At 32.2% G+C, this 59,910-nt stretch overlaps 4 protein-coding genes across 7 annotated transcripts in view; 2 read left to right on the top strand and 2 right to left on the bottom strand.

Annotated features, from left to right (window-relative positions):
- Positions 1-213: 213 nt before the first annotated feature.
- LOC107941678 (uncharacterized) lies at positions 214-3,331 on the top strand (the record flags this gene model as incomplete). Its single annotated transcript, XM_016875254.2, has 1 exon — positions 214-3,331. A coding segment is annotated over one exon (2,976 nt), but the record flags the coding sequence as incomplete, so codon positions are not given.
- A 1,112-nt stretch (positions 3,332-4,443) lies between these two features.
- On the bottom strand, positions 4,444-16,868 carry LOC107941682 (kinesin-like protein KIN-UC). 2 transcript variants are annotated; one of them, XM_016875258.2, is made up of 22 exons: positions 16,284-16,868; positions 15,318-15,418; positions 14,971-15,093; positions 14,557-14,742; positions 13,261-13,482; positions 12,960-13,104; positions 12,553-12,702; positions 12,102-12,190; positions 11,682-11,894; positions 11,356-11,490; positions 9,393-9,572; positions 9,053-9,232; positions 7,843-7,962; positions 7,537-7,665; positions 7,324-7,462; positions 7,139-7,231; positions 6,799-6,924; positions 6,233-6,358; positions 5,761-5,904; positions 5,545-5,673; positions 5,064-5,192; positions 4,444-4,961 (listed from the first exon to the last, which is right to left on the bottom strand). In XM_016875258.2, exons 1-22 carry the CDS (start codon positions 16,504-16,506, stop codon positions 4,936-4,938), a joined length of 3,108 nt encoding a protein of 1,035 aa, XP_016730747.1. In that variant the 5' UTR covers positions 16,507-16,868; the 3' UTR covers positions 4,444-4,935. The 2 variants fall into 2 exon arrangements, with proteins under 2 accessions (XP_016730747.1, XP_016730746.1); XM_016875257.2 differs by having other exon boundaries at positions 4,444-5,192; positions 16,284-16,867.
- A 22,481-nt stretch (positions 16,869-39,349) lies between these two features.
- Positions 39,350-45,179, bottom strand: LOC107941675 (glycerol-3-phosphate dehydrogenase SDP6, mitochondrial). 3 transcript variants are annotated; one of them, XR_001695679.2, is made up of 7 exons: positions 44,727-45,178; positions 43,384-43,857; positions 41,939-42,270; positions 41,650-41,810; positions 41,087-41,345; positions 39,662-40,014; positions 39,350-39,535 (listed from the first exon to the last, which is right to left on the bottom strand). XR_001695679.2 is itself a non-coding variant. In XM_016875251.2 (7 exons), exons 1-6 carry the CDS (start codon positions 45,091-45,093, stop codon positions 39,715-39,717), a joined length of 1,893 nt encoding a protein of 630 aa, XP_016730740.1. In that variant the 5' UTR covers positions 45,094-45,179; the 3' UTR covers positions 39,350-39,620; positions 39,712-39,714. The 3 variants fall into 3 exon arrangements, 2 of the variants coding, with proteins under 2 accessions (XP_016730740.1, XP_016730739.1); XM_016875251.2 differs by having other exon boundaries at positions 39,350-39,620; positions 39,712-40,014; positions 44,727-45,179; XM_016875250.2 differs by having other exon boundaries at positions 39,350-40,014; positions 44,727-45,179.
- An 8,870-nt stretch (positions 45,180-54,049) lies between these two features.
- LOC107904278 (vacuolar protein-sorting-associated protein 33 homolog) overlaps positions 54,050-59,910 on the top strand; it is an 8,784-nt gene continuing 2,923 nt past the window's right edge. The window contains exons 1-18 of the mRNA XM_016830595.2: positions 54,050-54,354; positions 54,452-54,491; positions 54,660-54,740; positions 55,047-55,241; positions 55,319-55,429; positions 55,527-55,592; positions 55,771-55,878; positions 55,989-56,033; positions 56,328-56,384; positions 56,997-57,091; positions 57,502-57,553; positions 57,658-57,714; positions 58,035-58,097; positions 58,203-58,309; positions 58,546-58,668; positions 58,834-58,915; positions 59,029-59,099; positions 59,796-59,876. Of these exons, the coding sequence (XP_016686084.2) occupies positions 54,302-54,354; positions 54,452-54,491; positions 54,660-54,740; positions 55,047-55,241; positions 55,319-55,429; positions 55,527-55,592; positions 55,771-55,878; positions 55,989-56,033; positions 56,328-56,384; positions 56,997-57,091; positions 57,502-57,553; positions 57,658-57,714; positions 58,035-58,097; positions 58,203-58,309; positions 58,546-58,668; positions 58,834-58,915; positions 59,029-59,099; positions 59,796-59,876 (1,487 nt within the window). The 5' untranslated portion in view covers positions 54,050-54,301. The remainder of the gene's footprint in view (positions 54,355-54,451; positions 54,492-54,659; positions 54,741-55,046; positions 55,242-55,318; positions 55,430-55,526; positions 55,593-55,770; positions 55,879-55,988; positions 56,034-56,327; positions 56,385-56,996; positions 57,092-57,501; positions 57,554-57,657; positions 57,715-58,034; positions 58,098-58,202; positions 58,310-58,545; positions 58,669-58,833; positions 58,916-59,028; positions 59,100-59,795; positions 59,877-59,910) is intronic.

Genomic DNA, 59,910 nt, shown 5'->3' with positions numbered 1-59,910 from the left:
CTTTGGAAATGTATGCTTTATTTTCTACAATTGTTCTTCCATGGTTGTTTGTTTGAGTGGCATTGATGTTTTCTTAATTAAAACATCATATCTGATATGAATGTGGCATTCAGTTTTGGATAAACTATGAACTACATGTCCTTTTTTGGTATTGACATTCTTTATTGTTGTTGATTAATTTCATTTCTTTGATCACAGCGTGGCTTGTCGTGACGTGATCGCATTTATGAGATCGTTTTAATAATAGGAAGTATCATAAATATGGATCTCCGAGAAGATAGCGTAAGGTTGGAGTCCCTGCAAGCAACCTCTAGAAATATGTCATCATCGTCAGCATTCTTTTCTGCGAATCAATCACCATTCTTCTCTCCAAGATCATCAACGTGTCAATTGTCCGAATCGACAAGGTCTGATGCTCAATGTAACAGTATTAATTTCAGTGCTGATCCTCCAAGTTCCAGTTCTGGAATCCAGGTTCCAGAATGCCTTGCAGATGTCGGATTTTCTGGCTTCCAGAAATTTGATCACGTGCCATCTACAACTCTTGTTGCGAGTGGCATACGATCTAGTTATGATCATATGGGTGACAATGGTTATAACATCCCTATAGCGAAGCACAGAAAGCATATGAGAAACCATGATATGTCATTTTCCCCTGTTCCGATATCATTGTCTTCTAACCGACGGAGGAGCTATGACGTATACATAGGTTTGCATGGCCGCAAACCTTCCTTAATAAGGTTCACGAATTGGCTCCGTGCTGAGCTGGAAGTTCAAGGGATGACTTGCTTTGTATCTGACAGAGCTCGATTCAGGAATTCTCGTAAGCATGAACTTAGGGAAAGGGCAATGGATGTTTCTTCCTTTGGGGTTGTAATTCTAACAAGGAAGTCTTTGAGGAATCCGTATACTATTGAAGAGCTTAGATTTTTTTCAAGCAAGAAAAATTTGGTCCCTATCTATTTTGATTTGAGGCCTGGTGATTGTCTTGTCCGAGATATAGTCGAGAAAAGGGGAGAGCTGTGGGAAAAACATGGTGGTGACTTATGGGTTCTTTATGGAGGATTGGAGAAAGAGTGGAAGGAAGCTGTTAATGGCCTGGTTCGAGTGGATGAATGGAAACTAGAAGCGCAGGACGGTAACTGGAGAGACTGCATATTACAAGCTGTTACTGTTTTGGCGATGAAGTTAGGAAGGCGAAGCGTTTTAGAGCGATTGACAAAGTGGAGAGACATGGTGGACAAAGAGGAATTCCTGTTTCCTCAAAATGAAAACTTTATTGGCAGGAAGAAAGAATTGTCGGAGCTGGAATTTATACTTTTTGGTGATATTACTGGAGAATCAGAAAGGGATTATTTTGAGCTCAAGGCTCGATCAAAGAGAAAGAATTTGACTGTTGGGTGGAGTAAGAGCAGTTCGGCGGAGGAAAGGCACCGGGCGAGTGGCAGCCGGAAGGGTAAAGAACCAGTCATTTGGAAGGAGTCTGAAAAGGAGATTGAGATGCAAAGTTTTGAAAGGCAACACTATCAAAGACCAAAAGGTGGACAGAGTTCACGGAGAAAGAGATCAAAGAAAACTGTATATGGAAAGGGCGTTGCCTGTGTAACTGGGGACTCAGGAATAGGGAAGACTGAGCTTCTTCTGGAATTTGCCTACAGATTTCACCAGAGGTATAAGATGGTTCTATGGATAGGAGGGGAAAGCCAGTATATTAGGCAGAATTATTTAAATCTCCGGTCGTTTCTAGAGGTCGATGTCGGGGTTGGAAATTCCATTGATAAAAGCAGGATTAACAGCTTTGAAGAGCAAGAAGAGGCTGCTATTTCTAGAGTCCGGAAAGAGCTAATGCGAAACATACCTTTTCTGGTGGTGATTGATAATTTAGAGAGTGAAAAGGATTGGTGGGATCAGAAGCTTGTAATGGATCTTCTTCCTCGTTTTGGCGGTGAGACCCACATTTTGATATCCACTCGCCTTCCATGTGTGATGAACTTAGAACCGTTAAAACTTTCGTACTTGTCTGGAGTGGAGGCAATGTCATTAATGCAGGGAAGTATTAAAGACTATCCTATTGCAGACATTGATGCACTTAGGATCATCGAGGAGAAAGTTGGAAGGCTAACTTTGGCCTTGGCAATTGTAGGCTCAATGCTGTCCGAGCTACCCATAAATCCAAGCAGGCTACTAGATACCATCAATAGGATGCCCTCGAGAGACATTTTATGGAGTGGTAGGGAAGTTCATTTATTGAGGAAAAACACTTTCCTGCTGCAACTCTTTGAGGTGTGTTTTTCGATATTCGATCATGCAGATGGACCAGGGAGCCTGGCAACGAGAATGGTCCTGGTGAGTGGTTGGTTTGCACCTGCTGCCATTCCAATTTCCCTGTTATCCTTAGCTGCTCACAAGGTACCCAAGAAACATAACGGAACCCAGTTTTGGAGAAAGTTATTGCATTCCTTGACGTGTGGTTTTTCTTCATCGTACTCAAAGAGATCCGAAGTAGAAGCATCGTCCATGTTATTAAGGTTCAATCTTGCAAGAAGTAGCACCAAGGAAGGTTATTTCCATTTCAATGAGCTCATCAAGGTTTACGCTCGGAAGAGAGGAGTTACCGGAGCTGCTAATGCCATGGTACAAGCTGTTGCTAGTCGCGGATCATTATCCCTCCATTCGGAACATGTATGGGCAGCATGTTTCTTGCTATTTGGATTCGGTAATAACCCTAAGGTCGTTGAGCTCAGGGTGTCAGAACTGTTATGCCTTGTAAAACAAGTGATTTTGCCTCTTGCGATTTGGACGTTCGTTACATTCTCTAGGTGTGGTGCTGCTCTCGAACTCCTCCGGGTATGCACCGATGCTTTGGAGGCAGCAGACCAGGCATTCCTTACCCCGGTTGAGAAATGGTTGGACAAATCACTATGTTGGAAGCCCATCCAAACTAATGCTCAATTGAATCCATATCTGTGGGAGGAGTTGGCATTATCAAGAGCCACCGTGCTAGAAACCAGAGCCAAGTTAATGTTAAGAGGGGGACAATTCGACATCGGAGATGACCTGATTCGGAAAGCTATTTTTATTAGAACTTCAATCTGCGGTGAGGATCATCCGGATACCATAGCTGCTCGTGAAACACTGAGCAAACTTACCCGGCTTCTTGCAAATGTTGAGACTCATACTTCATCATAGATTCTATATTTTCTTGTTAGCAATTTTAACCTTAGATTATACAAAGTTTACAAATAACAACTCCTGTAAACAGTTCACAGAATTTCTCCTTCTTCTTAATTTTGCATTCTATTCGATTCAATGCAGAAACCAACTATTTTAACCATGGATTCCAATGACATTTTAACTAGGTTTGACCACTCCCTAAAACTTTGCACCATCTTAGTTTTCATCTTTAACTTAAGTATCAGAGAGTGCTTCTGAGAAAAGCTTCTGACACCCTTTGACTAGTTTTTGTCTTAAAGCACTTGTTTAACTCGCCTCAAGCTAACCCACAAATTTGACATCAACAATAATAATTTATTTTTATAAAAATTTAATAATTTAGTAAAAATTAAAATTTTACGTAAATAATTAAAACAAATTCAATGTTAAAAGTGTATAATTATGTTATTAAAATTATTATATTCTTTTATACATTAGATCAAAGTTTATATATAACTATAATATTTATCCGTTATGAATAATAGTTCTCTAAGGGAGAGTTTGGTTCAAGTAATCTTATGTTTCTAAGAGTAATGTAAGATTTCAAAATAATATTTCATTGTTGGATTTCAAAGATTAACTTCAGCCGGTAATCTTATAGTGCTCATGGATCTGGCTGAGCCTCGTTCCAAAATATTTTTAACTCCAGGCTCGTTTTCAGGTTGGCCCAACCTACTCAAAAAGTCCATTTTACTATTTAAAAAAGTAATAAAATAATAAAAATTTACTTTTAGTTGCTATTTTATGTATTCTATAATCAAATTTTAATTTAAAAATACTTTTTATTATTTAAATTGATATCAAACTAGGCTAGATAAAGTGCAAAAAACTTTATCCAAGCCCGACCCTTACGAGCTACCTGACCTTTAGATAGGTCTAATAAAAATTAATGAATTAAATTTTCTTATTTTTTGATATATTTTTCAAGTAACTTTTCAACAATTATTATATGATATTTTGTCTATTTTATTATTTTATAATAATTTTATCATTTCTTTTTTTTGTCAAATTTGCCCCTAAATCATAAGAAATATATATTTAGATTTTTTTTCTTTCCTTTTTCTTTCACTTTAATTTAAAAAGCCCTAATTAATTATTGTTGTTTCCAAATTTCAATTTGTTTATTTGAAAAATGAGCCATATTAAAATAATTTATTAGAGAAATGCATTTATTAAAAAAAAAACTAAAATACTATAAACTTCAATTATTGTGTATTAAAAAAATATATATAAAAGAGAAATATGTTTTTAGATAATCTTACGTCTTGGCAATCAAACACCAAAGTTACATTTCAATCAAATGATCCAAACAGAATAATGTAATATACTCGGTAATGTGCTAAACAACTTATATTCAAACAATCCTATTATCAAAATGAATCTTACATTCCATAAACTAAATACAACTAAGTGCTGAATATCAAAACCAAACCATTTCAGCCATAAGGGTTAGGTGAGATGGTAAGAGTCTTTCCTACCTTAACCAATGGTTCGATCTTTACCTTAGGTATGAAGCAACTTTAAAACTCATAGCCAGCGTCTAACCCCTTAATGAACCTACAAAAACTTTAAAATTCATGGCTAATGGCTATCCCTTGATATGCTTGTTTTGATTATATTACAAAGAAAATAACACAATATAATACAAATACACAAATAATTAGATATAATTGGCGTTAAAAACTCGGCGTGGACCCCAAGTTTCTTTCCACCACTTTAATCTCATCCCTCCGCTTCATGCAAGCGTGCTTCACAATGATGTAGAAACAGAAACCCGAAATGTACTAATTATATAACAGAAACGAAATAATTCACGAGGCTTCATGTCGAACATCTTACTGCCAACTCACCGTGAAACATTGTATTCGATTTCAGCATCTTCTTAGCCAAGTTGCGAATATCTTCTCGGCTGGATTCCATTGATATCCGTTGAAGCTCTTTTAATCCTCCTCTGTATGTAAAATCCTTGGCATTCTCCTCTGCAACAGGCGTACATTATATTCTAAATACAAGTATCAATGATGAAAAAGTTGGTTTATGATCCAACTCCAAGAACTATAAAGGCTTGACTTCTGGTAGCAGATTTCACATTGGCTGGTTTCATGTTAGATAATTGACAAAACACGACATTCAGGAAATTTATATGTGTCAGAGGTCTGGAAAGAAAGAGAATTGTGATGTTCTCAAGCAACCTAATCCAAAGTATCCAATACGCATTTCCGTAGTATCACAGAGTTTAGGGTTTCTGTAGTTAGTTCAAAGTTTTTGAATAGATATCAGAATCAAAATGCAGCAAATGCATAGAAATTTCAATCCCAGAACTTTGTTTACCGTTTTGTGCTAAATGACAAAGGGCCAACTCAACATGACGTCTGGTTGAAACTGATGCATTGTTACAGTTTCCGATCAACCATTCAAGTGCACCTTCTTCCATTAGAAGTGATTGGCCTTTACGATATCCTGCAGCAACCAAAGTTCATTAGGATCATGAAGAGACATAATGACCTACATAGAATATATATACTTCATAAAAGGACGCTGATAAACCTTGAACAATTGCTCGGGATTCGCATTTAGCAAAGTTAGCCATTCCTCTAGCAACCTGGGCAACAACATCACTGTTCGTGCATCTAACCATTCCCAACAAAGCCTTGATGCCTCCGTCTTCTTTTAGCATCATATGTAATTTCTCTGTTGAGCAATAAAAACATGAACATAAACCCACCTGATGATTAACTTCCCCTTTCCGATAAGATCTACTTTAACTTAATTCGGATATCAAGTATGCTGTGAAACATCCAAATCATGAAGCAGCTACTAATGCTTAAGAAATAAAAGCATTTCATGATCAAAGCAGATGGTTCCACAGTCAAAGTAACTAAAATTCAAACAAATGGATACTAAACCAGGTGGTACTGACCAACCAGTTAAACCCTCGGCACAATACGCCACCCCAATCCTTTGCCACCCTCTTAGATGCCCTGAAAATGAAGTCTACAGGACCTGGAGAAAGTCTTACCATTTCCACATAAATTTGCAAGTGCACCAGCTACCATTCTTAGAGTTTGTGGATCATCAGTTTTGGAAGCAGTCTTTGCTAGTAACTGAGCACCTCCTCTGCTCATTATTAGGCTTTGATTCATCTCTGAGAACGATTTGAAAATTAATTAATATAGCGAGTTTCGGATACAGTATAGTCAAATATGTTGTACTAGTTTTGGAAAACCTCACCTTCCAATTATATTGACATATTCTGATAATCGGGAATACATGTAACATCAAATTAATTCCATTTTCTACGAAATGGAAATTTATACCCAGCCTTTGTTTAACCTAATCTCATAATCCGTGTAGTATATGTGGACAACCTCACTTAAACGACAGAACACACCTGAGCTCTAGTACCATGTCTAGTATTTGACCTAAAACCAATAGGTAGTGGGTGCAGAGACTCAACCAGAATATATGATCATAGGAACGCACCGCTTCATAGATGTGGAGGTTTGCATGTACTAAATATGTATGTGTACTAATTATTCATACAACAATGTCTTGTCATTTATAATTAGAAAAAATGTTAATTACCATTCATTGCTAAATTCGCCATGGCCCCCGAAGCTACTCTAAGTATAGTAGCATTTTGTGATGATCTCAACATAGTAAGCAGAGCATCTAAACCACCTTCTTTGACAATATTCTCCTGGTTAACTTCTGCAGAATATAAAACTTTAATCAACACCTATTGTTCAACCTGAGGGAGATACTGCAAACTTTCAAAGCAAAGGAGTGAAGGGTGTAGAGATGGAAAAAGAGATGGGAATTTTGCAGTTAAATTAATCTGGAAACACAAAATTTCAATCCCAAACATAGCGGAGAAGAAAGCAACAATGTATTGAAATCCAATCAGAAGCCAAATTGCTCCCACCTTCAGCAGCAAGATTGGCTATCACTTTCACAGCATGGATTTGTACGTCCAAGTCTTCAGAAGTTAACAATCGTATTATCTTTTGGATCCCAACTGAATTTAAGAACCAAAATCATTTAAATCAAAGTTTCTTATTGATTAGGAGAAATATTTTGATAATATATGTTCTTAAAGCAAAGTCTTGCCTTCTTCACAGATCTTAGCAACTATAACCCTCTGAGCTGCAGATTTTGTAACCCTTAATGGACCAGCCTTCTTGAGACTCGCTGAGGTTCCTAACACAGAATTTCCTCTGATCTTTTCCTTCATATATGATTCCTCATCCTGTGAAACATGATATGATAAGACCACAAAACAATAATAATCAATGTCAAGTAGAAAACATACAAGCAACTTACCTCAAAATCTGTATCACCTTCAGGTGCACATTTTTTAAGCTTTTCCAGCTCATATTCTATAGTCTTCCTCCGCTTCTCTTCTGCTGACAGTTTTTCTTGCATGGCATAAAGCTTTACGGTAATTGATTCCTGTACATACCAATTTATTTTGAGAAAAAAAGCATTAAGGGTCAAACTTCAGGTAGCAATCAACATCGACATTTCTCTTGTTCAGAACTGTCAGAAGCCTGTAATTACTAATACATACAAACTTGAACTAAAAACATTGCGTGTGCAGGCATACACAAGCATGCATAACGATCATACCTTCTCTTCAATCTGATCTTTAAATTCTGCTTTCAGGGATTGTAGTTCATTTATAGTAGATTCATGAAGTTGATACATTTCTTGTAACTCCGACCTCAGTTCACTCATTTCTTCCTGCTTCTGGATAACACAACAAAACAAGAGATGAAGTGAATAATGCATAGAAGAGTTGAGTAAGTGGATTACTTATAACAAAGCCAGTAAATTGTCTGCAGCAGGCCAACGGAAGGAAAAGGTATTTCGGGATAACTGCTCAAAAACACTGTTTTGCTATGACTAATAATATGTAACAACGAGAATGAGATAAATCCCTGCAATTAACACAATTGGATGAAGTCTGATCCTCTCGCAGGACTAAAAATTTAAATTGGTATGGGAATCGATGTTGTCTAATTTTCACGTAAACACGGCTGACCAAACTGGTAACATATACAATATTTGGCAGTCTTCACTCTTTCAGCTTGACATCCTGGGATTCTCAATCTATAACATCCTAAAGATGGAAAATTTTCAGATCTAAACATGAGGGCCCTTATTGAAGTAAAGTGGGGATGAAAAAAAAGTTACTCTAAACAGATTGGAGATTTAAGAACGGGAGCAAATGAACAAAAAAACTGCCAGCTGTCTTTCTTGAGATTTCATATATTCAGAAACTGAGATCCTTATATCCATATATGTCAAATAGTTAAGATGCCACAGTTTTCCTAAATATATTTATAGATAGCTCAGAGACATCAAATTCATTATGTGACCATTTGCATGTTACAAGGCAACTTCATGTCTTCATCAAATTGGCCCTTTCTTCTAAAATTTCAGAAAAAAATTTAAATTATTTTCAAGAAGATGTTGTGTGGAAAAGGCTCATTCACATGGGAACTCAAGAATATCCCCTTAAATAATCCCCATTCCCCAAACATGCTCCCAAGGCCCAATATTTTAGCTAGTCTGAAGGAAAGAGGAAGAAACATACCAATATAAAGGATACCTAGCATCAAACATACACTCAACTTTCACTTCCTATGCAAAGCACTCTGGGTTCCCTTAAGTTCTTATGGATCATCAGATTGACTAAAGTAATTGTTAAAAGGACCCCAATGACAATAAAATAAAATAAAATGAAACATAACCAGGCCTAGCAAGTGAAGAGAATAGAAAGAATTTCTTTTTTGGTTTTAGCAATTGACCATAAGGCTTTGTAGGAGAAAGTTACCTGCATTGAATTTCGATAATCTGTTTGACGCTTGTTTGCCAAATGCAGTTGTTCTTGTATATCTTCAAACCTGGTATGCTCATCTTCTAATTGCTTAGTTAACTCCATTATTTTCTTTTCATAAATCCAAGTAGTGTCAACAAGAGCCTTCTGATGTTTAGAATTCTCCATCTCGTGTTGCTATTAGCAATAAAAATATATAACTAAGATTCACATATAATCTTACAAAATAGAAATCCCAAGGAATCAGAGAAAAAATAATAATTATTAACATGAAGAAGAGATGAAACAGATGCAAGAACCAGGGACATTTTCAAATAACCAGACGACAACTACTAACCTGAGTTAACTTTTGATGGTCACCTGATAGCTTTTTCATAGAATTTAACTGTTCTTCAGCAGTTTTGGACCGGGCACGTTCAACTTCTAGCTGCTTGATCAACTCAGCTATCTTTTTCTCATACATCTCAGTGGTATCAGCCAGTAGTTTGTGATAGGTAGAGTTTTCAAGCTGGTGTTGCTACTAACAATCAAAAGAACAGCATAAGCACTCTTGTTTTTTAATAATTATTTTGTTTTTAAGAAACAACATAGAAACCCATGTAGAGAGAACATAATGGGGATTGGGGGGGGGGGGCGGCGGGGAGTTATACAGTTTTTTGGATTTTTATTTTAAAAGAAGCATTCATACATATAGAGAGGATAAAATGGAGGTGAGGGTTCTATAGTTTTAAATAATAAAAATGAAATAAGATTCTAGAACTATATTAGCAATTTTGTGAGAAGCCTTTATTTAATTGCACATTAGGATCCTTAAAAGTGATATAGAGGTTTGTCCATATAAAAGGTTTCCAAATTCAGTCAACCATATTCCTCTATGGCTGAAGCGATTGCCTAAAGTACTTCAAAGGTATAAAGCATAAATGTAGCTGTAACTTTATATTCTCATAGAGTTGGATTATCTTACAGACATGATAATTCGATCATATCTATAGTCTAAAAATGGAATAGATTTAAAAGTGGCATAAACCCCTTAATTCAGTTTCCTAGATAACCTACACCTTGTTATCTTTAAGAATACTAGGACAATTTTTTTTTCCCTGTAATCTTCTAATCTTCTTCTGGAAAGCATTTTATCTAACAAGAAAGAGATACAGTGAAACCTATTTAGCAAGATTTTGATTTTTAGATAAATGCACAAAAGGTTCCAATAATATCCCAAATTTCCAAAAGTTCACTAGGAACACCGGTGATTTAAAAAACATGTGACAAACCTCACAACTATCTTGTGTAGTGCCCACACTTCAAATCGTTAGTAACCCCTCATACTCAATCCTCTGAAGGATCCCATCAATACGAACACAAGGGATGAACGGTTTCTTCAGATCAACTATCACAACCACTCTTGCAAACCAACCCCTTCCCCTATCGTATTATTAAAATCCACCTTAACCACTTCCCCAATAACTGAAGCAATAGCCCTCATTGCCTGTTTAGTGTAGTAGCGGTATGACAATCCTGGTAAATGTATCCAAGCAACGATCTTTGATGCATGGGTTTCCTTGGTCATAAAATCCCTACTCTAAGGTTGCACAACTAGGTAAGGACCATAAATCATCCGTGGTCCACCTAACAAAACCATTCGTAGTCCTCTAAAACGGGAAAATTTAATAAAAAAATACTCATTATCCAGATCAACTACCTGAATATCACCTGATATTTCCCACATGTTCTTGATACAATTAACAAGTGCTCCATAACCGATAGAGCGCCCAAGCAGCCAGGCAATAATTGTCTGACTCATGCTTCTATCAATCAACTCATGAACACGTTTAGAGAAACTTATTTCAGGATATTGCCCCTCCATTGAGATCCTAACATCATCTTCTAGGAGAGAAATCTCACCATTCTCAACCCGACCCTCTTCAACATCAGCTTTCTTTGTATTGCTCATAAGCATCTCCTTAAACGTAGCTTTCAAGTCACTCTCATTATTAACCTTCCCCGTCTCCTCAACCTTCATTCCATCCTCTTTATTTTGCACCCTTTTCGTAGCTCTTTTGAGATCCACCAGCAACAGCGATCCATTAGTTCAAGGCTACCGAGAGAATCCACGTTAACCTCCATTTCAACCCTTTAGTTTTGCTTTTTACTATGATCAGAAAGGTATTTAAGACTTAGAGATTCACCAGAATGTTATCAGCATGAAAACTTTTAGTTTATCAACCACGGTGGATGCTTAAATCATATAACCAAGAATACATACAAAACAACCACAGAAATTTTTTATTAAAGAGAATTACCTTGCTCTGCTTTAACCTCATTTCTAAGTCTGCAATTTTATCTTGCATCAAAGAGTTGTGGTCTTTCTGGCAGTTCAATTCAGCTAAAACGTCTTCCATATCCAATTCCAAGCGAGTATTTTCCTTCTCTAGAAACTGCAAAAGAATATTAGATATTAGAAGATTAGAAGGAAAAGAAAATCTACTTCAACATTAGGATGTATATTGAATGCAAACTGGATGGCATGATAATGTGACTTTAGAAGATAGAGTTAGAAAAGGCCAAGGAAACAAATTTCAGAGCAAGTATTAATTATGATTAGAAACCAAAAGCAGGAGCAAATTACCTCAGACCTTGTGACTAGAGTCTTTCTTGTCTCCTGAAAACAATCTTGACACTCTCGAAGTTGTTTTTCCAAACCAGACTTTTCACTCTGTCTCAGCTTCTGTTGCCTATCGATTTCAGCAGTAAGAAGGTCTACTTGAGCCTCAAGCTTCCGGCATAAACTTTCATAATCAAACTCTTCTTTAAGCTTTACCACATTCACAATTTTCATTGCCTACAAAACAAGGTATTAGGCTGCCTCACGAAAAAGATAATATAATGTAATATAAACACAGTAATTCCTCAATATTGCATGTAACTTTACAGGATAATGTAATGTAATATAAAGAGAGAGGTTTGTTGATAATTAAACAACAATATTGCATGTAATTTTACAGGAGAATTTCTCAATTTTCGAATGTAATATTCTTCATAAACTCACCCTCTGCCCAAACATTATTGTGCTAGTGGTCTCCGCATGATGTCGTGAAGATGGCCCAATTGTTATTATAAGTGAAGTCCTAGCAGAGCCTAGTCATTTACCGATGAATCTCATAAGAATTAGAAGATCAAACCAACAAGCATATAAAAGTAAAATGCCATGTGCTTACTTAGTCTAAACATAAGTGTCCTTTTGCTATGCACATTAGAAGACATAAATTAGAATACAAAGGAACACATCAAGGCATAAGCATATTAATTAAGAAAAGGTATATATACATATATACATATATGTGTGTGTAGACAATCAAAGAATTGTAGAAAATCATAGGAACCATGAATTTAGTGTGACAAATAGATATCACTGATAGAGTGTATTCCAAAAAATTCCTGTTCTGATAAAGGTATTATGAGAAACAAAAAGAAAAACCATAAAGGGAAGAGTTCCATACCTCCAAAAGAATCTCGAAGCAATCTTGTAAGTTTAGAATCCCTTGTAGGTATATGCGGACAGTTCTCAGCTAATGCATTTATGCATTTTCCCAGAGAAGTAAGAGATAGATTAATAAACTTAGCCTCTTCAAGCAATAGACCTTCACTGCCTACAATATTGGGAAACAGTTATGCAAGTTTTTGAAGGGTAATTTGATAAAACAATGCTCCTGTTTCATTTGTTAACACTCAAAGAAACAAGAATACTTAGGAAACCAGTTAAATGAAACTTTTAGTTAATTAAGAAAGCATACACAAGACAAAGCATAGGACACTGTGCAAAATAAAATAAAAAAGTTAAGGCAAGAAGCATTTTATGTATGCACTTAGTCCTCCTAAGTTAAAATATCAACCACCAAGAACATACCAGATTTGTCTAATCTCTCAGACCCCGCAAGATCAGCAATCAGCAACTTGCTTTTCCTAACGATGGGGAAGTTGCCTTTTGTTATCTTATCTTGATAGCTAATATCATCTTCCACTTTTCCAGGGACAGACCTCCGGATATTAACCTACCAAATAAATGAGCTCAAGATCCTTTTAATACTTTTTTTTAATCATTTTTCCACTATTTTTGTTATTCACGCTAAAAACATCATTTAAATAGTAACTGAAAAATTAAAGGCAAGAATTAATCAAGAGAGTACCAACTTCTAAGGCACGCCTACCACTAGAATTGCATGGCTACGTGAAGATTCTGTATTAAGCTTTGTGTTAGCTGCATGACGATTAGCCTCACCAATCTGCAATAGCTCTAGGAAATGATGTAAATCTCGAAGTTTAACTGTAATAGCACCAGGCAATGACACTTCTCCAGTCTTGGGGTCCTCATTAATAGGGATATTTGTCTTTTTGGGTGCAAGCAAATCTTGTATGGATTCCATATACAACTGAATTTAAAAAAAAGAAAAAGAAAATAAAAAAGGGCGATCATCCATCCAATAAATGATATTGGTATAACAGGAATGAACACACATTAAATAATAGTTCAAAAATTGGTCACCAATGAAAAAACCTAATGAATCACCATTCGGTAACATTATGATCTACAGTTAACATTTAGCCTGGGTAAAAGCTATGGAAGTATGCATACCCATGTCAGACTACTAAATGAAAGTAAGCATTTGTGTGTGTCTCTGTGATTGAGTGCTAAAAGATAACAGGAAAATAAGAGCTAATGCAGATACAAGCTTTTGATCCAAATGACATTAATCTGCAGTGCCATCCTCCAAAACTCCCAAGGAGAAGCATATTTTTCCACAAGCTTTGCCACTATAAATATGCCATTGTAGTATAACCATAAAGGTGAATAAGGTATGATAGGATTTTCATCCAATTAGTTCTATTTTGAATGCCCAAGTTTTTCTGAGTTGAATTTTGGTAAACTTCACAAGCTTTTTACTATATACTGAATTGTGTTTTGTAATGTAGATATCGATCAACTTGCACACTCAATCTACCAACTATATGCTGTTTGGATCAACAAAAGGCACTTGAATGCAGTGGTTTTAAGTTTGTGGAAATTTTATTGATATACAGAAAGAAATTAACAGAACTTTTAGAGTTCTAACCATTGACATTTAAGAGCCATATGGGGTTCAAATTTTCTATTCCCATAAACTTAGTAAGACATTTTTTATCACATATTAGGGTTTCAATTTTGAAGCTTGGTAGACAATTCTCAGTTAATGAGATCATGTTTCTCTCTATATTACTAGTATTTGTTTGATTCATTCTGCATAACTTCCAACGGGCTAAATTCAACTCAAAAGTCAAAGCAACAAAACTGAACCATGGTCAAGGAGATAATAAAGCATCCAGTGATAAATTTAGCTCAAACCAATATACAAGTAAAGGTTGAGGAAGAAAAAACGCATCAATGGTAAATACAACCTATAACCATGACATAAGTGCCTATGAACAAACAAAACAAAGTCACAAAAGAATGTAATATCAAATATTACCTGTAAATATGAGACTTCCACAGTGTCAAAAGCAATGGATACATTATCCATTATGTCCTCTAGAGCTCTAACCATAATACCGCGTTCAGATGCATCATTTTTACCAAGTCTGCCAAGTGTAAAGGTTTTGCCAGTTCCTGTTTGACCATAAGCCATAACCGTCCCATTATAACCATTCAGTACACTCTGCAAAAACATATAAAAGTCAACCGAAAAGACTAAATATCAAGTCGTACTTGAAAGCAAACAAATGATGGCTTTGAAATGACCAATTATAAGCTGAAAATGCATGCATATACATACATAATAGAAGGCTTAAGTCATATGCATGGAGCATTTAACAATGAACGTGCAACTAATATCAGTCAACATGATTTATATCTTGTCAGGTCTCATAAGATATTTCTCAATCACCTCGACTACAGGCTTTGCTACCACTTCATAGACACGCTTCTGAGAGGCAGTTTCTGTGAAAACTTCGTCGAATCTGTAAGATTCAGAACTCCAGTTGTTTTTTCGCAACTTTAACCGCTTCAACTACATTGCAAAAAAAAAAAAAAAAAGAAGAAAAAGAAAAGGAACAATTTAGATTCCAGTGAACTCCAGAACATTGCAAAAACAAGATAACTGTGTCAGGGTATTCCAACTTAATTATGATAAAACCGTGAAGTCAAGCTACGAACCAGAAGAAAACATGCTTTGCTAATTTACAACACCAATCAAAGAAGCCACTCGAATTTGTTAATAGACCAATAAGTTACCTCTGGCTGCAATTCAACACAGTCAGCAAAATCTGCATCTGAAAGAAGATCCTCAGCATTTCTTGGTCTAAGTCTAACAGCAACTCTCACCCTTCCAGAATCTGTAAACCAAGTTGAGAATCAAGGATATTTAGAAGATTTCGATAAAAAAGATTTAAAAGATTTTTAAAATATATACTTCGATCAAATGAAAGTAAGAAACCAGAAAGAAGATAGCAGGATTCACTATACAGTAAAAAAGAATTTTTTCTATAAAGCACGTATCTTAAGCACCTCTTTGCTAATAATTTATCATGCTTCAACAAATAATCATCTACAGATAATGCAATAAAAAAGGAAAATGAATATTTTCCTATAATTCCAAGCCAATACCCGTAAAGGCGTTTTGAGAACTTGATTTTCAAGATCTTTTCCTGACATATGCTAATTAAATCTCAAACTAAAAGCATTAATTTTTTTCCCTTATTAAAGTCTCCAAACTCTAACCCCCCCACCCAAAAAGAAAAATCCTTGAATTGTTTGAACGAAACTGCATCTCTCCTTAAACTGAAACAACATTTCTAAAATGGAGCATGATAATTAAGCATTAAGTTGAAAACAAAAGTGGATAGTCAAATTTCACATTTTAGCCATGATAGCCTTTAAAATTCCATGTTGACATATAATGCAGGCCAAGAGAGAGAAAAGAAGTAGCCCAATAGCTCTGTGCATCATGATTTGACACTGAAACTTCGGTTATAAGACAAAGATCAAGATCAAGCAAGCATAAGAGCAACATATTCAGTAAACACTAAACAATCATTATTATCACTCCACAATAGTCAAAATGAAACTCGATAATAAACCCATTTTAAGCAATCCAAAAACAAACCTTTATACAAAACCAAGTAAAATATTACCAAGAAATGGAATTTTATTATACAAAAGAGAAGCAAAAATGAACAAAAAAGAAAGAGGGGAAGAAACCGTTGTCATCATCAAAGTCCCTGTAGAAAGAACGAGAAGTTGGAGTAACTGAACGTCTAGAAGAAGGAACAGGTTTCGTGTCCTTTGAGCGAAGAGACTGTTGTCCATTGTTTAAACTTCTCGTTAATGAATTCCAGCCATGGCTAAGACCTTGTTGCTGTTGCAAAATCCTCTGCTTTTCAGCCCTTTGTGGTGGTCTCAAACCAGAACTCGTTGTAGCCATTTTCAGACTGACAAAAAAAATCTGACACTGGGTTTGGATTTAAAGGAGTTTGTTTTTTAAAGAAAGTAAGTAAATGGAACAAATTCCAAAGCAGAAAAGAGAGAGAGAGAGAAGACAGGGAAGCAGCAGTTGAGGGAGGCACGAAGAGAAATGGGGGGTTCCCGCGTTTGGGGGTGGGCAGCTAAGCTGACAAAGGTTGTAGAGTTAGTTGTGAAAGGGTGAATGGAATAGGAGCCGGCAACGAAGGAAAAGCAAAGCACTCAGCAGATTCAAATGGCTTTTAAGGAAATGAAATCTCCCATCTGTTCAAAAGTGTGTCTCATTGTCAGTTGTCACCATTGTTGTTCCCTTTTGAATCTTAAAAAGCTTTTCCATTCCCTTTTAGCAAAAACATATATAATAATAAGGACAGGAATAAGATTATTATTTATTTTTTTAAGTGAAATAAAAAAAATATTTATAAAAAAAATAAATTACCAGCATACTAAATATTATATTTTTTATTATTTAAGCAAATAGGAAAAAAATAGTATATATAGTATTTTTAATCACAGCACATAAATATTTAAGCAATATTTCTTAAAAGAAAATGCATTTGTGTTATTTAATAATAGAATTACACATCACAATAACATAAAAAAAATTGGGTGTAATTATTTGTATGTGACATATTTAAATAATTATTATAAAACATAATGATTAATTTGATACTTTAATTTTATAAAAAAATTTATTTTACTTTTCTTTTAAGATTCTTTTAACTCTTAAAAACGAAATGAACGAAAAATTTAATATTTTTAAATTCTGTATTAACAATTAATTAAATTTAAAAAAATAAAATCCCAAAAAATTCAAAAAATATAAAAATTATTAAAAAATAAAAGTTATCAACTTTACTTAATAATAAAAATTATAATAATATTCTATAATTTTTAGAATTTTTTAAAAAATTAATTAATTGTTGATGTGGCATACATATGGGCTACCACATCAACAAAGTTAATAAACATTAATTTTTTTCATTCATTTCGGGGTACTTTGATAAAATGCATTATTTTAAAGGCTAAACGAGTTGAAAAATTAAATAAAAAGCTAAAATAATTTTATTTTTATATAAAATTGAAGAGTCGAAAAAGTCATTTTATCTTATTATAATTAATAGGTCTCACACAATTACGCTGCCAACTTTTTAAGAAGACGATGAGAATAGAGGAATTACATGAATATAAGCAATTACACCATCTTATCTCTTGAGTATCAAATTTATATAAATATGAATATTTTAAATATTATTATAATATAATATAATAAAATAAATGAATTATTAAAATTAATATTTTTTTTACAGCAAGCTTACTTCTATTCACAATTTCTTTCACTCTTAAATTGAAAGAAAAGTCGCACTTGAATGCACATATTCTTAATTATTAACAATGATACTATCTGACTTACGATTCAGTTGACGAAAAATAATATCGATAACAAATATATATTTTTTGGTTTATTCTAAATATTCCAACGAATTATTAATCTAAATCATTAAAAAATAATTAGATGGAAATGTGATAATAGCTATGATTTTGGTAACATCGATAAGTTATTGTAATTCTCATGTGTAAGTTGTATAAAGCATGAAAACAATATAAAATGCATATTATTAAACATATTAAAATATTAAATATGTATTAAATTTATCATATTTAAAAGCACAACTTTGTTTTCAACAATGAAATTGTTGGCACTATTGTCTGCTGGATAGATTTATTACATAAATTTATGGGTAAATAAGGAATTACTTCGGTAAACGTGGAGGTTTTGGATTGTGAATAATTAGATTCGAGATTTATCATATCTAATTGTCTGTATAGGTTTTTAAGTTTTCGTTTAGGTTGTAATAGTTTGATACTTACGATTACTTGGACTTGTATTTAAAATTATATTGTACTTGTTACAATTCAAAAAAAAAAATATGGGACTAATGAAACGTAAAAGTCTGATACAGGTTACTGTATTATTGTGTGCAAAGGTGACACCGATTCGATTCGATCAGATTTTTTGAACCGTTAATCATAATTTAGTTCGATTCTCGATTTTTTCCTATTAATTTTTGTTATGGTTTTTAGACTTATTCGGCTTTTAAATATTTCTAAAAATATATTTTTTTCTAGAAATTTTAAATTATTTTCACTATTTAAAATATAAAATATTTATTTTTATATTATAAACATTAAAATTAATTATATATTAAATAAAAAATAGAATTCGTTTCGGTTTCGATAATCGCGGTTTTTGAACTTAGATTCTATAAACGGTCCTAATTGCATGGATTATATTTTACTAAAGAATAGTTTTTTATGCTATGTAAAAATATTTATTTAATTATTTTTATTTTTAATAAAAAATTTAATTGTATATAATTAATGTAAGTAATCATTATTAATAGATAAGCAAAATATCTAAAATATACTAAAAATTTATATTTGTATAATATTTAAAAGATAAACATGTTGTAGATGTCTTAACTTGTATGGAGCAGTGGTTAAAACTCTTATCAGACACTTGTTTAATACAGGTTTGAATCATGTTACTCTCATCCCCTACCCCCAATATTGTATAAAAAAATTTGTTGATGATTGCCCCGGATGGGGCAGTGAGTGCCTCTTCTTCTGGCATTAGCTTTTCCTTTGAAGATTATATCTGTGCAGCCAATAGGACTTTGATAAGTAAATGACAGTTATTTGCTTATTTTTTGTGAGTTTTTACAACTTTGAGATAACTTATTTTCTATATTGTTTTACAAATTTCAAGTCCAACGAAAGGGAGAGACAAGCGGGCACATCTCGATTAGGGTCCAAGAGACTAGTAGAAGAAGTCATTGATCTTGTCAAGAGGCAAAGGATAGCAACGCTAGAAACTAAACGCACCTTGCGAAAGTACGGGGGAATTACTATTCGAGACACTAGTTCTCATCCTACACATAAGAGTCCCCCTCCGGAGAATATTTCCAAGGATATCTTAGCTGCCACTCTAAGAGGCACTCTATATGTTACTCCTACCCCTCAGAAACATCATCCTTCCAGAAATAATCCTTCTAACGTCTCATCTCAAAATATTCCTTCCAGAGGGGCTCATACTTTCACACTTCTTCCTGCTATGAAGCCTCACTCTTATATTGTTGAATGTGGTAGTAAGACTAAGACCCTGGATGGTGGGCACAATTTAACTTCTTTTCTTTTAGAAGCCTCTATCCGGAGAGAAATGAGATGCAGCTCTCCTGAGGTTGTTGGTAATTTTTTCTATCTTTTATGCATCTAATTCTCAAACTTGTTTTGATGAATTGACCAATTAACTTAAAACAAGATATAGCTTAGCAATATTGCCTTATCTTGACACTAATCAAGCTACTGAGACCTCCTATGCATCATCAAACGACTTTCAAGAGGGTGATCATTTGGTTCAAGAGGGCTTGATTGATATGATTCAACAGTATCATGATTTGATGGAAACCTTATGGAGGGTTTAAGGTGAGAACACGCGATTGAAAAAAGAGAATGGTAGACTTCGACTGTGCGCTGAGTTGGATGAAAATGTCAAAGCTTAGCTGCTTGAGGATAATCTAAGTCTACGGGAAGCTTTTGAAAAATGGGATGTCGAAATGAAAGATCTAAGCCTTCAATTACAACATATGTGTGCGGCCAGAGAGAAAGATCAAAGAAGGCTGAAGGATGTTTAAGTAACCGTTCCGACCATTACCATAGATGGGACCATGTTGGCCATGCAAGTGGCATTTGGTCCCATGTACACCTACAGGATGAACCCTAGGTTTTTTCTTCGATATGATTAGGTGTAGTCGTCGTTTGAACTTCAACATTTATTGTCCATTTAAGGACAACTCACGTTATTTTCTTCAGGAGATAAGACCCCTCGTTTTTACTAGGGAATCTTCAAGGAACAACCCCTTTGATGATGAAACTTTGAGGCCAACATCTACCCTGGACGAGTCACAAGAAGAAGAAGAAAATGATCTTCTTAGCCCGAGCACTCACCATCCGAAGATAAAAGTAATACTTCATTGTAAATACTATTGTAACTTGTAATCTTTGAAGATATTAATGGCGTCTTGTTTTTATAACTTTTCCTTTATTTTCATGACATATCTTACGTTATCATCGCACACTCTTTGCTTCTATCATTTAACCATAGTAAATGTCTTCTTTGCAAAAATTCCTGGGTGGTATGTCATGTCTCTATGTGTGGTCGTGCTTTGACCGTGCCCCGACGTGAGTGTGCCAGGGCTATGAATCAACAAAAAAAATAGTTATAATCTAGCGATGTACTAAAAGTGTGACAGGTAGAGTTGAAACATTTATAGTGTTACAATAGAACACTTAGGTATTCCAAGGATTGAACCCAAGAAAGTTCGGGGACTAAGTGATTCCTAAGCAACAAGTATGTAACCAAGAAGTCTAGCTAACTACTCACTAAGTCTTATATTACGACAATTCATAATCGGGGTTAATTATGCTAATTAATTACCTAAAATTAAAAAGGACCAAATTGTAAAATAATAAATTAAGTAATTAACAATTCAATAAGCAAAGCGGTTGGTTGACTTCCATGTTGCTGATTAGTCTTTGGATTAGGGATCTAAAAAGCCTAAACTTCCAATTGGCTCAATTTCACCTTTTGGTCTCCATTTTACCTAATTAGACGATTTAGTCAGCTTTATTTCTCGACCTCACCAAACTAGCTCAGGACAACCAAATTAGTGCTCAATAGGATCTCCTCTCGGTCTCACCTATCTATGTTTTCACCTAGAGACGTTAATTCTAAGTTTTGAATTTTATTTGATTTATTCCTGTTTTTATAATTTAGTCCCTGTACCAAAAACTAATCAAGCAACATTTCTATCAACCAACCACCATAAATTTAGCTACTTAACATCATTTCCATACAAGCAACAACCCAACATACATTTAAAGCATACATTAAAATAAGCACAAAAATAAGGTTAAAAAAGCTTAGAGTTTTTTTTTATAATTACTTAAAGAAGATGAATGTGGTAACAATAGAGGTGAAAAATAACACTAAAGTTTATATTTTTATCTAAGAAAATAAAAATAGAACATGTGAGTTGTCCTCATCACCTCCTCTGCCTTCGCGAACCTGTGAGCCCTCTCATAGAGGTCTACCAAACTCTGTGGCTTATTATCCGTGGAAGAATATCAAACATGCCAATTTATTACCCCATGATAAAGGCATCAATGGCCCACTGGTCCTCTAAGTTTTTCGTGTTTAAAGTGGTTGCATGAAAATGCTTGATGTACTCCTACAATGACTCTCCCTCCCTTTACTTAACAGACATCAGACCCATCAGAGTGCTTATTATCGCTTTCTGGGCACGAAACCTTCCCAAGAAAATCTACCTAAGCTATGTAAAACTTCGAATAAATCCCTACAATAGAGACAAGTACCAATCCTTTGCACTTCCCCTCAAAGTCATGAAGAAGGAATTACAATTTGCTGCGTTAAAAGCCCCTTAGACATTCATGTAATAGTTGTACTGCATCAGGTGTGCTTGCGAGTCTCTTCTTCCTAAAAAACCTCATTTGGCACTTTTAACTCTAGAGGAAAACCCACAACCATGATTTCTGAGGCTAAAGGATTGTTAAAATAGAAAATCCAGTCCATATCCTACACATCTAGGTGTAATGCTTGCCATCCCGGCACAAGGCGTCCACTTCCTACTACAATGGCCTTGCATGCACACCGTAGCCCTCCTCCTACAAAGGCACGATGTTGTCGTGGTGGTCAAAATAGTCCGATTGCCTTTCCCGCATCATTTCCTCATTTTGCCTAAGTTGCTCCCGATGAAAAAATCGTTGTTGCTCGTACCTCACGTTCTGTTTCAACATTTGTTCCTTTAACATGCATACCTAGTCCTGCAAATTTGCAACCTACTACTGGGAGGTCCCTTGGTCAGAAGGGTTAGGAGTTCCTTAATCTGAGGGGAAATTTAGGTTGAAAGCTCGGTGGGTGTCTTCCTAACTCAAGTTGCCAAGGTTTTCCGGTTGGTTGGCAAACCAGTCTGCAAAAAAATCAAACTATTGCGGACAATCATGTCGACTTTTTGCTTACTTTGATGGTCAAAAAATGTCTCCACGCTCACCACACCAATTTTTGAAGGTTGTTTTCTCTAGTCCCCTACTCATGGAAGTTATCTTCATATTTATTAGGCACAGTTCCCTGATGGGATGTGCTAGGGGATAACTAGGTGACATACACAATGACACGTTACCCCTCTAGGTTTGACACATAACCTCAGAGGTATCTCTGAAAGGGCCACCCTGCGAGTAGGAGAGTGACAAATTGACTAACCAGTGAACATGGAAGCGGTGAACTGCAAATCAGCTACTTGGCAAACTGGCGAGCTAGGGAATGTGGCAAGATAATGAAGTGACAAGCTAGTGATACGGTACAAAAAATGAGATGGCAAGCTATGGCCATCAGGCGAATAGGGGAGTGGCAAGCCGTGGACACGATGGGAGGCAAGTTGTTATGGTTTCCAAGTCGGGTCACCATGTTCGGGTAATCGGGTTGCCACTTGGATAGGGTTGCAAGACACGTAGTGGTAACAAAACTCATTGCATACCATACATAAAACCAATAAATAAATCTAGAACATTTCCCCTTACTTTTCTCCCTCTTTATATTTCTCACTTTTCTTAAAATTCCAAGTAGCACCACCCTTGCACGAGGCACCATAAAAGAATCAAATCAGGTAAAAATGACAATAACTCCTAATATCATTCCCATAAATTTGGTACTAGAAAAATCTCCTACTTAGGTTATCACAAAAGAATCTTTTACTAATCTAGGTTCTAAGAGTAGCATACAAGTATGACATTGGGTGCCTCCATGTTTGCTTTCTTCTTATATTCTTTTGTTTTCCGTCTAATTACATGAAAGAATGTTTCCCTTTTACTTTAGGATTTTAAATGCTAAAAAAGTAAAGTAAACATTATAAAATTACAAATGTTAAAGTAAAAAATTTAAATTACTTGTGTGGCAAAGACCAAGGGCGAAGTCAGGGGTTGGTAAGGGCCTAGACCTCCCCTAAAAATGAAAATTTTCACTTTGGCTCTTTAATTTTTACAAGATTTTAATTTAGTAAAAGGTAAAATTACACTTTGGTCTCCCCCTTAAAATAATAAAATTTTGATTTAATCCTTTAAAATTTATAAATATATAAGCTATTAAAATTGTGAAATTGCATTTTAGCTATCATAAGAATATACTACTTAATTTCGGCCCAAATTATTATTATTATTTTTACTTTGCCCCTTGCAATAGCATGGATTACACGTTGACATTTAATGACAATATTTTTACCATGTGAGATTTCTATCATGCCTTTAATCGATGATAACAACTTAATAACTAAAATATAACAAATCAGTAATGTTAATTATCATTTTTGTAACAAATTGAAGTTTTGATAAACAAAATGTAATTAAAGGCATACATAAGTAAATACCTCTATAGTTTATCTTATATGCAATTATTTTTAGTAAATTTGTGGTTGAAATTTCAACAAATATAATCCCACGATATCTTAGAATTCTACATTTTTATTTTGAAAATTAATATACTCAACTCAACAGAAAAAGCCTTATAGGTGTTTGGACTAGAAATTTTGAAATTTTAAAGATTTTTAAAATGTTAGTATTGTAAAAAAATAATTATATTAAAGTTTCATGAGTTAAAAAAATAATTATATTAAAAATAAATAAATAAATAAAATATGTTATTAAATTAAATAAAAATAATATTTAAATTTTAAGCTTCTATATTTTTTTAACATTAATCTCATTATAAGTTTTTATCATATTTGTTTTTTTGATATAATGCTTAAAACTACCTATAGCCTCGCCCTAACCCTTAAATAGGAGAATAATGCACTGCAGCGCACTCAAACCCACGTCCTCCTGCACTGACAATAATATTGATGCCAGTCGAGCTAAGACTCAGTCGACTAAGCTTTTATATCTTTAAATAAAATAGGATTATCATAAATTTTAAAAAACAACCTCTTTAAATGGAATTTTAGAAAAGATTACGAGGTGCTCAAATCCCCTTTAAAATTCTTTACAAAATTTAAAATTATTCATATATTTTATCCAAATAAATAAATTTAATTTTGAAATTTTAAAAACCTTCACAAAAATGGAAAATTTCTTCCAAAACCCTTGTTTAAGGATTATGGATGCATTCTTTTTTCTATAATCTAACAATCAAATTATGAATAAACTTTCACCAAAAAAAGAAGAAATTTATGGACTAAAATAAAAGGCAACAAAGACAAAATAGTGGGTGACCCCATTATTCCTTTGTGAACAAACCCCATGTGCTCTTTGCCATCATTTTTTGGAACCCTCCATGTTATGCTTTTCAATCTAATCAATATATATATATATATGCTCTTAGTGGGTTCAGCTTATTTTGGAAAATGAAAATCTAATGTCACGATTAAAATAATTTATATCATTATTAAAAAAAAAAGCTAAAATGTGCCCCAAGCCTTATGCTTTTTTTTTTAATTTAAAATTAATCTTATATTTTTACTTTTAAAAATTTGGTCATTCTGTTTTTCAAATTTCATATTCAATTGTTAATATTATTAAAATTATTTTATTAAATTTAAGTTTATTACAACGTTTTTTTAGTACATGATTATCAAGTGAGTATTTTTTAAAAAAATTTTAAAACGTCACATCAATATATTTGACAAAAAAAAATTTAAAAATGTTATCAATTGGACCTAAATTTTGAAATCTAAAAGCTAGAGGGACTAAATTCTTAAAAATAAAAGTACAGAAACTAAAACCCAAATTTTTAACGATCATTCTCACACCCATCAAACATGTCACCTTGGGGTCCCATGATTAACTATCAAGAACATGAATTACATCTAATCAGTTCGTAAATCTGAATTCTCAAGACTCCACACGAACCAACGACTGTTTAACATTTGAGCATCATCTCTAGTTTAAATATCGTTTCTTGGGAAACTATTTAATAAGAGACGATCTTCAGTGTGTAACCATTAACTCAACATTCATCATGAACATGCTTTCATTTGTGAGGTATCTTGGGACAATCTCATTGAGAGTCATGCATGACTAATTGTCTTTAAAAGGAAACTCATCCAGTGAACCCACATGATAAAGTTTACCTTGGGGTGTGGCTAGGGTAGGAACAAGCACGAAACTTTATCATACAATCATTTCAGGACCATCAATAGAGGCCATTGCTCTTGTTCAATGATCTTCTCCCAGTCAATATTTAAGAAAAAACAAAACATGCAATGTTTTTATCCTAGATTTCAAGAATGATCATACAATAGTCCTAGTGACATTCTGACATAATCGATATGGCATCCAATATATGCATGGCATGCTATGACAATTTTTTAATATTCACAAGAATCAATCAATCATGAAACAAACAATTTTGATTCTCCGTCGTTTTTCTTTTAACAGGAAAATCAAAGAAGTGAATTTGAATCGTGCACAAAGTAGAGTCCCATGAAAGGGAGGTGATTCATATTTGACCACTTAAAACAAAGTTTTTCCTTACTAGAGTTAATCCTAAACATGCACATTTCTCATTATCACACTTCTCACAACAATCGAATAACCTAAAGAAGTGAATGAAACAATACAACATATGTTTTTTCTCATTACCACACTTCTTATTTTTTAATCAATTAACTGTGGATCATCTCATACATATATATATCACAATTATAACATTACATAATATAAATATTATAAAACAAATATATAATGAGATGAGTAATTAAAATAAAATTGTCAACCAAGGTTTCCATGGTTCTATTTTTGGAAAATAAATGAAAAACAAAAATGATATAGTTTTTCACCACATTGCATTCATTGGGTCTTTAATCTCCATCACTCCATTTTCTTCTCATCATGAACTCCTTTTGAAAAAAATTACATTTAAGTCCTATGTTTGTTTCCGACTCACAAGAGTTTTATGAATGTTTTAAAAAAAAAAGTCATACGTGGAGATGATAGTCCATAGTCTATTTCCTAAGAACCACAACGTTAGCAAAAATAACAATTATATAACAAATATATAATATCACATATATTCCCATATATAACTCAAAGCATGCATAAGATCTAGAGAATGCCACTTTCTATGTAATCGAATCATTCAAGAGGAGAAATTTATTTTAATTACCTGTTTATACTTATAGATAAAGCAAAACTTAACTCTGATACCAATTTTGGAAAAACGGATTTGGAAAATGCAACGAAAAATAAGTTTAAGGAAAAAACCAGAGTTTTAAAAAATTTCCAAAACTAGAACTTGGTTGTGATATCTAAAGTAATAAACACTTAATCAAAATTATACATTTTTTATTCATCTAGGATGAATGCTTCAACCGAGTAGTCTTTTTCGCTATCCTCAAACTCACATCTGTCGAGTGTGGACTTATTTCGAATCAGAAAATTTTCCACAAAATTATCAGTGAGGTAATTTTGCAATTTCTCTAAACTTCTGGGTCAAGTTGTAAATAAGAAAAATATCTTTAGAAATTTTCTAAAATAATTTCTTTAAAGAATTTTCTCTCTAAAACTTTCTCTTAAATTTAAGTGTTTGTAAAATAATAAACCAATGCTCTCTTTATATAGGGAGAGTTTAAAGAGTTCAACTATAATTAAACTTAATCACTTTAATGTTATATTAATACAATACTATCACAATAAATATTAAATTAAATTTAATATTAAATCTTTTAAAACAATATTATTTTTGGAATAATTAATTTTAAATCAAATTCTCTAATAGAGTCCCAATAGGAGTGTACTTCTTCCACTGCTCAACCACCGAAGAACCATCGTCGTTGACCATCTGTCATTCACTGGAATATCATTGTCAGCACCGTCGTGTCCAGTAGTGCCATCACAGGTGCGACACCCTCATGACAGCGGTTGGACCGTTGGTCCGGTTTCACATACCAAGCCCGGTTTGACCAGTTTTTTTATCTCGATTTTGGGGTTCTTGGGCCCAATTTTTTTTATCTTAGGTCCAATTTTCAAAATCAATTACCCATTGTGCCAATTTTCTGACTTGAAAATTAATTTTCGAAAATATTATATTAATTTTATTTTATTTATTTTATTTTATCAAAATTAATTTTCCCAAAAATCACTAAGAATTTCCAAATTAATTTTTCAAGAAAATTCTTTAATCAAATTTTTTAGTTGAACAATTCTCACGACTACCTAATTTAATTCCACATCGAATAAATTGACTCAATTAAATTATTTCCAAAGTCATCGAATTTTCTTTTGATTCAAATGCAATTTGATCGAGCTTTTGTTGAGCTAGCGGAGGGACCAATCGAACATATACAATTAGGCTCGAGTAATTGCAATTATATCCAGAAGCATCGTTCTAATAATTCGTAATTTACTTAATCATGGAGTCAGTCCACAAGAAGTACCATGATTGAAAACTCCTTATTGTATACTCTTTAAGAAATCAATTCATCCAACTGTTTTGTTCAATGACCTCGTCATGTGTGTGTTACTCTTATATGATATCCTTGATTCCTTTGAGTTAAATCCGTACACTCAATACAATCATATTTTATCTCATTGTCATCATTGTGTCTTATTAATGATTAATATGATTACTGTCAACAAATGACAATGATAAATTGCTTGTTCGAGAACAAGCAACTCGTGACCACATTCCATATTTATCAATCCACACAATGCCAACAAGAAGATACCGTTAAATCTTTAATTGAGCTATGAATTCCATTGTTGCTAATAAGTCATGCCATACACAAGTCATGTACCTAACATACCGACTATGGGCTCAATCATCTTTAGAACATAAGCCCCTATTTATGTCAAAGCACATGAGTTACATACGAATGGTCAGTGACTAACTCAGGATTTAGGTAAATTACACCATGAGTGTCACAAGTGAATTAATTCAAAAATAGATTCAGAATTAATTCATCTTGGGTCTAGTACAATGTATCATTCTTCCAATGAATACATTTATGTCTCTACCCATTGAGTCAACTGCTCTGATAGCCAAGACAAGCCATCTCCCCAATTGGAATTGTAGACGACATAATAATCCTTCTATGTATTTGAATCAAATGCTCACTTTGCTTCTTTTACAGGATTATGGAAGCATTTAGATTATATATTGAAATAAGTTGTCTTTCTCGCATTGTAAACATTCTTACAGTGTCACTTATCATCAGTTTGAATTTAGACAATCAATGAACTAATATTTGATTGTCATAATTTTGCTATACATGCAAAACATGAAAAAATAGAAACAAAAAAGGCATAATAGTGAATGTGAAATTAACTTTTATTTATTTATTCATTGTTCAAATATATAGAAAACAATTACATATTTACTATAATATGGGCACATTTCCCAACAATCTCCTACTTCCCAATACAATAGTAATTACAAATGAAGGAGGAGGCATCTATTTATAGTTGAGCTCCCCCAGAACAAACGATACAGATTGAGTTACATTGATGGTCAATATTAGAGTCTATCTACAAATGAGAGTCCTAAGGGATTTAAACTCTATACAATATTATCCCTTTATGATTTACACTATTTACCCTGGTAACTCTAGTTTTTTACTGGAGTGTTTCACTGGGCCACCAAGGTTTCAGTAGATGGACTTCTTCACGGGTTCCATGAATCGGGCCAATTCATGAGGGTCAAATCAGCCTTATTTCATCAATTGACCTCTATGGGACATTCTTTGCCCAGAATGTGAAGAATGGGCAGAATGGGCCACTAATATAAGTTAGGATATTATAAGATAAAGAAATATGAAGAATGTGCAGAATGAGTACAAATAATGTAAACAAAATAATAAAATGTTATTTTGAATATTCAACCTCAATTCGCTAATGCAATGGTTAACGATCATATTCAATTAATGACAATTAATAACCTATGTTTGATTAATCTTAATCTAGAATCAATGCCACAAATGCACCACTAGATTTAGGCCGAGTGCTAAAAAGCAGAAGTGTCACTGTCTCACCTTTCCCAACACCACCAATTAGTTTAACAATTTATCTAATCTCGTACTAAGTGCAATGTGATCTTGAGTTGGTTGTTTTCTTTGAAACCAATCTTAGGTAACCTCCTAATTAAGTCACTAATGTAGAATGGGTGGCTGGCTTTCAACCTACTTTTCCTTAGAATTTATGCTAACATATTTGTCACCTAAAATTAACGACATGGGCACAAAGCAAAGGAATTAAACCACATCCATCTTTTTTAAATAAGATTTTAATCCTATTTCAACTGCTAAGTCATTAACCTATTGTAAAGACTCAATTTCGTCCGGTCCAACAAAAAATAAACAAATAAATAAAAATCCCATTAATATCAAAGTCCATTTACAAATATAATAGCCCAATGACCCTAATCCATTACCTAAACCCTAAAGCCCAATATTACACCAACCCAAGCCCAAAACCTTAAAAAAATTTCAGAAACTCTAGTTTCCCTTTAGGCTTTTGGGGCTGCAGCCTTCACCATGTCAGTTTGCGTGTCGCCCGAGGTCTGACACCTCCTCTTGCCACCACCACCTGCAAAGACAAAAAAGAGGGGCAGAGAATAACAGAGAGCAGTAGAAACAAGAAAAGAGAAAAGAAAAAGACAAAAAAATATTTTGTAATATATTTCGACTATAAAAGCCGAAAATGGATTGTAACAAAAGGAGGGGAATGAAATAGAAAAAAAAGAAACATAATAGAAGTTTGAAAAAAGATAGTTCTTTTATTTACTTTCGAAGCAAACATAAAAAAAAAGAAAAAAAAACAAAGAAGGTTTTTACTTATTTATCGGTCACCATTGTCGCGGTGGCCCTCGCCGATTCGAAAGGTCTTCGAATCCAGTGGGATTCGACGAGGGCCTCATCGGAAAAGGTTGAAACCGAAAGGTTTCATTGTTTTTTTTCTTTTTGAAGGACGATGTTTTAGGGGTTTTTGACCCTAGATCCGTGTTTTACTCGTTGAAGGGTCCTAAAGGGGGAATTTTTGGGTACTCCGACCACCAATGGTCGCGGCGGAGGCTCACCGGACCTCATGGCCGGCCTAAGGATGGCTTGAGAGAGAAAAAAAAAAAGAAAGGTTTTTTTTAAATAGGTTATAAATGAAATTTTTTTAAAATATTTTTTTACTTATATAGCCCACTTGAAACGACGTCGTTTTGGGCTTAGTTTCAAATGTCCAAAACAACGTCGTTTTAAGTACCGACCCAATGACCCGATCCGGATCCATCCAGGATCCGTGTGTTTTCAAGGGGAGGGTCTAATTGCCATTTTGGTCATTTTGTGGTTTTGATCTTTTTTAATTTAGTCCTATTTCCTTTTTATTTTATTTTATTTTTACCCCTTTTCTTTTGTTATTGTACAATTTCGTACCTTGACCCACAAAGGGAATGGCGCATGTAATATAGTCGGGATAATTTCCCTTTTGGTCCTTGTTTATTTTTGAATTTTCTAATTTAGTTCTTTATTTGCTTTATTTGTTTTTTTTGCAATTCATACTTTAAATTTTGTTTGAATTTCAATTTAATCCCCTGTTTATTTAATTCCACCCTTTTACTTTCTATTATTTAATTTCCATCATTTTTAATTTCCCTATTTATATTTTTACCCTTTAATTTGTGGAACTTGCATTTTTATCCTTAATTTTCTTGATCTTTTCATTTTAGTTCATTTTTTAAAATGTCGATGTTATTGTTAAATGATTATTATTGCTAATTAATATTTTATGCTTAACATTTTGTCATTGGTAATATCCCACTTATTATTTTACTACTATTACCATTATTAAAAATAGTATTATTAATTGATTAAAAATTATTCTTATTACTACTTTTTTATTATTTTATTATCATTTTTTTACCCATGTAAACTATTTTATTCCATTTTTGTCACAACCATATTATATAATATGTTTCAATATTCATTCATTTTGGTACCAACACTCGAATAAATTAATCGCAATTGCATTAAATGTTGTGTTCGTTTTTATATGACCTATATTTAGTAATTTGAATCGAGGCAATATTCTTTATTTTGGGGATTCGAGAAATTGTGCCTCTAACTTACCGGGTACGACTTTCTCCTTGAACCAAAATAATCGAACGTCCTTTTAAAATAAATAAAAAAACATAAGACTTAGATAATAATTAAACGACGAGTATCTTATTCTTGGGGATTTGAAATATCATGCTCTAACTTACGAGACATGACCATTTCCTCTCGATTAGTCCAAAATAAGAAAACCTCCTCCGTGAAACTTAATTTAGATAGTAATATTTTCAAATGCCATTAAAAAACATCATGTAAAAGGGGATCGCATTTTAATTTCTCTTCGAATTCTCAGTTTTTGACACTAAGACTTCAAGTAATCAGCTAGGTACCAATTTTTGAGCGTTATGAGTGTGCTAATCCTTCCTCATACGTAACCGACTTCCGAACCCACTTCTTAGATTTCGTAGACTGAAAATTATCGTTTTAGTTAACATTTTTATTAAAATGATTAAATTTCGAGGTGATCCAAACACACCTAATAAAAAGATTGGTGGTAACTCCATTCTCATTTTAAATTAAAAAGTCGATTTCTAAAAAGATTTCGACACCTAAGGCTCTCCCTACCACATAAACAATTTAACTCGTTGTTAAAGCATAAGAAAAGATAACTAAATAAAACCAATATAATTGTTGAAAAGATCACAACGACCTTTCTAAAAAATCAGAGGAGAATTAATGTGCAAAATTGTGCCAAGGCAGCGGCTCTTCCCTCAAACTTGTTCAATATCTTAGAAAATACATTGAAAAAGCTTATTAAATAAAAAAAACATACAAAAAGTACTAAAAATAACCTAAAAACATTAAAATAAACTAATACTTATTCTACAACAACTGGTTGTAAAATTAACTAAAAAACTCAAAACTAACGAAAATCACTTAGAAACATTGTGTATGAGAGAGTGAGTAGAGCCTAAAATATGTAACAAATAATTTCTCGTCACACATCGTCATACCTTAATAAAATTCAAGTTTAGGGACCAAATTAAGAAAAATTGTCAAGTTTTGGTACTAATTTAGATAAAAAAAAGTTTAGGGACCAATGTGAGAAAAGTTGTCAAGTTTAAGAACTACATGTATGAGAAAATATATGGTACACTACAAGTGGAGTTTTTAAATTCTACAAGTAGGGTCAAAGGGTTGATAAGTATCCTATAGAGATATAGTAAATTATTAAAAATATATATATATTAAAAAAAAGAAGAGATTTGTGTCAATTTTTTAAGGCAGCTTGTGGAATAAAAAAAGTACACTACTAGTATACCAAATGCTCACCATTTTTATCTATATATTTATTGAGTGTTTTACTGAGTTGATGTTACCCTCAACCGAGTCACCAACTTGATTTGAAAAATTATGAAATTAAAATAATTTATATTATTCGGGGGTATTCTAGTCTTTCCATTTTAATAAAAATCAATAAAAATGTGCATATTGTGGTATTTTAACCCGCACCAATTAGATTAGTAAAACCTTAAATTTACCACTCAACCAAAGCTTTATTTTGATTTATTTTATACATTTTTGTTCTAATAGACACAATATATTATCTCCATTAATTGTATATATTAATAATATTGTTAATTGAGTTGGCGTCTCAAATTAACTCGACTCTAACTCGCAATTAATGACAAAACCATGATAAATAATTGAAGTGCATTTAATATTGTTTATCTGATGTATTTATGTGTTTAAGTTTCCTTTTACTTATAAATTAATTTAATTTTTTTTTATTTTAATATCGTATATATTTCATGTGTTATTATGATTAATTCGTTTCAAGCCATACGTTTCCTTGTTTATTGTACTTTATTTTTAAACACACATTTATATTTTAAATCCGTAGTTCTTACACGCATATGCGTGTAATAAGATTTGTAGTAATATTTTAAACAGGTTATTTAAAATTTTCCCAGAAACTTAGAACTATTTTTTTTGAATTATTATAATTTTCATAAATATTAAATTTTTTTGTTAATTTTTTAAAATTCAACCCATAGTATACATTTATACATTACCATGTTGTTCTCAATTGCATTTATATATTTTTTTCTCTTTTAACAACAGTATTTTTTATTAATGGAAATGGTTAAAATTGTTTCAGTTCTTTTTATTTGCTATTTTTTTAATACTATAGGGACTAAATTATTTAATTTATTTTTATAAGGGCATTACTACTTACCCTATAGACTTACCCTATAGATTATTAACAAAGTGGTTAATTTTTTGCTTACTTTCTAATAGGACAGAGATTAAATTACTCTATTTGTTTTGAGAGGGACTAAATTGTTTATGAATCTATAGTGTAGGGATTTTCTAGGTATTTTTCCTTTCTAAAAAATAATGATACATGTCTACTTAAAAACATAATGAGACATGTCAACTACATCATTGTCACGTGCTAGCCACATGACATCCATGTGTTGCGCAGGTATCAATTTTTCAATAAAAATAGTAGTAAAATATAGGGATAATTATTTATTTGGCCCTTCGACTTCAAAATAAATATTTTAATTCTCAAACTTGAGTCGTTCATCAAATCATCCCAGAATGCTAGTTCAGTTAAAGGATTAAAAAGTTCAGTTAACCAACCCAATTAACCAAAATATTTTGCTTCGGTTAAAGGATTAAAAAGTTCAGTTAATGTTAGTTCGATTCGGTTAACTATTTGGTTAACCATTTGAACACCCCTAAATATATATACCTCATTAACAGTGTAGCAATGAATACTATCCTTATAGATAGAAAGTATTTATCTTATTCAGTACCGAAACAAACCAATATTATTGCAATATTTGGTTGTAAAAAATTAGTTAAAAACTCAAGAAGAGTTAATATATCAATACCTACAAGAATAAAATTTGTGATGGTTAATGCTAAAAGATAATCATTGTAATAGATCTCATATTGAGACTGTGAATAAAAAATATACATATTTGGTATGAGAAAGGTTTTGTTATTAGATTATATCATACATAATCCATGAGTACTTAAAGATTTGATTTGCATGATAGGATGATAATGTGACATTTCTTTATATGAGAAATTGAATTGATTGTGATTATCTGACATTTTTCGTCATCATCCCCATGAAGAGTTGAAAGCAAAATATTTGAACATGTAATATCCACTTAAATTGTGGAATAATTTTAAGAAAAAGATATGACCATCGGATTATGATAATTTTTTATAAAAATTGTGACGGTTGGATGCACTTGAAGTTGTAAAATTTTAAAATTGTGAGTTTTACATTGTAGTGTTCAGGGGAAGATCTCAATTAAAATTATGCGAGAATATGACTAATGAGAATTTGTTTTAACTTTTCATGCTTTAAATGTGTTCCTATTTTACTAATGAGAACTTGCTCTAATTTTTCATGTTTCAAATGCGCTGCTGCATCAGCAATATTATGAAAAAGATTTTAAGATATATTTTAAATGTTTACTTATGGTTGAATAAAATAACAAGGCATTAAATGAAAAAGGTTGAATAAAGGAACAAGTCATTAATGAAAATCTTGAAGCTCATCCTACTAAATCTATTTCATTCCCTGAAGTGAATGCAATAATACATCATAAATCTGAAAGATGTAATTGTGGACGTGGTAGGTGGAACTATAATAATTGTAAAAAGGATGATCATATCAGTTCTTCCCACTACCATAATAGCTAATATAATGTTAATCTATGTTCAATTGGTAATAAAACATGTTAATCTCAAAGTATTAAATTAACTGAAGGCTCTAGAAGAGCTAATACATTGTTATCCGAAGAAACAAAATGATAATTGATGCACTTTATTCTATTCAATCTCAAATAAATCATTTTGTTTTAAAATGATATACGTTGTAACAGATATCATATTGATACTATGGATGAGGAGACAGTTAATTAAATCTATTATATTGGGTAAGAATTTTGTATTGAAAAACTATCGTTTTCCCCTCTAATTGGTACTATGTATATATTAGTATTGTTAAATCATATAAGATGGTAAATCAAAAGTTTGCATTAGTATCATTGAATCATGTACATAGTAAACCAAAAATTTACTAGTTCAAATATACTAATAAGTTGGCATGATCGGTTAAACCATCCCAATAAAAAATGATACGACAAGATAAGAATTTACATGGATATTTATTAAAGAACCAAAAGATTTTTCATTTATCAAGTGTTACATGTTCTCAAAGAAGATTTATTAAACCTTGTTAGCAAAAGATGAGATTGGATCTCTTGCATTTGTGAAAGAAATATGAACTCATTTTATCCAGGAAGTGGATGTTATAATATGATTTTAGTAGATGCATCTACAAAATAATTACATATAAGTTATCAAAGCACAACCTATAGTTTACAAGATTACTTCTTTTAATAATTTGTTTAAGAACAAAACTTTCAGATTATGCAAGTGAGGCAATTATTACTGATGCTTGTGAGTTTATTTCTCAAGCTTTAAATGATCAATGTATGCTAGATTGTTAGTGTGAATAACTATTATAAAGCCTGTTGCTTATACATATAAAATGGTTTAGTAGAACCAACAATTAAATGCCTCCAATTAGTAGCTAAATCATATCTTTTTGAGAACACAATTTTTTAAATATGTATAAGGATATGATATTTTATACGAATCGACACTTATACGTATCATGCCAATAAGTTGTGATAAATACTCCCCATTACAATTGGTTTTTTGTCGGAAGTCAAATACAACTCACTTTTGATTATTATTTTTAGTATAAGATATATTTAAGTTGCTCTACCAAAATCCATAAAATACTCTCAAAGAAAGTTAGGAATATACATTAGTTATGAGTCTCATTTTATTATTAAATGTATTGAATAAATGAGACATTCAATTATAACATGATTTGTGGTTACTATTTGATTTGATAATTTTTTCAACATTATAGGGAGAGAAATAATAACTAGATAAATAAATTACTTGGAATGAATTATCATTATCTAGATCCTCGAAGAAAATAATTTGAACTAAAAATCTAAAAAGATATCTCACTTTATTATAAGTTTAACTACCAAATGTATTTACTGACTTAATGAGTATAATCAAGTGTTATATATTAACTAATGTTTTCATTTGAATCAAAGTTTCAGTAGGACAATCAGTTAGAATAAATGAAAGTAATGTATGCTTGAAGAATGGTAGATTGATCGGTTCCAAAGATGAAAATTCTCGTAAAAAAAATTAATCTAGATGATCATATAGTGGGATAGGTACTTCAAAAGAAACTTAAGACATAACTAATTATTAAAACTCCAAAAGAGATTTAGGTACTTGAAGATAGAAATGAAAAAAATAAAGAGATCTCAATAAGTTATGTCAATACGAGAAAACATGAAACCTTGGAAATGAAAAGTTGTCGACAACGTTTTTGCAATGTTGAAATAATGAAAGAAAATGAGGGTCTTGAATAAATCTATTAAGAAATATAGACATGAATAGATTGGCCAAAATGGAAAACGCAATTCTAGTAGAATTAAATTAATGAAAATTTTGGACTAGAAGTCCAAACGTCTAAATGTATAAAGCTAGTAATGGTACAATGAGTAGTTTTGCGAAATAAAATAAGTAAAAAGAAGTCTTTAGCTAAGTCTTGACACTGATTATGAAATGTATAATATTTTTTGAAGTGGATGCAAGAATCTTTAGATATTTTATTAGCTTGGCAGTTCATGACAGATTTAACATACGTATTATGATATGAATCACTATATAATGAAATTTATATTAAAATCCTTGAAGGATTTAGAATGCTAGAAGCATACAAGAATTCCCAAGAATTTGTTCGATATATTTGTGTAAGTATTTATTAAATTATTTTGGACATATGTGGTAAATTCGACTTAATGAATAGTAATTGAAGGAAGATTATAAAATAATTCAAAATCCTCATATGTATTCTTATAATAGAACCATGATCAAAGTTTGCTATAATTAGTATTGAAACTCTTAAAGAGATCAAAATATATTTCTTCAGAAATCTTTCTCACTCGTGACTTCTAGAAGAATGATGACATGAGCATTTATCAAATCCATTTAAGTGATTATTTGAAAGCTAGTACTCAAGATTGAATACGTAGAATATGAGTTATTATGTTATATTGTCATTAAGGAAATAAATACGCGTTGTACTATTTTTTCCTTAATTGAGGTTTTGTCTCACTAAATTTTCTTGATAAGGTTTTTAATAAGGCAGAATTAGATAAGTATACTCTTTTTACTTCACTAGATTTTTTTTCCCCATAAGATTTTTATCTTAGTAAGATTTTAACGAGGCATGTTATCTACCAATAGACACCTAAGAGAAATATTACAAATATTTTATTATTAAGTGGATGTCCATCAAGATCAATATAAGTTTAATCTAATATTAATTAGATGTAAAATTTTATTTCATTTATACGTCTTGTGTCTATAAACATAGACTTTAGAAAAGCATTGTAACCATCCATATTAGTCAATAAAATACCTACTTCTATTTTGCTCTCCAAGTTTTTGTTCTAAAAATAAATTTAATAAGTATTTAAATATTTAACTCAAAATTATTTTAAATTAAACCTTTTAAAATTACTTGTTACAATAATTATAATATTTGAGTTTATTTTGAAAATATAAAAATGACAAGAAATGAAAATATGTTTGTTACTTATTTTAATAAAAATAAATATAGATAAATATATTTTATTTATTATTTTCTAATTTTTAACAAGTAATTTAAATTTTTATGTTTAAAAATATAATTACATTTTCTATTATTTCTTAAAATTACATGTTTTTAAATATTATTTTTATTTTTTGGTAAGAAGACATCTTCAATCCCTCCCAATTTTGAAATTGGGCAAATTGATCCCTTTCAAAAAAAATTAAAACAATTTAATATTTATTAATTTCGAAAGTGAGCAACTAGAACAACTAGGGACAATTAATCACAACGATAATATCTTCTATCAAGTGTACATAATTTTGATTTGGTATAACAATAAATTTAGCCTTCAAGTTCACATATTTTGCCATTTTGGCTTAATTCTAAAACATTCAACAAATTCAACCTCAACTTTTATACATTTACACAAAAATTGCAAGATAAATTTGCTAAATTAGAACCAAATTGATAGTGAAAACTAAATTTGTTATTATATCAATCAAAATCATATACAATTGATGAAAAACATTAACATTGTGATTAATTGTCCTAGTTGCTCATTTCAAAATCGACAAAAATTAAATTGCTCTGTTTTTTGCAAATGGACCAATTTGCTCAATTTTAAAATTGAGAGAGACTGAAGAAGTCGTTTACCAAGTTTTTATATTTTAAAAATAATTACATTATCGTTTTTTATATATATAAATTTTTAATGAAATTAACGGATGCCATGTTTCTAACAGGAAACATGTGAAACACATACTAATATATCCAATGCTCAGGCTATGAGATAAGTAACTTAGGAGTAATCTATACTCACGCTCCTATTTGAGCTAAGCAAAACGGCAGACAATTCAGTCTTTCCATGATCAAGAAAGTAAACGGTATGGTGCCCATGAAAATTGATAGACATCAAAACAAATGATTTAAATTTTGTATGAATCGGACAGCAACAGTTTGTAAGCATGAACCCAGATATGTTAGAAATGCAGGGAAAAATAACTTTCATTACTTTAAGATAAAATTATTTACCAATGTGAACCAGGAACAGGGGAACATGTTGCTACAAATGTCCTGGGATCCAGCAATCTTTATTAACGATGTAGAGCAAGCTTGACAAAATCAATCCGGTTTGGTCTGCTGAATGAAGAAGTAGATGTATGCGCCTGTATAAAGACAAGAAAGAAAAAACAACACATTGGAAATCGGAGACCCTTAAACTCCGAAAATCGCTTTGGTTCATTTCAAGACCTAAAACAAAAGTTAACAGCCACATCTCAGTAATATGGTACCTAAAACTTGTGAGAGTCTTTATCGGATTGATGAATAGAATATAAAATACTTATTACTGATGCTTCCCATCATGGAAATGTGCATTCTTAGAAGACTTGAAAGTTTCCAAAAATTCTTTAGCCTTCTGCATTTCTTCCTTCTGCCTTGACTTGTCCCAATTGTGCTCTGTGGCAAGTATTTCGATAATGCGTGGCAACGCATGGCTTGCTGCATCGGTGTCAAGGAAAGCAAGGCGAGATCTCCTGGCAATGAAATCAACAGCAGATTCGCAGTACTCATTTCGAGCACAGTATGCAACCTCCGCCTCCAGATAGGGGTATCCATGAGCAAGCCTCTTGCCCAAATTTTCATTCTAACAGTTGAAAGGCAGATGTGAAATTGTTAACCAACCATAAAGGAACTACAAATTGCATGTTCAGAGACATTAATTTTGACATTCAAATGATATAATACTTAAATATTCCCAAATCATTCAATGCTAGGTCACTAGATTAGATGGTGGCACTTGGGACAAAAATTCAAGAGCATTATACTAAAACCATGTCCTAGAACCGGTTCTATTAAAGCTAACAAAGCTATTGCAGCTTTTGATTGATTACAAGGTTTTTATATCCATGCTGGCTCCAACTCTTCATTTCCCTTGAAGTATTTGTGTTTGACAACCATGTCTAACACATATATGGATATGAGTGTGGGGATTTCACCTTTCAAAGATCCTCCAAATACATGAAAAACCTAGAAAAAAGATTAAACATATCCATGCTGGATGCATACCGTATTTGGGATTCTTACCAAAGACCAAGTGACATAGTCTTACATGACTACGAGGTCAATAATTAGTGCATATATTTATTATGCCGAGAAAAACTGAAGAACCAAGAATTGCTTGTCCAGTCCCTAGTAGCACCCAAGCTGGTCATTTAAATTTTAAACAGGCGTGGAGACCTGATGATCGAGAGTATTTTGACAAGCCAGCTCCCACTGATAAGGAACATAATCTCATTTGATATTTCACAATTCAGTACACAAATAAAACTAATGCACGATTCCTAGAACTATCACCAGAAATAAATTATGAGAAGCTCATGACATTCTAAGTTAAATTTGCATTTCTTTACTCTCTCATCGAGTAATGTCATAAAAATGCCTAAGATTATAATTCCAAGCCTATTCCCAGTTATTATTATCCCTCTCAGAAGAACAAACCAGTATCAGAATGAAGATCTCTGAAAGCTATTCAATTCACTAATTCTTAATACATTTGATTAATGAGGTGTTGCTAGATAATTATACACTAAAATCCCCTAAATTTGTCTCCACTCGAAGTTCAATGTGCAATAGACAGATGCACAATTACCTAATTACTACAGCCATTAAGACTCATTATTAACAGTTATATAATTATGAGAGCACCGAAAACCAACCTGAGCTATGGTGGCTACTCGTTCTGCTAAGGTGCCATATGCATGAGACAAATGCTTTGCAGCAGCGGTGTCCATCACCCCAGGAACAACTTTACCACCATCAGACTTCTTCATCCGTACATACTGTTGAGCAAGAACAGTAAAAAGTGAGGGTTCCCATCCATCTCCACCAATCAGCCGCAGGTTGCTTGTTATACATTCATTGCTTGCGCTCAGTTTACCAGACTTGATAGCAGCATTAACTGCATCTTCTGCCATACTGAAACTAGTTCTAGTAAGCGGAACAACTCATGCCGAAAAGAACAAAGTGAGGGAAACAGAGGAGCACAAAAGAACAAGATACCAAGCTCCAAAATCTAGGAGTATGTTTATCACTAGATCTGTAATTCAATGGTTCAACCTACACTCCAAATTTTCACTTGATAGTATAAGTTCAACAGTAGCCCATCAAGATAAACTCAGCTCTTGCAGTACAACTAATACTTGCAACCATGCATTGGAAAAAAACCCAGAATATATTGCCACTCCAAAAGAAAATTTAGCAAAAACAAAGTAAATAATACCTCCGATAAGTAGTCCACTTCCCACCAGTGATTGTCACCAAACCAGGATACTCCTCAGACACAACATGATCTCTAGAGATGCTTTCAGTGTTCTTTGCATTAGGATCCACCGCCAATGGGCGGATACCGCTCCAGGCAGAAAGAACATCTGTACGTCGTACCTAAAGTTTTCCACCATAAATTTAATAAAAAGTTTAGACTGAACCATTTGCCAAAAAACGTGATTGAAATGAGAAATAAAGTGAAAGAAAAAGTCAAAACATTGAACATTGATAAATCCATGCTATACCTTGATGTTAAGGTAATCGCAGATTGCGTCAAGTATAAATTGAATTTCATTCTCATTCGGTTCTGGGAGTGGAGTGATGGAAGTACTAGAATCTGTAGTGCCAGCTATAGTTCTCCCCAACCATGGTAGCATGAAGACAACACGTCCATCCTTAGTTTTAGGGACAATCAAACCCATTCCATCTGGAGAATAATAATCTGGGAGAACAATATGTACACCACTGCTAGGACATATCATAGGCAGTGCATCTTTGTTAGCCATTTTCCTTACAGAGTCACAAAATGGTCCAGCCGCATTCACAACAACTTTTGCATAGGCGTCAAACTCTTGGCCTGTTTATATGATAATGAGCAAAAGGATCAAATAGAAAACCAAGTAAGCTACCTAATTCCACCAATATTCATATGCAGAAACAAAGTTAATGAAGGAAGAAAAGTAGAAAGCACATATTTAGTCCTTATGTGCTAACCCTTGTCCCTGCATGTAAACAAAAAAAATTTCCTCTTTTCTTCTTGATTGATAACAGCACAACAATAACAATAACAGTGACAACGACAATGACATTAATAATAAGAATAAGAATAATAAAAAATGCTTCAATCTTGCAGGGCATGAAATAAGCCAAAAATAAATAATAAAATGTAGAAATGTTTAACTAGGATTGCAACGTATTTGAAATGTAAGGATTGAATAACATAAGGTCTAAACTGAAAAAAGAAACACTAATTATTTCCAACCGAGCACCCTCATCTAAAGAAAGTTTGATGTTTTAATACCAAAGCTCCGTGACAAACAAGACTGCTAATTACGGTACACAATTTCAATGGAAAGCCCTCAAGTTTGATAAAAAAGGAAAGAAAAATATCCTTTTAGGGGGCATTTAAGCCACTATCACGCACCTGCATTATATTGGCATTTGATTCTAAGAATAAGGATAAATTGAATTTTCACAATTTTCTGTCTCATTTTTGTCTAATTTTAGAACTTAGATCTCAGTCTTACCATTGTATGAACAAGGAGATAGCCTAGTGCAACACATTCAAGTGTTTAAAAGGTAATTAATGCATTAAAGGCAAAACTAACTACAGCAAGTTAAACTCATAGAGTTCAAATGGTGATAAAAACTAACTAGTACAGTCAACTACAAAGAATTCAAATGGTAGTCTCATTCAACTGCTTGGACGGAAAGCTGATTCATATTTTCAAACAATAGATATCAAATGCGTCTCAATTCATTGCTAGAATGTCACTAACAAGTACTTCAATAATCTATAGTCATTTGACTTCTCTTCTTCTCTTTCTTTTTTAAAACTTAAAACTTAAGGTTTCATGAAAAGGTACAGAACAGAAAATAAACAAATCAAGACAGATATGCAAATTGTCGTATGGTTGAATTGGTTAATCATTTATGTGAACATTTTGCTGAAAGGACATGCCTTCTGTACCTGACAGATTGTCACGAATTCTTGCACCGATTATCCGCTGAGTACCTTCATCTTTAAGAAAGGAAACAACTTCTGCATGGTTAAGCACTGCTGCCCCAGCAAGCGCAGCAGTGCAAGCTAATCCAACGTTTAGGCGCGAGTCATTCATCTGACCATCATAGTACACAACTGTGCCCCTCAAGCTTCTACCTTTGCCCTTCCTTGCAAGTGTAGGGAAGAGTTCAACAGACTCTTGTGCAGAATAATATCTGGAAAAATGTAAAAGACGTCTTCCAGCGACCAAATCGTACATTTTCAAGCCCATCCAGTAATATACTACCTCAAACCAGTCAAAACAGGGTGTCATGCAGGGCAAGGCATGGCAGAGATGAGGAGCATTCTCAATAACTTGTTTACGCTCCTCGAGTGCATGGAAAACCAGTTTCAATTGCCCGTAGTCAAGGCCAAAGACAGCTTTTTCCAAGTAGCGGACTCCTAGCATAATTGAACAAATGGATTTGCCGAAAAAACAAAACCAGCTTATGAAGAAGAAAAGGAATTGGCCTCGTGTACATATTTTATGGATTATAATTAAATTTCAATCCTAAAGGCAACAATAAAACTGACACATGACATCATAAATTGCTATCCATCCAAAACATTTTATATAATTCAACTGAAAGGAAGACTTCTGACCTTAGTAAGATAGACGAGGCAAGAAAACTACTTCAAATTTCAAAAGAAAAAAAAAGTTTGCTAATAAATTAATACAAGTATAATTGATACTTGTTGAGAGGAGGCCACCTCCTTCCGGAGAAGTCCGTCAGTCCAGAGTCGACTGACCTGCAGAAAGGAGTCGGCTTCCCTCAACAATGCTTTAATGGAGAATATGATATACTGAAGAAAAAATTTTAACAGAACTAATCGATGTTCATATATGTACTTAAAATCCACGTTCCCTCGGCAAAAATTAGAAATTTCAATATCTAATATCTTCTACACATAGAGTGAATTCCCAAGAATTTCCCCTTTTCTCTTTTCAAAATTTCGAATCCTATGCGATCATCATGGTGGATTTGGCGGCGTCGTCAACGATCAATGTTGAAAATCAGCAATTTTGAAACATTTGATATGTCATATGTATAGCGAAGAGAAGGCATCTATGACCGTGCAAGCCAGCTTGAAGTTTCTTCGTTTTTTAATTTATTTACTAAAGCACATTTTCAAATAAATGGTGGAAATTACAGAAGACTTGAAGAAGAAAAAAAGAAAACAGTGATTCATTTTTTTTATTAAGGAAAGGTTGAAATAACCGTTCATATACGCGTATACATACACATTTACATAAGAAGATTTATCCTTACCTCCATGAATTAGCTTCGTGGACCGCGAAGACGTTCCACAGGAAAAATCCTCTCGCTCGACGAGGCCGACTCGGAGGCCTCTAGTAGCGGCATCCAGTGCAACGCCGCAGCCAGTGGCACCACCGCCGACGACTAGGATGTCGAGTGGACCAGATTTAGAACTAATCAGAGCCGATTCCTGAAGAGTGCGGGACGGGACGACGGCGCTTGGGTCATTAATTATCTGCCTCAGGGACTCTACTGTAGGGTGGCCACTAGCGCGGTCATTGGAAGATACAGAAGGAGTTAAAAGGACTGCGCCACCGCATGCGGTAACTGCTACAGCCGCGGAGGCAAGGCGTCGGAGGCGAGTGGCACTTGCGGCCATGGTGGGAGATACAGAGAGAAGTTAGAGAGTTGGTTGTTGGGAATCGAGATGAAGAGGAAGATGTAGGAATTCTTATACCTCCTTAACCATTCTTTTCCCTCATAAAATATATATTATTAAATTATAAAATTCAAATAAATAAATTTATCTATTCACATGCATGTATTACGTACCATTTTGAAGATCCAAATATTTGTCATTACAAATGCTTTTTGGTTGTCAGTTAATTATGGTAAGTAGCATTTATCATATATGGTATTCACTAAATATTAAAATTTTACCTTTATTGTCAGTGTAGAAAGATACGAGTTTAAGTATACCGAAACGTATTATCCTTCAATTTAAGAGTTAAGGAGAAACTATGGATAGTTCTAAATTATTGTATCAAAAAAAGAGCAGATGTGTTAAAAACTAATTTATGATGAGATTAATGTAAAAATTAACATAATGTATTGCCAATAACAATATCACTACTCAACTTCTTTTAGCCTTTTATTTTGGGCACCAGAAATAAAAAATCGTTAACAATCGTTTTCAGTTTGGCCATTTCGTTAATTCAACGTTATTGTATACTCATTTAGCTCACCCAACTTTAATAAGTATTCATTTTAGTCTCTCGTTTTATCTTTTTAAAAATCAATTTTTTAACCTTTTCTAATAAAACCCTTGGTTTTTTCAAAAAAAAAAACTAAAATTAACTCTAAAAGTATTAACTTAATTTTTCAAAAAGATAAAATGAGGGATTAAAATGAAAAGTTGTTAATGTTGGATAACTAAGATGAGTGTATAATAATATTGAAAATGATTATTATCGAGAAGTGCTTAATTTGTATTTTTTTTATTTTTGATACCCAAAATAAAAATTTATAAAAGTTGGCAACTACTATTATTACAAATATTTTTGGTACATTGTGTTATGGAAATTATAAATTATTTTATGAAATTTATTATGTGTTTTTTATTATATCTATTTTTTTGTTTTACATAATGTTTAGAACTAGACATAGCTCCCCTCAACTAATAAATAAGAGGATAATCTGTTTCAACGCACTCGAACCTATGCCTTCTTGTATTGATAGGAATGTTGATTCCAATCGAGTTAAGTAAAATAATTTACTTAAATGTAAAATAAAACTAAAGATACTAAAGCCCCTGAAAAAAATAAAACATTACACTAATCGATCTATACTCGTTACCAAAAACAAAAGGAAAGGACACTGAAGTAATTTGGAAGGCAAAAGGGCAATGGGTGGGTCCTTGAAAAAGACACGTACCAAAAAGAATGCACGGGTGGCTTGTGAGTCACCACTTAAGTGGTAAAAGTTAAACAAAACCCCTTATACTATACTCAATATTACATTTTAGCCCCTTTATTGAAAAAATTGAGTAAATTAGCCCCTATATGTTAGATGAGTGAGCAAAATAGCTCCTTTGTTAAAATTGCACCGTTAAATGTTTGTTTTGGTTTTTGGTGCTTCTCCATGTTATAATATTCCAGTAGAATGTGATTCCTTAGGTACAACGTTTGGTATATATTGGAAGTTATTGATTAAAATATCATGAAGGTTGCATTATCACGTTTGGTTCACGAAGTACTTTCCAAAGAATATAATGGTAATTTACAAATTTATCCTTATTAAATAAAATATAATATTCATGTATTTAATTTTTTATAATAAATTTTATTCTTAACAAATATTTGTATTAAATATTTAATATTAAATTTTAATCGATAATTTTTACATTATTTTTTTCAAAGCCCCAATATAAGATGATTTACTTTGGATATTGAAAAAAATATAATTTACTTGAATATAATGCATTACTGCTTTGAAATTTGATTAATCACTTGTCTTATCGATTCTACTTCTAAATGGGTTGCCAATCATTTGCTCATTCTCGAAAATCATTCCAATAGAATTCTTAATCAACGAATGTCTCTAAGAGGTCCCTCTATCATAGGGATCTAATCAAATTAGTCTCTCTACTATTAAATAGATCAAATTAATCCTTATACTATTAAAAATCAAATAATGCCAAATTGGAATAGAGTTAACATTTAATGTTAAACATAATTAATTATTTTAAAGTTTTTGTGGTTTTGTAAATGAAATCCTTTGCTTTGAAATTGAATTGCATTTGAAAATAATAAAATTTGTTAGAAGTTGTGTAACCCAAATTCTTGTTAAAATAAAATACAAGTGGCAAGATAGGGGGATTTACGAGAGTGAAGGTCAATGGTCGCAACCCATTGTAGATCCCCAATAAGCAAAATACTAGACTGGGGTCGCAATCGGGGGTGCGGGGGCCAGGAAAAAACTACACAAGTGAAATTCGTATAGAAGTTTACTTCCTCTATTTGATGTTAATTACAATAATGTGTTTTAACCTTACTGCATTACTTCTATTTGACTTTGAATAGAATAAGGTTTTAAACCTATAAATAGACATAATCGTCTCTCATCTTGTATCATTCGAATTCAACATAGTTAATTTTCTTCTCATTTGCTCATGGTTTTTTTCCCAAAAGGATTTCCACTTAAAATTCTGTGCATTCTATTTTTCTTTCTTTTCTTTACGATACATTGTCATCATCAATGTTCTATTTTTACAATTTTAAATACATTTTTATATAGTAAATGGTAACTTTGATACAATTTAGACTTATTTGATTCTTTTTAATAATATAAAAACTAAATTGTTCCATTTAATAATAGATGGACTAATTTGATCCAATCCCTATAATACAAGAGCCTCCGAGGTACTTTAACCGTTCTCAACCGCATACAACAAATCATAATTCAAAGGTAAATCATACAAAAAAGTTATAATCAAATCAGTCTTACAAGTAAACCAAAACCTTTTTTTTTCTTTTGCTCATAAAGATTCATAAAAACTAGAATAAAATTGAATTTTCAATTAATATACCAAAAAGAAAAGAGAAAAAAACAATAGATAATAAATATAAAATGTAAATGATGTAATATATTGAAGTAGCAGTGAAAATCAAGTCGGAGGAATGAGGCAAAAGCTTCTTTTCTTCTTTTAGATCTATTAATAGATTAAATACCCTAAACTAATATAAATTTGGGTTCACTTTGTCTTGATTTTTTTTTACTTTCCAACTTCCATGGAAAAGTAACTAATTTTCTCACATTTTATCGTAAGAATCACGTTGTCATGTTCATAGAAAAGTAACTCTCAATGGAAAGTTAAATTCTAGGGTAAGTAAATAAAAATTGACATAATAAACGTTGAAATCACTTTTCAACTGATAAAATTCTCAAGAAAGTAACTATTTTCCATCATGCCAAACGTTACCATAAGATATAATAACAAATTTAACCCTAAACATTTACCCCTTTAGTTAATTTGACTCATACTCTTTTATTGGAAGCAAATTGGAAATCTTTAAAACTAATACAGCTAATAGGGCAAAAAGACTTTAATAACAAATTTTTTTTTAAAATCAATTAAGCCCTTTTAAATTTTTAAAATTATTAAAAATTATAAAAATTATAAAAATTATAGACAAAATTTATAAGAAAAAATTATAAAAATTATAAAAATTATAATATTTTATTAGAAAATAACAATATTAACCTAATAAAGGAGTAGGGGTTTTTTTTTAATCTTTAATCATTATATTTTAATGGATCATATTCTTATTTTTAATAAGAATTTTATAATCTTTATAACTTATTTTTATAAATTTTGTTTATAATTTTTTAATAATTTTAAAATTTCAAAAGGACTCAATTGATTTTTCATTCATTTGTTACTAAGACTTTTTATTATTATTTAGCTTTATTAGTTTCAAAAAAATTTAATTTACTTCAAATAAAATAGTAGGGGTCAAGTTGAATAAATGTGTAAAGGTTGAGGGCTAAATTTGTTATTATACCTTATATATAAATACAAAAACAAACATTTATGGTGCAATTTTAATGGATGGATTGTTTTGCTCACTTATTTAATGTACAAAACTTTTTCATTAATCATTTGAACTAAAGCAATTTTTAGTTTTTTTTTTGAAACTTTAATAAGTTATATACGTGTTCTAAATTTGTATATATTTGTGTATATGAATAATGATATTGATTGAGTCGGTGTCACGAGTCAACTTGATACTAAACGCAAGATTACTAACAACACCATAATAAACCATTATAGTGCATTTAGTATTTTTAATATGATGTATTTTCATATTTAAATTTCATTTTACTCATAATTTATTTTTTTTTATTTTAAGATCATAAATATTTCATGCTATATTATTATTAATTAATTTCAAATCATACATTTCATTATTTATTATATGTTATTTTCAAATACAAATCTGTATTTGAAATATATGATTTTCACGCACATACAAATATGATAGAATTTTTAGTATTAATTAAAATAGATTAAATAAAAGGTAGTGAGGTGAATTGAACGAACTCCCCGAACCATTCCGTGAAGTATGTAACTTTTTTTTCACTTTGTTGGCATTTGATTAAGGTTAAATTCTATTATTAGCATCTGTACTTTGTGAAAATTGTGAATTTAGTGCTTGTACTTTAATTTGATTAATTTTAGTCTTTGTATTTTTTGAAATTCAAAATTTTAGTCCTGACAAAATGGTGGCAATTAATTATGTTTGGTTGAATTATGCTATTAGTCTTGTATTTTGAGTAAAGTTATAGATTTAGTCTACGTTTTCCAACTGGATCATTCTTAGTTGTTATATTTTTTGAATTTCGAAATTTTAATCTTAATGCAAACCACCGTTTTTAAATCTATTAACTATTTTTTTTGTGAGTGATATATAGAAACAATAAACTAACATAGCATTACACATGCGCTAATATGTCTGACCATCAAATTTTGAAAATAACAGAATTTAATAAATTTAATAGTTGCCATTAGATTGGAACTAAAATTTTCAAATTCTAAAAATATAGAAACTGAAAATGACCAAAATATAATATAAATGTTAAATCCATAACTTATACAAAGTATAGAGTCTAATAACAAAATTCGAACTTTAATTAATTAATTATTGAGTCAAAATGAAACTTCCAACCAACTTCCAAAGTGCTTGTTCTTTTCCAATAATGGAAAGTTATCTTTATCATGGGTTCACTTAGATGACATATATAAATAAATAATTATTTAATTATTTAATTCCCATTTTTAAAACTATATAATTTTTGAGGGATTTTAAAACTATTAAAAATCTTAATACATGAATGTTGAAATTATGAATTTAAAATAAAAATATATATTTAAAATAACATTATTAATATATATAAATATATAACAATTTTATATAACAAACATATTTATTAAAGTTTCATACAAAAATTAAAAATTTTAAATGATAAAAAAATTTATATGTACAATTCCATTTGTTCAAATTTCATTATAGACAAGTTTTTAGTTTTTTTTTATAAAAAAATAAAAAAATAAGAGGATAATCGTTGCTTCAACACACTTGAACTCACAAACTCATGCATTAGCAATAATGCCTATGTCACTCGAGCTAAAACTCAATCAACAATAATATAGATATTTTTAAACATTAATTAACGTTTTTTATTGAATTTAAAAATATATTAATCATACGTGTCTTCAAACATTTAATACCATTTTTTATTAATTGGTATTTGATAAAACAATAATGGGTAATTATTTGATATATTTGCAGAGTTTTTAGATTCTACAAATGGGTTAAAGGTGTGATAAGTGTCACATTTATTTATATATTTAATTTTTATGGGAAAATATTTGATATACTGCCAATGAAGATTTTAAACTCCATAAGCAAGGTTGGGGTAATGACAAGTATCCTGTAATGTATAGTAAAATATTAAAAAATTAAATATATAAAAGAAATAGGAAACATGACAAATTTTTTGTTTAAAAAATGATGTATGATTTACACAATGTTGGATTCGAAACCAATGTTGTTTGAACTGGACCAGACTGATAGGTTGGATTGAGAATCGACTGGGGTATCGGTCCGAAGAGTGGCTTTGAATTGGTTATATGGAGCCATACAGACCAGTTGAACCGAGATTTTTAAAATTTTTAATAATTTTTTATTGAACCGGTTGGACTGACGAACTAGTGGCTTGATCGGTTTGACCACCAGTCCAGTTTAAAAAATATTACTTGAAACAACTATAACCGAAATTTTTTTAACTCTATTTGTGAAGTTAAGAAAGTACACTATAAATATACCAAATAGTAACTCTTATATATATATAATAAAAGAAGAAAACAAGCAAGCCTAAATTGGGATCAGTCTTCCCAATCTAGTTCCATTTTCATCCTCATGTAGCAGCCGTATTACTTCCATAGGAATCTTCTACATGACGCACACCCTATAAAACACTTGCCACACTTTAAACATGCTTGTAGAGTTTAATTTTTCAACAAATGATGTATGAGATAATTTTCTAACAATACTTTATAAAATATATAATTAATATTTTATAAATGAGAAGGAAATTATCTTGCTTATAATATTGAACTAGAGTTAGCTCAAATTTTATAATAGATTATCATACATGCATATATTCAAAAGGCTTAATATAATATTTGGTATATGAACTTGAGACTTTTTCTTAATTTGGTATCTAAACTTTTTTAGTCCAGTTTAGTACCTAAACTTGACAAATTTTCCTAATTTGGTATACATTAGGGACCAAATTGAATAAAATGAAAAAATGTCAAGAATTTTTTGTAGGGATAGAAAACAGAGGGTCCCTAATAAGTATTGGTGAAATCAGATTTTAATCTGAGACCCTGAATTGGAAGTTATGCTTGTCTAGGTTTTAGGGGCTAAATTGAATAATTTGTAAAATGTGTGAGATTTAGTATTTAATTTTGATTTGGTTGGAATTTGATATTGTATTATTATTGAATTATTATTTGTAACTAAATACGACGCATGATAGTCGAGAGGGAAAGGAAAGGCGAGAGCCTACGACAAGTGACGCTAGCTTTGATGATAGAGCCTTAGGGGTTGAAACGAATCTGACCGAGTCGATAGACTCCAGAAATAGATTGACCGGAAAGTATAAGGTAAGTAATGAAATAGGTCATGACTAGTTGATTAAAGTAATGCCTTTGTTATGTATGAAATTGAAAGGTGTGTAGCAAAAGTATAACTTTGATGATAATGTTGAAATGTTAAGCAAATTGGCTTTCCTAATGGGATATGCACACTTTTATATGTATATATATGAACTTATACAAGTTACAATTTGATTTCACATACTTATTGTCATGCTTTTATACTAATTTTAAATCTTTTGAATCATAAAGGTACCATTGAGCCCTGTTGCTCAGTGTACGGTTTATTTTTCTTTGTACATAGGTTCAGATGATTTTCGAAACCCTAAAACTTGAAGCCAACACCTTAACTATCATTTCTGACCCAACAATGTTTTTATAAGATGGTTCATTTTGGTTCTTTAGCATGCACCTAAATATATTTTGGTTTAATGTCTCAAATGATTAGGTTGTCAAATTGTGATCTTATGTAAATGTTTATAAATCATATTTGAACATGTTTTCTAAAGTTGCTTTGGAGCCTTAGAGTTAAAGGCTATGAACGTTTATATGTGTTTGGCTGGTTTTTAGAAATATGAATGATAGAAGTTAGATTAATTAATTGATGTTAGAAATTGGTAGTTTGATGGTACTTGGAAGTACCAATTTTTATATAAATTGTCTTAAATGCTTTGGTATGTGATTAATATGGTAGTATGAAATGTGTTTAAATATGATTTCAGGTCTTCCAAACTTGTATCAAGTTGGCTATTGTGAAAACAGTGACTCACGTCGCGACGACGAACCTCTGACATTGCAACGAGAAATAGATAAACATTCATGTGGCGACATCATTGCTTCAAGGTCACAACAAGCACCAAATAGAGAGTTGCGCCGCGACGAGTAACCTCCATTGTCGCGACGTCAATCCAAAATTTTAGATTCCTTACAATTTAGTCCTATTTCGATCTCGGGTTAACAAAAGTTTCGTTAGCTCGTATAAGACCCAAAAAAGATTATGTATCGTTTTATACACTTGTTTTAGTTGCATTTGAATGTTTAATAGTTTGTAATTGAATGTAATTTGACCATAGTTGCTTCGACAATGAATACAACACCTTGTAACTCGAGCCCGATGATTGGACTGGGTAACAGGGTATTACACAACAATTGTAGTTCTAGCCTCGTGACAATAAAATTTCCATCCTGGAAAATCTTTTGATTTCTATTTAAACTTTTTAAAATCGGTAAACTACACCATATGTCACTCAATTATGGGTTCGTTTTTTTTGTCACCCAACCATGAATTCTTTTAAACTGGTCACCCAATTAATCGAGTTTTTTTTTTGTCCTGGGAGAGTGAGATGGTAGCTTAAAAATTAATATAATAATAAATTTAGCTCTCAGCTTTTACAGATCGAGTCAATTTAGTCATAGTTTTGAAAAATTAACCCTCAACATTGTAAATTATTTCAAATTGGTCTTAATTCTAAAAATATATATTTGAAACTTTTAGAAGTTGTTAAACATAGTCACTCGGATGACACAACATTAAATTTATTGTCACACAAATCTAAAACACAAATCTAAATGAACATCTGTTTCAAATCTTCATCTTAAATTTTGAAGGACTTCAGGTTCATATCATCAACTCCACATGAAGGCATCTTTAGGATATAAATTTCAAAGTTGTGAAATAAGCAAATCAAAGTAAGTAACAATTTTATCTTCCCAGAGGATTCCAATACTGGAAGAAAATTTTAATGTTGAGGATTAAATTGAGATAATTTTTAATGCTGAGGGTTAATTTTTTTGAAATTATAACTAAATTGAAACAAAATGTAAAAGTTGAGGACTCAATTATCATTATACCAATTTTTATGGAACCTCATTTAACGGAAAAGGATTAGTTGGGAGAGTCACTCTCCCATCAAACCTCATTTAACCAAATTAATAAATCATAGTTTCTGCTGCTTGTAAAGTAACACTCCCCAAACCCTCTAGAAACCACAAGTGAATACGTTGGATTAAATTTAAATTTCGAAAGAGTATAGGGACCTTGGTCATATTTGAACCATAAATTTAACTATCTTTTTACGAACTTATTTTCTGATTTTCTCCTCTGCAGAGAAAAGCAAGATAGTTTTTTTTTTCTGAACTGAAAATGGCTCAGATTCCAAATTTAGACAACTCTCCTCTGAATCTCAAGGCTCTCAGGTATAATATTCAATTGCCTAATCTCCTTATTTCCTTCAATTTCGTTTGAATTTGTAGTCACTGATTCTGATTTATTATTATAATTATTATTTTTCAGGGAACAGTCGCAGAAAGATCTTGTTAAAATCCTCAAAGATGTAATTCGTCATTTTAAATTTGATTAGCATTTAATCTTTTTTTCCCCAACTGACTACTGTTTGGTTGCCGGGAAAGCTCGGGAAAATTAAAATGATTTTGTTGCATGAAGCTTAGTTTAGCGGACATTTCGTTTGGATTTTATTGATTATTATTTTTGATGAAATTAGATTCGAGGAAAGAAGTGTTTGGTTATTGAACCGAAACTTGGTGGCTCCCTCTCTTTGATTATCCAAACATCTCTTCTCAAGGTAATTCACTTGTTTTTTCTTCTTGAAACTGTAAATGCTTAAAGATGCCACTGTTTCAGTTAAGTTCTATAAGAAAGTTGTACTCTTCTACTAAAGTTCTGCCATTGCAACATCTATTGAAGCAGTAAAGGTTGTTGTGTTGAAAAAGTTCTATTTTCAGCTTGTTTCCATGCATACCTAAATTTGAAAAGAAGATGATATGCCTGGATGAGTCATTTTATACATAACTGAATAGTTATATGGTTGGAAACAATGTACTGGTGTTACTAAGTTTATGATTATGGATGTCTTGTTGACTACGTTCAGGAATATGGGATTGAATTGCGACATCTTTCAGCCGAGCCAGTTCAGACTGATTGCACCAAAGTGGTTTATCTCGTTCCTTCTCAGCGTGACTTGATGAAATCCATATCTTCTCATTTGCATGATGATATCTCGAAAGGACTTCAAAGAGAGTACTATATCTATTTTGTTCCTCGCCGTGAAATTCAATGCGAGAGAGTAAGCATCCCTATTAAGCTCCTAATGTGTGTGTATTGTTTACCCAAACACTATAAATAATTTTGATCACTCTGCAGATCCTCGAGGAGGAAAAAGTTCATCACTTGATAACGATAGGGGAGTATCCGTTGTATGTAGTTCCCGTGGATGAAGACATTTTGTCATTTGAACTGGATCTTGCTTACAAAGTATGGAAAATATGCCTTCCTTTTCCACCCACTATATTCATCTTGTGGTTCTAAAGAATTTGAACCAATTCTTTATGTGTGTGTTTCTTCGTTGTAGCAATGTCAGGTTGATGGTGATACAGGCTCACTTTGGCATATTGCTAAAGCCATTCACAAGCTTGAGGTTAGGGCTACTCTAGTTATTCATTTGGGATAGATAAGGATGATGAGATATCTATAATTTATAAAAATAAGTTAATTAGCTTATCACATGATTAAGGATTTGCTAATTTCATAAAGCTCTATTGTTCTAAATTAAAATTTTTTTCCTGAATTAATCTTAAAATTTATACATATTGCAGTCTACTTTTGGAGTTATACCAAATGTGCGTGCAAAAGGCAAAGCATCTGTTCTTGTCTCAGATATTTTGGATCGCATGCACACAGAGGAGCCCATGAATTCATCTGATGTAATTATGAACCCCTTTAAAACCTTTTCTCCATCCAAATTAGCATTAATGCTTTTGCTTTCATGTATTTATGAATGACTTGTGGCATCCTATTTCTTTTGGTTCTTCAGATGGCTTTATCAGAGATTAACACTCTCATCCTCATAGATAGGGAGGTGAGTTTTGCTTTTCAGTGCACTTAGTAATTTTGTTTTCTAGATTATTGTCATCAAGATGATGCAAGACGGTTACTAAGGCTGTTTTAAGGAGAGCTACAAATTTATTATTTGATTAAAACCTAAATGCTCAGCATACCGCTAATAATTTACTAAATCAAATTGTGAAATTCTTCATGTCAGCTCAAAGTATACATGGTTTCTTGCCTTTTTCTCTCTCATTTGATAGTGAAGTTGATTGCAAAAATAAACAATAGTTGTTATAACTTTAAATTTTGTACTGCTTACTTACAGGTGGATATGGTTACTCCTATGTGTTCACAGCTAACATATGAAGGGCTACTCGATGAGGTAAGCTGATGCAAGCAGTGGCAGTATTACAGTTAAATATTGTTATGTATTTTCTTTGCAAAGCATCTTTTTCGTGTTTATCAGGTAGACCAGTCTATGTGTGGAGATTAAATTTGAAATTGAGTTGCTTTATGGAGTATCTATCCAAAGGGCTAGTGCCATCTTCATTATAATATTTTTTGCTAACTGCTAACTAGTTCAGTTAGTTTTTTCAAATAAAATATTCTAATGAGGTGGCTTATTGGCGGCATAAATTGCCGGGAAAAGCAGGAATGCCACTTATGCGACTAACAACTGGTCCTGGAAATGTAACTACAAAATTCAAGCTCTCATGGTCTTTGCTAAAACCTCTTCTACTTCCCATTCTGTTGGCTGTTTTTGACTCTGTTTAGTATTAAAGGTCATGAGAGCTTGAACGGTCCCTGGGTATCTGAATAGGTTGGATAGATAGGAATATAACTAACAAAAGAGGTTTTCTAATCGAAATTGTAATACTGAACTCTTTTAAGGCAATCAACATTTCTATTTTACTTAGAGGAAAAGAACCATTTTAAGATTTTTTTTTCTCTTAGTTGTATTTCGTAATGCTGTCTCTTAATTTTTTCATTGCAGTTCTTGCGCATCAATAATGGTTCTGTGGAGCTGGATTCATCTATAATGGGTGTTCAACAAGAGGGAAAAAAGATGAAGGTCCCACTTAATTCAAGGTAAAGTTAGCCTCCACTTGATCTATTTAACTGATTAGTTATAATAGTACTCTGATTCTTATAAACATTGTGGTTTTTCCTGTTTTGATGTATGATCATGGTTGGATATGGCTTTTACTGTAAGGTTCTTATATCTGTGCCTTTGTTGCATTGGACAAGTAATTTATGCCTTTGAGTGGGTAAAACAAACATGAATATTTTAATTTGGTGGCTATTTGATTAAGGTTTCTATTCTCCTTTGTATTTATCTTGAAGCATAATGAGAAAATTGACTTATATTGGCCTCAGTCAAAATTCTGATCTGTCTTCACAAATAAAAGGAAAAACCCTTTGAGCCGAATGTTAAGCATCCTTTTGTTTACTGCCTTCTCCCTTGTTTTCCTCTTTCTGATGCTTATTTTAACTTTTAGTGACAAGCTGTTCAAGGAGATACGAGATCTCAATTTTGAAGTTGTTGTCCAGGTTGACCTAACTTAATCATTTTCACATTCTTGTTTTCCAATTCTCGTTACCCCAAAGTTAACGTCACTTCCAAGTTTCTCTGCTTAGTTGCCATCTGACTGCAGGTTCTTAGGCAGAAAGCAACATCCATGAAACAGGATTACACTGAGATGACTACTACTGTAAGTGAATAAGGACCTGAACATTTCTCATGCCTCATATGTAATGCATAATGTCAAAACCTGATTATGCATCATAGTCAAAAGCCTAGTGAAAACAGTTTTTAGCTCACTATTTAAGTTTCCTGTGGTGATTTTAGAAAAGTCATATGTGCATGGAAAGACTATTTAAATGGTTTGTGGATGAGTAACTTATACATTGTCCTCACTTCTAATGTATCGTATTTTGTGGATGACTGAGTGGTTGAAATGGTTCCCTTCTCAGGCAGTTGAACATTCTTAAGTTTGTATAATTCCTTTTTTAATTTGTTAAATGTGTACAGAACCAAACAGTTTCTGAGCTAAAGGATTTCGTCAAGAAGCTGAACTCATTACCTGAAATGACCGTAAGTAGGGTTCTTTGGTTTTTGCTTATTAGGATTTGCACTGGCTTCCTGGAAAGTGGTCTGGATGAGTTTTGGGTTGTAATTTACTGCTGATTATTGCTTCAGAGACACATAAATCTTGCACAACATCTGTCAACATTCACATCAAAGCCATCTTTTCTTGCAAAACTTGACATGGAGCACACAATTATTGAGACCTCAAGCTATGACATGTAAGTCTAGCATGCTTCACCTACTAATCTCATGAACTTAAAGTGTCCTTGCAGTTTTTTGTTATGTAATGCAACTATTACTGCTTGCTCATAGCATTTTGAGGCGAATAAAGCTATTCTCCATTATTCTTAGCAAATTGCAGCTGCCTGATTCATTCTCTTGAAAAACAGTATTAAACTTCGAGTCCCCCCCCCTCCCCAGTTTCTAAGCATTTGTTTCTGGTCTATTAATGCAGTTGCTTTGATTACATTGAAGAAATGATCCATAAGCAGGAGCCTCTTGTCAACGTCTTGCGTCTTCTCATCCTATTTTCTGTTACAAATTCAGGGCTGCCCAAAAAGCATTTTGACTATTTGAGGCAAGCAGTGTTTACTCCGTAGAAGTATCTTTTAGTGTTGTTTTTCTTCTTTTATGTTGATTCTGTATGCTAGTTTTTGACTCTTGACTTTTTACAAATTAACAGCTAATTTTTTTTCTGACATCTTGATTTGGTTATTTAATATTTTTTGAATTCATGGTTTAGGAGGGAGCTTCTCCACAGTTATGGATTTGAGCATATGGCTACATTAAATAATTTAGAAAAGGCTGGATTGTTGAAGAAGCAGGTATAAAACAAGAGTGCATAATCAGTCATTTCCTTCAGTTTGTGTACTAGTCTATGACTACAAGTTCTGTTGACACTTAGTTTAGTCAATTGTTTTACATTTGACTCTTGCAGGAGTCAAAAAGCAATTGGCTGACAGTCAAACGTGCTTTGCAACTTGTAGTTGAGGATACTGACACTGCAAAGTATTTTCTTCTCACTGATGCAACCTTTTCTCATAATTGAACTGTATAATAATTGCTATGTACTCATTTCAATGTTAGAGGTTAGGTACTGCACCTAGTGAGCCTTGATTGATATTAGTTACCTTATCATCTGTATGTTTTGGAAACCCCCCCCCCAGAAAAAAAAGAAAAAAAGAAAAGAGAGATGGATGGAACTTCATTTTTATCAAGAAATTCTGTGTTATTGTTGTTAGTATTTTCTTGTTTTCACGATTCATTTTTTCTCTATAATGTTTGCTGTATATTTATTTCAGTGTTAGGTTAGTTGTTGCTCGTGTCTAGCTGAGCCTTGATTGTTATCTGTCACCATATCATCTGTATGTTAATTATGGTCAATTTTTAATTCTAGAACCCTCACCCTCACCCTCACCCTCCTCCCCCAACCCCCTCAAGAAAAGGAGATGGATGAGTTTGTATCTTTTATAAAGAAATTCTGTCTTCTTTTCCCTTTTCTTTCTTTGTACAATTGCCTCCATATCTTTCTCTTTTCCTTCTGCCCGAACAAACTTTGCAAGAGCGACTTGTAGCATGATATGATGATAGATTTTATTGTATGTCCCATATCAACATTTTAATCTCAAGCATACTGTTGTACTTTGAAGCAGTTAATCATTCTCTTTTGCTTCCTAATTAAGAAGTTATTTTTTGATGCAACAGTCCTAATGACATAGCCTATGTCTTTTCTGGATATGCACCTCTTAGTATTCGCCTTGTGCAGCATGCAGTTCGATCTGGATGGTGAGTTAAATCTATTGAGTTTCATTCTAATTAT

Source organism: Gossypium hirsutum, chromosome D04, assembly GCF_007990345.1.
Source record: "Gossypium hirsutum isolate 1008001.06 chromosome D04, Gossypium_hirsutum_v2.1, whole genome shotgun sequence".
Taxonomy (NCBI): Eukaryota; Viridiplantae; Streptophyta; class Magnoliopsida; order Malvales; family Malvaceae; genus Gossypium; species Gossypium hirsutum.
This window is presented reverse-complemented; position numbering and strand designations above follow the sequence as displayed.

What these genes read in the sequence shown, in the direction of transcription:
- LOC107941682 (XM_016875257.2), bottom strand. Translation starts at nt 16,506, where the DNA reads ATGGCTACAACGAGTTCTGGTTTGAGACCACCACAAAGGGCTGAAAAG. An exon ending in ACCATCAAAAGTTAACTCAG is followed by an intron (nt 9,233 to 9,392) that starts GTTAGTAGTTGT and finishes TATTGCTAATAG; the next exon opens with CAACACGAGATGGAGAATTC. An exon ending in TGCAAATTTATGTGGAAATG is followed by an intron (nt 5,905 to 6,232) that starts GTAAGACTTTCT and finishes ATTGCTCAACAG; the next exon opens with AGAAATTACATATGATGCTA.
- LOC107941675 (XM_016875250.2), bottom strand. Translation starts at nt 45,093, where the DNA reads ATGGCCGCAAGTGCCACTCGCCTCCGACGCCTTGCCTCCGCGGCTGTA. An exon ending in AAGTGGACTACTTATCGGAG is followed by an intron (nt 41,346 to 41,649) that starts GTATTATTTACT and finishes AACTAGTTTCAG; the next exon opens with TATGGCAGAAGATGCAGTTA. An exon ending in GAGTAGCCACCATAGCTCAG is followed by an intron (nt 40,015 to 41,086) that starts GTTGGTTTTCGG and finishes TTCAACTGTTAG; the next exon opens with AATGAAAATTTGGGCAAGAG.